Source organism: Desmodus rotundus, chromosome 6 (assembly GCF_022682495.2).
Source record: "Desmodus rotundus isolate HL8 chromosome 6, HLdesRot8A.1, whole genome shotgun sequence".
NCBI classification, from domain to species: Eukaryota; Metazoa; Chordata; class Mammalia; order Chiroptera; family Phyllostomidae; genus Desmodus; species Desmodus rotundus.
Window position 1 is genome coordinate 95,532,581 of NC_071392.1, and position 62,977 is coordinate 95,595,557.

The following is a 62,977-nucleotide window of genomic DNA, read 5'->3' on the forward strand; positions in this document are numbered from 1 at the left end:
AACTGCAGCAAGCCCTCGGCCCTCGCACACCCTCCAGAACCTCACTAGATACCCCCACCTGGCTGGGAGGGGAGCAGGCCTGACGGGAGGCAAGGTCAGCAGGAGGTTCACTCCCCCCTGCAAAATGAAAATGCGGTTCTCGTTCAGAAGGCACCAAGACCCTCAGTGCAGGACCCCACAGCGCACAGCATAGTTGGGGGTCCCTCAGCACCGGCCGGTGGGGCACCGGCCGGTGGGACACCAGCCTCGCAGCCCCACGCAGCTCTGGCTCACTGCGTGGGTTAACCAGCAGGTGATGCCGCAGCCGCAGGGCTTCCTGGGTGAGAACTCACTCGCACCGATCATTAGACACAGGAGTGAAGAGGGAGTAACACGCACCTATGTGGTTCACGCACACGGGTTCTCCAAGCAAATTAATGGTTTCAAGCTGTCGGGGGCAAGCTTTCTCCCACTTGAAAAGTGAGCCTAATCAATTTTAAAAGCGCTTAAAATCTGCAGAAATGCCTTCCTTTAATGCAAGTAGCGGCTGCTTTCGCAGCTTCAAGAGCTGCCCCACTCTGCCAGTCAGGCTACCTGGAGAATTTGCACGTGTGGAAGAAGTGTAGCCGGCTCTCCCGCTCGGAGCCACGGGTGGGCAGGGGAAGGCACACTCCGCCTCCACTGTGCATTCTCATTTCTGAAAGTCAGCTCTATGCAGAGTGCACGCCCTCCAGGACGTACACCTCCCAGCAGGAAGCGCAGGCTGGGAGTCCCGACGCCGTGTGGTTCTCTGAGCACGATGCCGGATCGCGCAGGGTTACCACCGCGTTCATGGCCAGTGCCCCACTTAGAGCTCCAGAGGTTCAGATCCACCTGCTCTGACGCTTTTCACCCCCAGCTCCGTTTTTGTCTTGTTCTATTCTTTGGTACACGGTTTCGCATAGCACAAGGTTTTCCAGGATGGCGAATGCAACTCTGTAGCAGAAACTCCTGTGCTGAACTTCGGGGACCCCTCAGCGGGCTCTGACAATAGCCACACTCCCTACAGCTGCCCTGTCTGCACAGCGAAGCGCGTGGCCTCACCCCTGTGCTCCTGCAGCGGCCAGGCCACGGCTCGGGCTGGGTGGCTGTGCCCGCATTGCAGGGCTGCCTGCCTGCCCTTCCAGCCGGGAGACAAGAGGACAAGCACAGGGTGGGAGAGGCCAGAAAGGGCTGTATTACAGAGGGTCTGCCTTGCTATTTTGGGAAGAGCGACTGGAAGAATTCAGAGAGGGTGGGGCAGGAGATAGTGAGCAGGGGGAAGTGAGTCCACAGAGAGGGATGGATTCTGGTCTTCAGACGTCAAACCTCCGGTCCACATGGCAACAAACAGCCATCGCCAGAAAAGGTAGCTGAATCCCCCAGAACAGGGGTGTGTGCGTGTGGAGAGAGACAGAGAAGGAGAGAAACCAATGGTTGGTCCATCGTATCTGCTTCCTCTCAGCCATTAAATTTTCATCATCTTGCCTCTCTTCTGTCTGCTGACCCTACAAACAGGGCTCCCCTGCAGGCCCGCTACAGCCTCTCCCGGCCCTTCACTGGGGTTGTTTACCAGGCTGCCAGGTGGCTCGCCTGCAGGGGGCGCCATTCACACAGGACAGCGCCACAGGCATGCCAAGAGCTGGCCTTGCTGACCATCCCCCCATCGCCACTGCCCAGGAGGAGCCAGCCCCCTGGTTCTGAGACACTTTCCGGGCCTGCCCAGCACCTGGCTCAGACAAAGCTCTCTGTGCGAGTCTGTTCCCGGCCACCTCTGACAACGAGCAAGACTGACTATCAGAGCTGCCCTTACCCAGAGCGCGTGGCACCCCACTGCGCCCTCCACTGCAACACCTGCTAGCTCTGGCCGGGGACAGATGGCAGCTCCACTCGGCGTTGCAGAGACAAGTGGACTGAGGGGCAAGAGATGAAGGGGCCTGTGGGGGTCTGCATCAGTGAGAAGGCCATGCGGGGGAGGTATCGCAGTCTCCTCAGCGCACCGGCCCCCTCAGTCACTTTCTTTGTGGAAGTTCGGGTGCACCCACTCACTCCCACCTCTCCAGGTCAAGATCACAGACACCATGTGGGCCAGCTGCAACCCAGGGAGTGCCGCTGGACCGAGCTCTCCGTGGGGAAGGCCCTGGGTCTGTCGGCCGCTGCGGCCCTTGAAGCCCCCTTCCCATTTCTCTGGAAGTGGCTTCACTCCTCCCCGCCTCCCTTCTGGCAATCCGCTGTCCCAAACCCCCTGCTCCCCTCCCCTGCTGTCAATGCTCCATGGAAACCACCATAATTCCAAGAGTTTACTTTCAAAAGAATTTCATTGGGGTTTACGAGAAGGTAAGAGAAGCCCTTTGATCTCAACAAGGCACGTGGTGTTTCGTTACATGGTTTATGAAACAGTTTTAGACTAATTATTTCTGACAACTTGCAAATATTTATAAATCTCTTCCAGGAGGAAGAAGCACAAGGACGTCTTCCCCAGACACACGGGGAAGGAGGTTTGCTGTGTGCCTCGCGGCTGCCGTCGCTCCCAGGAAATTTCTGAAGCCTTGGTCTTCTAAGGCGCCCGGGTTTCCGCGGAGACACAGAATTAATCAACCCGGCCTCCCAGCCTTTTGAGTTAAATTTAACTAAGCAGGTGAAAAGCGCTGCTGTGGTCAGAATCCGCCCCTGTGGGTTCTGCCTTTCATCAAGCAGTGGAGATGATCAGGGTCAGGCGCTGGCCTTGGTCCTGGCCCCACTCTGCGCCCTCTTGTGTGGCTTCAGTGTGTTTCTGCTGCTAACGGTACGGCTGGCGATAAACAAGCCTCGCAATTAAATAGAACCTGGATTCTTAATCAACTTCACCATTAAAGAAAATTACCCCAAATCATGGCCATTTGCAATGTGCCTGGAGCAATCTAAAATCATGAATTCAAAGCCGTCGAGAAGTCCCGTGAGGCAAGGCGCGGCCCAGGGCTCGGTACAACAGAAAGACAGACTCCGGGCTGACCCTCTGCGGTCCAGCCCACATTTGAATACCCTTTTGATTATTTGCCATTGTTAATTCCAGTGTATGCACAGCAGGCAGGTAGAAATATCGCAAAGTCAACCGGCCCTTAATCCTTGCTAATCCCTGGTCAACTCACTGGATCCTTTCTTTATGAAAAGAAAGAATAAAGGAAAAGGCGTTCTGACTCTTTTGTGGAGAACGCATGGCCTGCGTGAAGAAAAGGCCTCCTCCCTCCCCGGAGACGGGGCGCTGGCCCCTCCACCGGGTCAAACGGGGGGTGACTGTCTCTGAGTGTCACAGGTTTTGCCAGGGCACTCATGAAATTCTCATTATTTTCAACATAAATCTGTTTTGTGCTTTTTGAATGCAAAATTCCTTTTCGCCCCTCGGACTCTAAGATGAAATCCTTAACACTCCCCGTCAGGAGCTGGCCACAAAAGCGGTCACAAAAGAGGAAACTTCGCCAAGCTGTTTTCTTTCCAAAAAGGGAACAAAGCCAGGCTTTGGGTTTTAACTCTTAAAACAGGACCAGAAGAAGTGGACGCGACGGGAATTTCTAACATCACCTAAACAAGTTGCTTCTACCGGGGAAATGTGTCAAGTGTCAGAAGGTGGGTTGACTTAGGACGAGAAGAAGCCCATTCGAACTGGCCCCAGAAGACGCTTATTATGCGGGATTGTAAGGAATTCGAGAAAAACAACTGGCCAGCCTCCATCAGGTAAGGCAGGAAGTAGGAGACCCCTGGAACTTGCCACCCCTGCCTGGGCATCTAGGACCCTTCCTGCCAGGCCAGGGCCCAGCTGAGAGCAGCAGGACACAGCACCCTGAGTCCCCCCACCCCGTGGACCCTCCACTGAATAAGGCTGGTAGTCCTCCCAGATGCAGCCACATGGCGGCATCCCAGCTAGTAAAGGTCGAGTTCGTCCCGACGGCTCCGTGTCTGGTATCGCAGGACCAGAAGCACCAGAACTGTCCCCCAGCAGGGAGCGGCCGAGTGGACTCGGGCACACCTGCACAGTGGGATTCTGTGAGCAAGACGAGGGCGGGAGCACACAGCGAGGGGACAGCACCAGGGCACGCCGTTCTAAGAGAGCAAACAGACTGTACAGGAAACTAGTGCCGATTCCCTTAGCTAGACACAGCCCGAGGAACAAAGGGGACACAGCTAGACTGTGGCCGGCAGCAGCTGCCCCCCTGGGGCCTGCCCACCGCTCAGAAAGCAGGGTTCACAACAGTGACCAGTGCTGTAATGTGCAGCCCCAGCCAAGGCCTCTTAGGTGAAGCCACCAGGGCAGCAAGGCTGGAAGAGGGGCTTTCTCACCTTGCCACTCAGTGTCATTCTGTGCCATGCGTGCGAGCCGCTGGTGATGACCCTGCACACCCACATTTGAGGACACTCAAGCAGCTGGCCGCTGCAGGCTCCTTTCCCTTCTCCTCTACCCAGCAGCCAAGGTGCCGTCACGCACTGTGGTGCCAACCTAGACTTTTATGAGCACCGTAGCGGTCTGACAGCCGGGTAACAAGCGGCTCGGTAAACTCGCAGCAGTCTATTAAGTGTGCCGCGGCCCTCGCTGCCCCTGCGCCCACTCTCAGGTGAGCACCAGCCGTGTCAACACCTGGCTTATGATGGTGCCTCAGAACAGTGACACGGGAATAATGGATTTTTTTTTCTGGCAGAATTTAATAGTCCATGTGATCGGGTGCATCAGCCTGCTTTTCACCGACAGCCGCCCCTTAGCCTGTTCTGACCACACGTCCTGGGGCTGAAGATACACAGGAGCCTGGATGTGGTGAGGGAGCAGAGACCCAGGAACCCCTGGGGCCAGAGCCTGTGATAATTTTTTCCCAGAGGGCCCTGCAGGGGCAGCCACAAGGGGAGGCTCCCCACCTGTGTGAGCCCAGATGCCACCGCCAACGCCTGTTTCCATGACGACTCCGTTCTAACACTCATGCCATCGACACCCCAGGAGAGGAGGAGGAGCGCAGGGCTGAAAAATTATTGCACAAATAATGGCTGAAAACTCCCCAGATTTGGCAAAAGATATAAACCTACAGATTTAAGAAGCTTAGCAAATTCCACAAGGGATAAACCCAGAGAAATCCACACCCAGACACCCTGTAATCAAACTACTGAAAACTAAAAGTCAAGGAAAAAAAATCTCGAGCCGCCAGGGGAAAAGCCTGCTGCCTGCGGGGACGGCGGTCAGACCGCGGAGCCCAGACGGCAGTGGCGGCCCTTTCTAAAGTGTCGAAAGAACCGCCAACCCAGAATGTGGCATCCAGGGAAAATATTCTCCAGGCGTGAAGGCAAAAGAAAGACGCCCTCGGATGGAGGAAAAGCAAGAGCCTTTACTGGGAGCAGGTCTTCACTAACAACACGCGGAAGGAAGTTCTTCAGACAGAGGAAACCGACAGCCTAGGAATGAGGGGAAAGCCGCAGAAATGGCAACTAGGAGTACACGTCACAGAGGCCTCTGCTACTTGAGTTTTTGAAAACTATGTTTGAGGTTGGAAAATATCAGTGACAACTTCCGAGGGGTTTTCAGCGCATTTCGATGTAATAAATAAAATAACTGTCCCATGAAGGGGTGGGGCAAAGGGACCTAGACAATCTCAGTTCTGAACACAACACCCACTCACCAAAATTATATAGTCAACACCTTCTACTGCAGGCACACGGCACCTTGTCCCAAGCCCCACGCCGGCAGACGGGGCGCATCTGCAAACCCACGGGCTGGTCTGTGAAGGCTCAGAAGTCCATCTGTGACGCTTGCCTGGGTCCCGCCTGACTGGGAGGCCCTGGGGTTGGGGGGGAAACAGGTTCTGCTTCTAGGCTGCTCCCAGGCATCTTCCCCTAAGAGCAGACTAGTGGAGCCCGGAGGGTCCCAGCCAAGGCAGGAGCCATCATTTCGTTTACTTCGCCCACTGTGTTTTGGTTTTGCAGCTCCTTGGTCAGAGAGCCTTCCCCCCACTCACATGGAATCTCAGATGGATTGATGAGCAGCATATATGTAGATACAGCACATGCACACCCACATGCACACGTGACATGTTGGCCCTCAGTTCCTGCTTTCATAAGTTACTGTCCCCAGATGGCCGGTCTGGTCCTCGGGAGCCCCGGGGGCACAGTGTCACACTCACAGCCAGAGCCTCTGCCTGCCTCGTTCCCCTGGGGAATTTCCTCTTGCTGAGCCAGCAGCCGCAATAAAGGGCGTGATTTGCAATCTGTCCCTTTGCTCTTGGGACCATGAGATGCAAAGGGCTGGGCCATTCCTGGCCTGCCAAGCAAGCAGCTACCCAAGGCCATAATTTCACTTTATCTCTGTCCCATTAAAAGGCAATTGAAAGTAAGCCGAGGGGAGTTGGGACCCTTGCACAGGGCCTGCTGAAGGGCAGCGGGTGGACCAAAGGCGCCGGTGCTGAAGGAACGGGAGGAAAGAACGCATTTGCAGGAGACCAGACTTGCAATGAGAAGGGCAACAACACTGCTGCTTAGCGACACTTGTCAGTCGCGGGCTCTGTGTTGCAGGCCACAGATACGCAGCCCCAGTGGTCCTGTGAGACCAAGCTGCAGCGGAAGGGTCCAGGCGAGGGCCGGCGAGGTGTCCGTGGAGAAGGCAGAAGGCCAGGAGATGAGTGTGGCTCTCGCGGTGCTCCCAGCTACAGAGTATGCAGGGCTCAGCGAGCCCACCTTCGCTCCCCCTTCTTAGCCACATGTGAGAAGGCCAGGGCCACCCACGCTCTTCAGTCAGCCAGCGTCTGGTCCCCAGTCAGCAGCAGGACGAGGACCCAATGCCGCCGTCAGAAGCCCTGTCCTTCCAGTCCTCATGCCGGCCAGGACTCCGAGGCTCGCCCCCACCACCGGGCTCTGCAGAAGGTAGTACTAGTTCCCTATCTGCAGAAATGTTTTTAATTCTTCTTTTTATGCTTAGGCATTAAAAGTATAACTCTAGAAAGCAATAACAGTATCCTTATGTTTGAAAACAAATGCTAAAATTCCTTTATAATACAAAAAAAAACCCCAAGTATCTAAATATAAATAAATAAATAATTAAATTAAAAAATTAAAATGAAAATATTTTTTCCCTGAAAGTTTGGGCCAAAAGCATGGGTGAACATTATACACGGCAAAATACGATAGCTCATTTAAGGCGCGCACAGCCAGAGGCCACTGGCTCCTGCGCACTCTCATTTAAAGCAGGAGGCTGAGGAGACTAGTGTAGACTGCAGAGCCCGGTGACATCTGGAACCTTCCACAGAGTCCTGACTTACAGGGCGTTGGACGCTTGTGTTGGAAAGACGGCCCACCTCTCATTTCACAGGGGACAGAGCTAAGGTCCCCAGGAGGAAGCAGCTTGCTCAAGGTCAGCTCACAAACGAACAAAGACGTGGGCATGGGACTGATCATATGTGATGCCATATGAAGTCCCTCCCAGCTTGTCACATTGCCTGGGTGACCCCAATGTTGGGACACAGCGCTGCGGCAGCTCTTGGTCCCAATGACCAAACACCTAGGTGAGCAAGAAAGCGGCAGCTCCCCTTCATTGAGTAAAAGAATTAGGTCTCATGTCTCTGAGTGGCTTCCTCAAGTCAGGTGCCCTTCCCTGAACCAATCAGTGTCGCCAAGAGAGGGTGTGGCTCTTGGACTGACAGGCTAGGATGGTAAGCCAGGGTCGATTCTAGGAAACAAAGACAGCCTGGATTTGCATCCGGGCTCCTGGGCACGTTTGGCCAGAGGTAGCAGCAGCAGCCAGCTGCCTCTCTGAGCTGCAGCCACATCCTGGTGGCCCCCCTGTTCCTTCACCACTGCTCTACTCACTCCGGGACTGAACAGAAGTGGGAGGAGGAGGCATGGCCGGGACACAGACGCCAAGGCCGCCCGCTAGGGTTGACTCATGGCAGGGGTGTGCTGGGGGCAGAGGGGTTGGGACGAGGTGGGTGGCTGCCCAGTGACACCTCCCCAGCTCCTCCTTTCTCTCCTCCGTTCTGTGATCCTTTGCCCGAGGCCACTTGGCTGGGAGGTGCAGTCTCCGTGATGCAGGTGAGAGCAGGGGGGACATGGAGCTAGAGCAGGCCAGCAAGTGGTGTGTGGGTGAGTGGGCCCACAAAGTAAACTGGGGCCCGGCTGAGGTGCACAGAGCCGGGATGCCCTGGGCACGGTCTTCCCATCACACAGAGACTGGGAGAATGTCAAGAGGCCCTGGAGCGGTTCCCAACTCGTGCCCAAAATGCAGTTACAGACAGCCTCGTGCCCAGCTCCATGCTGCTGGGATGGGACATGACCCCCTGGAAGAGAGCCGTGCTGGGGCACACACGTTTCCAAACTGCCGCTCGGGAGGGAAACGGCTTGATCTCCACCCCACAGCCCACGGGCAGCCTTGGCGTCCCTCCTGTGACTTTGAGGCTGTCCCCATTAGGGTTCTGCACCTCCTCCTCTTGTCTCGCGGCCAGAGACAATCAAGAGAATGATAGCACAGAGGTTGTCAGTTCAGCAATGCATCTTGTCGGTGAAACGGCACAGTGCTCCATAAATAACTCTCGCTGCCAGTGCGGTCATACCTGCCAGCCTCCACGTCTGACCCTGGTGCCCCAGGACCTCTGAGCGCCCAGTCACAGCGGCACCCACCGCCCCACGCAGAGGGCTCCGCACCGGGGCGCACCCCTGGCCCTGTGGCTGCTGCCTCACTTCGCTCCTCCTCTGAGCACCTACTGGCTGCCGTGCCCCGTGCCACACCCTGGTTACCCGTGGCCTTCAGGACAACAGAAACGCCACCCCCACATCCGCAGCTGGTCACAACCCATCCATTTCACGGCTCAAAACAAGCCTTTCTTTTTTTATTTTGGTTAGAGGTGTCGTGGAGGCGCATCATTGTTACCCGCAGGCATCCAATTACGTGTATAAGTTGCATGTTCTAATTAAATTTCCCTCCTGTCACATCTGCTTGGCCCAGTGCTATTAATTATTGAGTTAAACTCGCCTGGGAAGCTCTCAGTGTAGCTGATTGGTCCTCCCTCCCTCCTCTCCGCCCCCAACCCCCAGCCACTGTTCCCCCACATCTGGTTCTCACTGGGCAGGCCAGGCCCACACGTCCTGGAGGGTGGATCCCCTTTCAGAAAAGGCCCCCACCATCGGGGCATCCCCCTTGGACTGCAGGAGGGAAAGATCGTGTAGCCAAATAAGCACAGTCCCTAGCAGGGTGACCCTGCAAAGGGCTGGCGCTGCCCTCTCTTCTCCATCAAGGCCCTCTAAGGAGAATGGAGATCAAAACTGATGCCGAAGCTCTGTCCCCTGCCCTCAGCGGAGGGCGGTGCCACTCGCTGGCCTCACCTGAGAGGAAGCCTCCCCGAGGGGACATTGTCTGTCCTGTCCTGGTCGTGTGGAGCCCTAAGGGGGAAACGGGATTGCTCGTTGGATAGGGGGATGTGGAACTTGAAGGAGGGACAGCACTCGGATGAGCTTGGACTTGGCCATCACCACACCAGCACCTGCCAGTTCCCAAGGCCCCCGGCGGGCAGCAGGGTTCCAGAGTCGGGGCAACATCAGGACTCACGTCTCAGAGGCCCCACAGCTGTCCTCACCTGCCCTCTGGAGCAGAGGAGCTGAGGTCCCTGACGGCTTTGTTCGCCAGGCCATGTGGCTCAAGCCCCATGCTCGCCCCAGGAGCTGCAAAAGCTTCTCTGGCTCTTATCCTGACAGACGGAGCCCACGGAGGCTCCATGGCCTTGGCCCCGCAGCTCCACTTCCCTCTGCCTCCCCCAGGAAGAGGGCGATTATTAACGTTACCAGAGCTTGTCCTGCACACCCCCGCCGCCAACTTCATCTCACAATGGCTGCCAACATTGATAACGTCGGGCGGGGTAATCGAGTTTGCATAATGGAGCAGCTCTCCCAGGGCCTCTCTGCACAAACAGCCCTCCCAGCCTCAGCGCCAGGAAACGGGCCCGGGATTCCAGAGAAAAGGCCCATGGACCGTGGGACAAAAGTCCTTGCCCACAGTCTCCGTGGGTGCAGTCACTTCAGGCGAAGCTGGCTTCCCATCCAGCCTGGCCCCTGATTATAGGGGGGCCACAGACACATCAGTCAATCATTCCATGCCTCTTCTTTCTCTGCTTTAAAACGGAGCTAACTCCGGCCTGACCGGGATGGCTCAGTGGGCTGGGTGTCGTCCCGCAAAGCGAAAGGTCACCGGTCGGGGTCAGGGAACATGCCTGGGTTGCAGGCCAGGCCCCCATCGGGGGGGGGCGTGCAAGAGACAACCGATCGATTGATGTTTCTCTCCCTTTCTTTCTCCCTCCCTTCCCTGTCTCTAAAAATAAATGAATAAAATATTTTCAAAAATAAAATAAAATGGAGGTACTCTGGGATATTCTAAAAGAAGCTAGATGTTGGAAGTCCTACATTATCATTGTGGAAAGAATAAACTTAATGGGATAGTTAAATAAATTATTCCACCGATTTTTCTAATAACATCTTATCAATTGTTTATTTGAAAAAGAACTGATCTTTGGAAAAATAGAGCAACCCAGGATTGCTGGGCTCTGGGATATCCTAACACAGACTCTGGATAAAATATTAAAAATTCAAAAACCAATGACGCACGTAGGGACGTTAGGTTTAAATGACGAGGAACATAAAACGACGTGTTGTTGCCTTTTGGTAAATCTCACTTACGATTTGTCGCAGACAGGTAGCTTGGACCCTGTGCCACCGACACGCAGGTGGCGCGGAGACACGGCGGGGAAATGGCGGGAACGAAGTTGGCCCTCCCCAGACTCTGCTCCCCGAGCGGGGCTGGACACCCCGGGGCCCTCCACCTCGCCGACTTGTCTCCACAGCTGCCCGCTGTTCCGTAACGAGCTCCGGCTCCTCCGTCCCAGGGCTCCGTCCACGTTGCTTCCCGCAGACGGACGCTCCGCTGGGCCGCGCGCCGCGCAGGCACCCAGCGCCCCCGCACAGGGCGAATGTTCCTGCGCGGCCCTCAAGCGGATGAGTAAGTGACCCTACCGATGCAAGGACAATCTAGACATTCAGTGCACGTGCCAGAGCTTCACTGTGACGGCAGCAGGGGGCCCAGGACCCCTCTCTACGGCAACTGGGAAGGCACCCCCTAAGGCCCCGCCCACGTAGAAGCGCGAGCCCCGCCTTTCCCACGGTGCCTGGGAGAGATGCACAGGTGCAGAAGCGTGGGAAAGCTATGGTCCGACGGTGAAGGGGCTCGTCCACCAAGTCCCCACTTCTCCACCCTGTCTCTGGAGTCGTGGTGAGGGGAGAATTTGGGCGAGAAAGAGCAAGGGCTCTTCTGGCCAGGAGGGAGTCGGAGAATGCTCAGCCCTGCTCAGTCCCTCCTCGTACCAGTCCTGCTCCGTTTCACTCCTGCTCTTTGCGACCCGCAGAGCCCCCTCCCACCCAGGGCCCCAGAGGACAGCCCCCTCTCCCGCTCTGGAAGCCGCAGCGCTTGCAGCCTCGGGTCCCAGCTCACCATGTCTGCCTCCACCTGGTGAAGTTCCAGGCCAGGCCCGTCCCCGAAGGACTTCATTTTAGTTTATTTCTATAGCCTCCCGCGCGTTCCCAGCGTTCTCAAAGACTTTCCCGTGACTAGGGAAGGAAAACAAGCAGGCTCGTTCCTCCCAGGACCATGGGACCAGCACAACTGAATGAGCTTGGCCTGCAAAGCCAGACAGACGTGCTTTCAGGAGCTGCTCCTTCCCTTGCAACCCCGGGGCCCGCGGGCAGCGTTATGCCCCACTGTGTTTCCATGCCACTCCCTCCGCAGTGGCGTGGAAGGGAGCTGGTGAGAGGCCCAGGGCAGCCCCCTACGTGGGGCCTCAACCTTGGAAGCAGCACCCGTGATCCTCTCGGGGTGGGGTTGGGGGGGCATAAATCAAACAGTCTCTTCCTTGTGTGCAATGTCCCACTCACGCCTCTCGTCCCAGGCACCCAGCTCAGAGCTCAGGCCCAGCGGCCCTACACACGTTTGTCCTCACCCTGCCACCCCCCCCACCTCCCCGTCTCCCAATTCCCATTGTGCTACAATCCCTCTGAAGTGTCAAGAAAGTCTCTTCTTTATACAAATCAAAGGGGGGAATTCTAACATCTTAAGTCTGGCAAGGTCACCTGGTGTGCCCCCTTGGCTTCAGATAGGGCCACTTTCAACGGAGCCAGACAGATGGGCTTTCTCCACACAATTGCTTAAAAAGACGCTCCGCTCCCTTTCCGTGGTTTAGGAAGAGGCTAATTTTAACACATCAGAGGAAACATTTAAAGGACGGAGCACACACACATTCAAATGTGCCAATTACACCTGCGCGCCACGCATAACGAATGGGCCGCTTTCACAGGCGGCCGTCTGGGCCGAGCCTTCCCGACCGCAAGGGTCAGCCTTTCTTGTTCTCGATTCTGTGGATCGGACGCTGAGATTCTGCACGTGCGGACAGAGGCCTGAAGGCCTGATGGGACAGTCAGACTGGTCTGTGAAGGATGATTCTAGCAGAAGCTCTGGTAGCTTCTTAATCAAAAGCCCCTCGCCCAAGTGTGAGCGCCCCTTTCGGCGGGATGTCCTGGACCTTTGCCCAGATCCAACTCATGGTCTGAATACCTTTTAAAAGTGCCCAGTAAGGGGAAGACAGAACTATTGGAGCTCTCAGCCAACGGGAGAGAGAAACATCTGCCAGGCCCTATGCCTGCTTTTATTAAGGGAGCCCTTTGACCCCCGAGCTGAGGGACTCAGGTCCCCAGAAGAGTGCTAGCCATTGAGGAGAGCAGGCAGGGTGAAAGGCGGGCGAGCCATGTCCACGGACCCCCGGCCTGGGAGAACTGTGCCCAGGAAGGAGTGAGGCGGGAGACCGACACAGAGGCCACGGGGCCTGTCTTGCTGGCTGGGCACCCTGAGCAGCCAAGGGCCGTGTCCATGGTGTGGGGCTTCCTCTGCCTGAGGCCCTCATGTCTCTCTTGGGTTGGCCACCAAGTCTGCCATCACACGCTGAATGGTCTGACCCTGGCCTGCACAGCTCTCAACCAGGGGCAGTTTTGACTTCCAGGGGGCACTTGGCTTAGTTGGGATGCATTTGGGGTTGTCACCAAGGAGGGGGTACTATTGGCCTCCAGTGGGCAGAAGCCAGGGAGGCTGCCCATAAGCACCCTACGATGCCCAGGATGCCCCCAACAGAGCAATCCAGCCCCACAGTCACTAGGGCTGAGAAGTCCTGCCCTGGAGCCTGGGGAGTCACCCCTGCCCGGGCCCCCTGCAGGGATGGGCCGGTGGCTGGAAAGTTAGCACCAGCTATGGATGGACAGAGCATCGAGCAGAGGAAGGGAGGCGGCCAGGCCCCCCTATTCCCACAGCCCGGCCCCCCTGTTTCCACGGCTCGGCCCTGGAGTCCCATGGTGCAGCGGCAGGGACGTACGTGGCTGCTGAGCTGGGACAAGATGCGCTCCAAGACTCCAGGCCGCGGGGACCACACTCTCTCTCTGTCGTATTCATCTGGAATATAACGAACTTGGACGGATGTGACCCCAGCGGGCAGGGGTGAGACGTGTGTGATCCAGGCCAGCAGGAGCCCTCCCCGACATGGAATTGTTTGATGAAACCAAGCTGCCTGCGCCGGAGCCCCCAGAACAGATAGACCTTGTTCTGGCACAAAAGGCCAGAGAGGTGAAGGCTGGAGCCTTCCAGCCTGAAACAATCAAACGTGTTTCTTCTGAGGTTCAGCAATCCGGTGTCGGCCCTGTCACCAGGTCCTGCTCGGGTTTGAAACACAGCCTCGGGGCATAGGGGTTGCAGAAGCATTTGTGTGAGGAAAACAGAAGTGACAGAAGAGCGGCTCTGTTAATCCATCCACCGCCAGCAGGCCCAGCCCCTGGCCTTCCCGCAGCTCCGTGTGGGGGGCCCGGGAGAGGCCACCAAGGACAGGGTTCCTGCCGAGGGGCCGCCGCAGTCTAAAGGCCTGCCCTGAAAATCTTCGAGCATTTCTGTCCCACTGGGTAAGGCATGGCGTCTTCCTTGCCGTGGAGGATTCCAGGGCTCCTGTCGGTCAGCACACCCAGCTCTTTGGGGGGCCACTGACTCCAGCCCTCCCCCAGGGAGGGTGAACCCGGCCACAGCTGCCCCACAGCAGAGAGTGCTAAGGAGCCCACATCCTTGATCGGGTATTAAACACAGTGAACCTTGGCCACGTGATGAGTGCAGGGAGCATTGCACGTGCTTTTGTCACATCTGAGGGCCCTTAAATCAGGGGCGAGGGAACTAGGGCCCAGAGAGGTTAAATGGCTTAACCAGGGCCCTGCTGCCAAGCCACCAGGGGACCCCAGGCAGTCTCAAGTTCAGAACCACGGAAGCAGACACTGCCCGGTGCTCCTGTGAGCCCCTCGGAGGAGAACGTCTGTGTGCGGAACGCATTCCACATTCGAGTGCCACCCATGGGGTACGTGTGCTGGGCGCCGGGGAACGGAGACCAGACCCAGACCTCAGCGGCAAGCCAGACACTCCGTGTAGCGCCACAGAGGGAAGAGTCCAGCAGTAAATACCACAGAAGAGGAGAGAACGTGAGACCCCTGGGTTGCAACCACCAGGAGGCTGCGGGCACCTGTGAGCCTGGAGGGGGAAGCCAAGGACAGAGCAGCCAGGAATGGGAGGAACTTTGGGGCGGTGGCAACAGCAGGACCTTGTCAGAAACAGAGGCTGTGAACTTACAGCTCAAGTCCCCCAGGTGCTCTGATGCACCTGCAAACTTGCAGTCCCCGGGCGCAGGAACAATGAAAAGCGCCGAGAGGGGATGACGTTGGGCAGGTCCGAAGAGGAGGGGGCAGAGGAGGGGACGGTGGCCAGGTCGTCACCCACCTTCTAGGTGGTTTTTGAGCACACAGTCCGTGCCCCAGATCTTCATGGGGCACCATTCCCACGCACGCTCAGAGACAGCCACAGTCTGAGGGGGCGCCCAGGGGTGCGGGCTTCACACCAAGGCTGGTGGGGGGGACGCGCATAGAGCCATAGTGGCGATGACGACAATGACATCATCTAGCAGTTACTGAACACTAACTGTGTGTCATGCCCTGTGTTATCCAACCTCAAGTAGGAAAAGAACAAATGTCATCACTGTCCAGCCCCCTCTCCGGGTCGGAGGCGAAGGTTAACGGGAGGAGGGGACAGGGACACACCAGGGGACTTTGGAAGAGCTCTCTTGCCGAGATTGAGAGACCAGGGGAAAATTAATAAAGGTGGCAGGGGATGTGATAAGGCCAAAAATGAAATGTGGTTAATGGAACCGATACCCACGTCCCATCACTCAGCTTTATAAGATGTCGCATTTTTCTGTATTTGCAGCCGACCTTGTGGTTCAGCAAACAAAGTGCTGCCCGGGCATTTGAAGCGGTTCCGTTCCTCCCCCACCCTCCGCCCTCAGCGGGCACCCGTTCTCCAAGGTGAGGAATCTCCCTCCCTCCCTTTTCTACTTTTGATATTTATGCCCCCCAAAATGAGAGTGTTGTTTCCTGTGTTATTTTTCTACAAATTGTATCAAAATGTTCTTTTTCCACTTCCTTCTTCCTCCCCCTGCTCCCCGATATTCTGGTTTTGAGAATTTTCCAGGCCAATAGGCAGAGATCTAATTCAATCACTTCCACTGCCACAGATTAGTGTGTTGCATAAATTACCTTACCCAGTCCCTCACTGAAGCACATTTAGGTCGTTCCCAATTTGTTAGGCAAACAAATTGCAGAGGAAATTGCGGTGTGCGCCTCCTTGCGTGCGGGAGAGAGGCTCTCCAGGGTGCAGAGAGCAGAGAGGGGCTGTGGGGTTACAGGGTGTAGCTGTTCCGACTTAACTAGATATTAACAAATTACTTTCCAGAGTAGCTGAAACCACTTGCACTCCCAGGGGCAGAGTCTGGATTGCTACTTGCCAGAGACTTATTTTCTCAAATCTTCAAGGAACTGGTTATTCCTACGTTATTTAAACGATTCTAGTACCTGAGAAGAGACAAGTCCCTAGACTGTGTGTGCAAAGCCAGGGCATCTTGGATGCCGGGAGCTGAGCTGGAACGCCATGGTAAAAGGAGTTAGAGAGCTTTTGTGCGGAAAGCTTGAAGTATTAGCAAATTGAAGCAAATGACTCTGGGACAGTGAGCGACCCATTTGCTCAACCCAGGAGCCGTGCAGTTTGGGAAACTTCTCAGAATACCTTTATCATATTAATAAAACAAAACAAAGAAACATAGAATCATGTTTCCTTATAAACCCTGCAGACAGTTTATAAATTTCATATCCACTTCTGATACTTGATGATGAAAAGGGTAGATAGCTCCTTATAAAGATTTTGAACAATACATGTTTCAATCCAAAAATTACAATCACCATTAATTGTAAAAATACGAGAAGAATTTCACTAGAGTCACCAAAAGTATTATGAGTGTCCTTTCTCACTAGCCTTCTGTAATTTGTTCTAGAAGTGCTGAACAAAGCGATTAGTTAAGAATATGAGTCATAATTGTTAAAAAGCAATCATAATTTATAGATTATAAGGTTGTACTCTGGAAAAAGGCAAAATAATAGAAAAATTATTAAAATATTAAAAATACAATAGTATAATCAGTTATAATATACATCAATATAATTTACAATCTCATCTGTAAATTATAATACATTAGAAAATCATTTGCAATAGAACCCAAGCCTTAAAACACCTTAGGAATAAATTTAACAATAAATACATAAGACATGTATGAAGCAAAACAAAAAAATTTTCTAACAAAGATCATTTAAACAAATTTCAACATGTGGAGATTTATGTCTTTTTATCGGATAAGGAGACTCACTTCAATAAAGATATAATTTTCCTTAATTTCTCTTTAAGCTCAACATGACCCCAGTGTGGGATACATTTTACCTTGAAGAGCAATTCTAAAATTTACCTGGAAGAATTATAAGCTATTTGCCATCTAATCGCCTGAAAAAGTCTTTCCCAGAGTGGTACTGAGGGACCTGTCCTTCCTGATATTAAAAACGCGTTACACGGTGACAGGTGAGTAAAGCAATGCAGTTTGACAAAGGAAGCAAGAGGCGGCTCAAAGGCCGGGGATTATAATATCGATGAAAACCCGCCGTAGCAAGAATGTGAGGAAGCGGGCACTCTTGGGCGGGCTGGCGGGGGCCGAACAGCACATTTCCTCTGAAGGCATTTGCATTATTGTATAAAAATGGAAAATGCTCACACCTTTGGACCCAACAATCCAATTTCCAGAAATTTATCCAAAGGAGACCATTTCAGAAGTGAGAATGATGTATGCACGAGGAAACTTTCCGGCTGCTAGGGACTGAATATTTGTGTGCCCCTCCCCAATTCATCTGTTGAAACTGACTCCCCCATTGTGATGCTGGTAGGAAGGGGGAGCCTTTGGGAGGTAATGGGGTCAGGAGGGTGGAGCCCCATGAGTGGGATTAATGCCCCCCCGTGGAAGAGACTCTTCAGAGTGGCCTTGTCCTTTCTGCCACATGAGGACACAGTGAGAAGATAGCCACCTCTGAACCAGGAAGCAGCCCTCACGGGCACACGTGGACAGGTGTATGCACACATGCCACACATGTGGACATGCACATGCACAGAGAGACACATGCACACATAAGCATGCGCCCAAACACATGCACACATGTGGGCACATGCACACACAGCGCACACCCACGCTTGACACAACAGGAACTCTGAGACAGCAGCCCTGACCTCACTGCTGACGACAGGGCACAACATCAGTAACAGAGCGGTCGTCAGCGGTGAAATCTGCAGTGTCCCCCATGCGCTGTAACCTGAGCACCAACCCCGTCCGTGTGACGGGGTGATGCAGGGCTACCGTGAAGACTAAGGGCCAGGAACGTGCCCTGAAGCCTCAGAAGAGGGCCCAGCGTGTGAGAGGAGCCCCATCAGTGGCTGCTTGCCACCCTTGTGCTGTGCGCATGCGTCTGGTTTTGCTCACAAACAAAATGCGCCGGGCTCTCCTTGTCGCACCCTGCGGAGTATGCACACTTGCTTTCAGCCAAGGAGAAATCTTGCCAAGAAAGGCTTTTGCTCTCTGCATCTAGAAACCCAGCCATGGCTACTCTTGGCTTTGCACCAAAAGCAAGTCTCCCTGCCTCAGACAGCCACCGGCCCCTCACCGGACCCCGCCGGGTAACACAGCAGGCAAGAAGCTCCAAACACCAGGAGTGGATTCTCCCCACCTTCTCCATGTAGAAAAGTTTTCCTTTTTTTTGACTGAAGCTCATTAGTTTAAAATCCCTTCAGTTGGATTCTGCATGTTTCGCTGGCATTCTTTCTGAGATCAGTAAAAATACAACTTTCCTTCTTGAGGAAGGAAAGTCAAGTTCCCTGAGCACCGACTTCCTCCAGGGAAGACCAGCTCCACCCTGTAACGCACAGCAGCGCCATCTGCAGCCTCCTCATCAGACACAAGGGCCCCAGGCCCAGGGAGGAAGTCACAGGGAGGACTCTCCGAGGAGTGACGTGTAAGGAGCAAAGACAAATTTCAAGGACGAGCCAGGCCAAGTGTGGGGAGGAGGGTGGGCGTCTCAGTGGCGGAACAGCCCTGTGGAAGAGGACAGCGGGGATTCCGCAGGATGGAACACAGCCAGTGTGGCCGTGACGTGGCCCGTGCATGGACCAAGTCAGTGGATGAGACAGGCGGGGACAGATCACAGGATTCTGGTGTCATTTTCACCGCGCGGTGGGAGCCTGCTGGAGGATTCTAGGCGAGAGAAAGACACAGTGTGACTCTGGCCCTGCGTAGAGGGGACGGAAGCATCAGGAAGGTGAGAAAGGACTCGTGGCTGTCACCCTGGTGGGAGATGACGGTGGTTCAGGCCAGCGGCTGGGAGAAGGGAAAGGGACGGACCTGCGCCTCCATGCTTCCTGCCCTCTGGGTGGACGGTGGCAAATGGCTTCTGGCTCTCTCTCTTCTTTCCAGCAGGTTTCCTCTGCTCGGCACGTGTGCCTGGCTTCACAAGAAAGAGATCCTCAGACATTATTCTGCCTCAAAACTACCTGTGGGAGCTTTTTAATGAAGCTTCCAGGCCCCCCACTATGGCCCATCTACACAGACAGGCCCAGGAAGGGCCCAGAACCTCTGGTTTCCTGGGACGCTGAGGGGACTCTGAGCGGCAACCACCTGCACAGACACCCTCCTCCTTTCCCAGGACGTGATGTTGCATGGAGGGACTGCAGCACCACCAGGCCTATGCTATCTGAGCTGAGACCTCACAGTGGCAGCCGTCCCCAGCCCAGTGCTCCTGGGTCCCGGGGCCACCTGCACCTCTGACCCACTGGCTATAAGTTGGGGGGTCCCACAATGCTCTGGGGTGCAAGAATTTGCTGGGAGTACTCACAGAACTTGGGGGCTGCTACCAAAAGAACACAGCTACGACACAGAGGATACGGTGAGGACCAGACACAGGTGGATGCAAAATGAGGCCCCGGAGGGTCCCGGCCTCAGAGCCTCCGGGCTCCTCCCAAAGGAATCAGGGCGTGGCCCCTTCTAGCGCTTGCACCTGTGGTTCCGACCAGGAAGCTCACCTGCCCCTGGGCCCCGGGTTTTCAATGCACACACAAGGGCTTGAGTCACTGGCCACAGGCAGGAGGTCAGCCTCCTGCCTCCTCCCCTCCCTGGAGGTCCGATATGGCGAGGTCTCAGTCCAGACCCTGCAGTCACTCGGCTGCTCCCCCCCACAGGGCTAATGACTCATCCCATTAGCACAAACCCAGGTGTGGTCCAAGGGGCTACCCATACATAATAAAGATACTCCTATCACCCCAGAAATTCCAAGGATCTGGAAGTGTCCTCTCAGAAACCAGGGACAGAGGCCAGCTAGAGCCCTTCATTACATGGCAGGGACACCTGTCCTGTACTGCCGTGGGTCACCAAGGACAGCCCAGTGAGGTTCTTGAAGCTTCCCTGCATGATTCGCCAACAGAATCAGGAGGGGGTGGCCCTGGGCATCTGAGACCCCACTCCTCACCAGTGGCCGTGGAGCCAGGAGTAGAGCAAAGACTTCTGTGGGTGTGGTCATTTGCCACTGAGTGTCTCTTGTTGTGGGCTCGAAAGAAGCTGAACTGGGAGAGGACTTGGAGAATATTTTGGAAGGAGCCTAGGAGGTCCACCCAAGTTTCAAGGACTGCCAGGGTGCAAGGCACTCCCTGAGTTCCTGCAGCACAGGTGGCCCATGGCCTCTTGCTTGGGGCAGGACCACAGGTCAGCAGGGCTCCAGGCAGGTGTTCCCATAGCAACTCGAGGCCCTGGCCCCACCCCAGCTCCTGGCTTCAGGCTTTAAACAGGCCAGCACAGGAGAACAGGTGGAACCTGGTGTTTCCTAGGCCGGGACCAGGACCCATGGGTTAGACTGCTCCTGTCGAAAGTGTTCTCTCGCAGGCCCATGGGAAGAGGTGGTTCTCAAATTGGCCCATGCACCTCCCCTGGAGCAAGTTCCATGCACGGCAGAAGGCCTGGGCTGCACCTTTCTGTTGCCCCCGTTCGATCCCGCCCCGGACTCTGGGCCTTTTGCAATCACTCCAAGTTCTTTCCCAGGAGCAGCCAGCTCAGGCTGGCCTGGGAGGGGACCTGGTCCAAATAGCCGTCAGCGGTCAGCACGTAAAGCAGCACTTGGGCCCAGAAACATGGAGACGGGGACTTCTCTGCACAACTCTTGAAGTCCAGAGACAGCCCCTCCCCAGCCCCTGGCACCACTCCCTGGTGAATCTCCCGCTGACGGGGCTCTCGGATGGCGGTGGCTGGAGACTGAGATGGCCAATCAGCCACACGCACACATGCCTGGTCAGCAAGTTCCAAAGCATCTGCTCAGCAGTTCCTGCTTCTTCCAAGAAAGTCCACTGTCTCCTCCCTTCTCCCAGTCCCAAGACAGACTCCGGGGCTCCAGGGGCTGCTGGCCACCTGACCCATGGCTGAGGCCGGGGGCCCCCCTCCCACTCTGCCTCCAGGCACTGTGCTGAGTGAGGAAAATACCCTATTTGGGCTCATCTAGGCTGCAGTTTGTCCTGCCAGCCTGACCTCCGTGAGCACCATCCAGATAAGGTTTCTATTAGAGAAAATGGCCGCGCCGCTTTTCACTTGCTTCCTGTCCCTGGATGCCTTGGTTTAATTAACAAGATCACCAACCGTCTCTCTCCCTGGCAGGCGGTGGTGGTGGAGCCTAGACGAGGCTGGAGGAGGAAGGAGCCAAGTGCCTTCTGTTGGCATGAACCCTGCCAGCACCTCAGAAGAAATGGGCTTTCAGGCCACGAGCAGATTCCGGCGGAAACCGGTCCACGCCACGAAGGACCGGCCGGACGGAGGCGGTGCCCAGTTTGCTGCAGGAGAGGATGCAGCGAATTTCTGGCCTCAGCGGCAAACACGGAGGTCGGGCAGCACTTTGGCAGGACCTGCTGGGCCTCTGGATACCCAGAGTGAGTGCCAGGCCTGAGAAAATCAATCAACTGTGTGGCTCAGATTAATTACAAGCTCCGCTCACCCGGCGACAGACACCGCACAAGGCAGAGCTCTGCACTCGGGCTGGGCGAGGCCTCGCTCGTGCCCCGCGTCCACCTGCAGCGGGGCCACAAAGTGCCCTCACTTGGCCAGGGGGCTGCCGCCCGACCGCTGTCGGAGGACCCAGGAGAGGGTCCCATCAGCCAGTCCTCAGGCAGTGTTCTTGGGAGCACTTGTTATTTTTCTTGTTAACAACAAAAGGAGGCAGACGCACCCTGTCCTCTCCCCGGGCCTCAGTCTGCTTGGCCTTGATCGATGGTAGGAGAGAGCCCCCCACCGCCGTTCACATCACATAATACCCACTTTCATCAACTCCAGGAGAGGCTCGAGAGCAAGTTCTCAGACCTCAGAAGCTCAGGCCCCATTATGGGATGAAGAGACGGGTTAAAGACAGGGCCCGAGTCAGATCCAGGTTGGGAGGGAGGTGGGGGCGACCTGTCTGGACAACCCGGCCGTGTGGCCCAGATGGGAGGGGAGCAGAGGTCTCCACAGTGTCCACCTAACCTGGCAGCCCTGGCTGGGCCCACGCTCTGTCTCCTCGGGGACACCATGTATGTGCACATATGTATGTGTGAATGTATATGCCTGTGCATATGTGCATGCACACTCATATATGCATGTCTCTGCCCCTGTGTCTATATATTGTGTATGTGCGTGTACGTGTTTGTATATGTTTCTATATACCTGTGTGTGCTTATATGTAAGTGCATCATGTGTATATGTAAGTGCACGTATGTATGAGCGTGCACACGTATATGCCTGCATCGGTGTGCATGTGTGTGTGCAGGTGAGTTGGGAGTGTGTGTTGTGTATGTGTGTACATGCGTGTCCGCATGCGTGTGACTATGTCTATGTGTATGCATGTCTGTAGGTGTGGCATGTGCACATGTGTGTAGGGTGGGTGGGTGCGCGCACAGATATCTCTGTGCTGTAAGAGCTGCACAAACAGGGAGGAGGGTGATATGGCTGCAGCTCCAAAGGGAATTCTCCACAGACCCCTCTGCAGGTGTCCCTTCCAAGTCCCCTGGGGTTTCTGTGTCCCCAGAGGCCACCTCAGATGACCACAGGCAGGTACTGCACCTGAATGCCCTTCTCCCCTCCCCACACCAGGTGACTCGGTCATCTGGTCATCCAGGTCCCAGCCTTCCCTGACCACCTGCCACCAAGGTGCCCCTCAATTCCCCACAGTCACCCTTCCCGTGGCCTCTCTGGTTTCCTTTCCTGCACCTGGCACCGTCCCCCTGGACCTCAGCTCCTCTCCAGTCATTTTCCTTCTCTCCCACCAGTACACGAGCTCCCCAGTGGCTGTGGACCTAGTGTGCACTGTTCATGCGACTCCCCTGAGTCCGGAATAGGCCTGTGCAAAGGTCAAAGCTCCCAGAGTACTCGCTGAATCACTGGATGATTAACCACGCCCACCAGAACTGGCCCTGTGGAGGGGGTTATCATCAAGAACCCCCATTTAGTGACAGGGACACACTGTCCCCAGTTCCAAACCCCGGGCCTTGGCGCACCCGCCAGAAACATCCTCAGCAGCCACGGAGCCGAGAGGAGCAGCAGTCCCTCTGTGAGGGGCCGACGTGTAGAAACAAGTGGGCATCGGTGCCCGCTGGGCACAGGTGGGAGCCCCTGGGCCCTCTGAGCCTGGCACAGGGCCAGTACTGAGTTTGTTTAGCATCCTGCCTGGAAGGAAGGGTGGCTCTTACACTGCAGGTCTCCTGATACAACCACAGAACACCGGGGATTTTCAAAAACACTGCTGCCTGGGCCTATGGTGGGGCCCTGCCTCCCATTCCTGGCTTACTTCTGCCATCTGCTGGCCACTCGTTAAAAGGCATCGGAGAAGAGGGGTTTATTTTCCAGTCTGGATCATGCTTTTGGTTCCTTCTGAGAAGGATTCATTGCCATCTTTATTTACCTCCTGGCAAGCGCTGTGTGGATGACCGAATCCTTGAGTAGGGCCGACTCTAGGCCCCAAAGGGGTGGAGGAAGCTCCGGGACCCTGCATCTCCTGACTTGTCTGCATTTGACATATAGTAACTCTATTAACACTGAATAGGCAACATGTGAGGAAGGGACAATTATCGTCACTGGTTACAGATGAAGACATTAAGGCACTGAGGGGTTAAGCAAGTTGTGCAAAGTTGCACAGCACACAGTAAATCAGAAATTTGAACCCAACCAGGAAAAAACCTGAGGGCACATATACCGACAACTGTGGAAATGGCCCGGGGCCCCCTCAGGTCTACTTGGAGTGAATACACACCCCAGCTCCAAGAGGCCTCACCGGAGAAAGCCATGTGGGGGGGTGGACCCAATGCAAAGCTTTTAGCACTGTGGCAGCTCAGGGCAAGTGCTTAGTAAATGTTACGTCATTGTGAAGCAGGGTGCAGCCAAGAGGAGGGCCCCAAGAAGGGATTTATAATGGGGTCCAGGACTCAGGGTGTCCAGGAAATATTAGAAAAATGTATGTAGGATGTCTTCACCCCCACAGGCCTGAGCCAAGGGGGATGGGACACATGGAACAGGGCCATTCAGAGCTGTTTTGGGTAGCAAGAGCTTTGCAGCTAACCCCTGGCACAGTCATTTAACATATCTATAACCTTTAACTGGTTTCATGGATGTGTTAAATAGCTGTGGCCCTGCTTTGAGCCAGGGAGATGGGAGTGACTTCCACCCAAGATGGGTCTGGGAAGCAACTCCTCCTGGTTACAGGGCCTGAGTGAAAGCGTGGAGATGATTGGCTCCATGCCATGGGGCCAAACCTGCCCAGACTTACTATGGCAGCCCAGTAAAGCTGGAAGAATACGGGGATGCTGGCAGGTATAGCTAACTGTAGGAGGAGTCGGAAATGGGGCTGCAAAGGAAGCTGGGCGCTGGGATTTAAACCTAGGCCCGGCAGCCATAGAGGAAGAAGAGACCATGCAGCTCTGAAGTAAAGGAGAGACCACGTGGCTCCATAGTAGTAGAGGAGGGCCACAAGGTTTTGGTAGAGAGAGAAGAGACCATGCGGCTCTGAAGTAAAGAAGAGACCACGCGGCTCCAAAAGTAGTAGGGAGGACCACAAGGTTTTGGGGGAGAAAGAAGAGACCATGCGGCTCTGAAGGAAGGAGTGAACCATGAGGCTCTGAAGCAAGTAGATAGATAGAGGTCCATGTGGTTCTGAAGTGGGGAAAAGGACCATGCGGTTCTGAAGGAGAGTAAAGAGGACCACGAGGTTTTGGAGTGCTTCTTCTTGCCACACAGCTTAGGCAGCAGGAGAGACTTTGCAGCCATAGAGAAAGGGGAGAGAGGACTCTTGCTGCTGGGCCATGAGAAGGTGCCACATGGCTTTGGATTAACTGGAGATTGCAGCAGCCACACAGCTGATGGTGCCGGGAGCCTGAATCACGGACTTCTACATCTTTTCCTGAGACACGGTACCCCGGACTGGGCACAGGGAGAGGGAAGGACTGTGCATCTGTGGGTATTCTAGAGGACTTTAGTATCTTATTGAAGACATTAGGTCATTATTCTAAGTTTGTGTAACTTTTAAATAAACAATTCCTTTCCTTTTCACCAGTCTCTGGCATTGAGAGACGTCTTTCCTCTGGCGGGGGGCATTGCGAACCTAGCAGGTGGGCGTGGGGGAAGGAACCTCCAGAGACAGAAAGGCGGAATCCTTTCTGTAATAATTTATCGTGAACCACCCCCACCCTCTTGCTCTGTAACAATTGTATCTACAATAAAGGCTCTGAGAAGCCCGGCAGAAAAATACATGCCGAACTTTAGCCTGACCCTTCTGCAGCCCAGCTGTCTCCGAGCCCCCACGGAGCCTGGAGGAGCCGTCACTCACAGAGTCTGTTCACTCTCATTAGTTCAACCCACCCCCTAAGACAGTAAGAGCCTCAGGCCCCACCGAGGGCAGAATCAGGGCGGGGACCCAGGCCTCCTGGGCCCCAGCTCCCTGCTCTGGCTTCCACCATATCTCTCCACCTGAAACGTGGCTCTCACCACCCATAAACAGAAGCCGAAGGAGCGGTTCTCCCCGGCCCCCAGCACTGAGCATTTCACATTTGAATTCTACGGTGCTAATTTGTCAGCTTTACAGACCAGAGGCAATTAAGAGTCCAAGACCGGGGAGCCTGTTTTTAATAATCCCATCATTATTCTCAATTTTCAACACCACCACACATGTAAAACCCATTTCCAGTTTCTTTAAAGGTGCTAAATGGCTCTGCGCTGTGTGGGGAACGTTCGCTCCCAGCCCAGCTGCAGAGCAGGCTCGTGGTTTCCAGGCCCTGAACCATGAGAGCAGCAGGTTCGGCCTTGCCCAGTGGGCGGTGCTCTTTCCTGGAGTGTTCCATGCCCGGGACAGGTGACTTGGGCCACAGAGCACTTCTGGGCACAGTGGGGCCACCATCCACTGGGATTTCACAAGGCCCAGGGCCCGCAGAAAGTGAACAGGAAACTAGGCTTTCCTGCTGGGCCAACACCCCGGAAACCGATGGGGAAACTCAGTGACCAGCCCCAGTGACAGCAAGCGGTGTCGAGAGGAGGGAAGTGACTCGGCATCAGGTGGTGTCTGTGAGGACGGCCCCTGAGGAAGGCAAGGCCAAGGGGGCTGGCTGGGCCACAGGGGCTGCTGGGGCAGCCTGTCCTTCTCAGGGCACAGCAGCTCTGGGACCAGAAACCAGAGCTTTTGTAAGGGGCCAGAATCTGGGAGAGAAAGACACCAATGAGATAGGTAGCCAACGATCGAAATAAATGAATGAATTGATTTGGTTGATAAAAGATTGAATGAATGGACAAATGAGCAGTGAATGAATGAATGAACAGTAAATAAATTAACAAATGAGAGTGAATGAATGAACCAATGAACAGTGAACGGATGGATGGATGGACAATCTGACGAAGAAGGAGCAAGCCGGCTGGACCTGCGGGGCCTGCAGCTGCCTCCCGCAGCGATTTCCGAGTCTCAGCCAGCTTTCCTGTCCCTCGCCCAGTTATTGTAGACGCGGTATGTGCAGAAAACAGGGGCTTGTTTGTGCCGGCCGGTGTGTGTTTGCATTTGGGATCAGCGAGTTTACTCATGAAGAAATAGAGTGGAAAGCGGGCAGTGCCTCTGTTTGGCAACAAAACAAAGCAGAGACGGGTGGAGGGTTCCATCCTGTCCCCTTGCACACACAGGCCGTGGGCGGAGGTCCTTTGGAGTGGCAGTGAGCCTCCCAGCCACGTCCTGCTTTGCCCATGTGCGTCTGCGTGGGTGCGTCTGCAGGGACTTTGTGGGGCCTCACGTGAGTTTATTTAACCCTCGGACGAGCCTGGGGGATGGGCACTGCTATTACCCCTCTTCCCCAGGAGACCCAGAGAGGAGAGGAACCTTGTTCGAGGTCAGCGGCAGAGCCTGGATTTACACCCAGGAGCCTCACCCCACAGCCTGCGCCTTCGATCACCAGCTCGTCCTCAAAGCCAACATGCTGGCCTGACGGGTGCGGCTCAGTGGGTTGGACATCATCCTGCAAAGCCAAAGGTCACAGGTTCAATTCCCAGTCAGGGCACATGCCGGGTTGTGGTTCGGTCCCCAGACAGGGTGCCTACCAGAGGCAACTGGTCCATGTCTTACTCACATCGATATTTCTCTCCCCATCCTTCTCCCTCCCTTCCCCTCTCTCCAAAATTAAATAAAGTCTGACAAAAAGCCAACGTGAGGACTTCTGAAAAAATTCCAGCACTTTTCTGCCATATTTAATGAGCCTGCTATTTCCAGGGATGGAAGTGCCTTTAATTCAGCGAAGCCGATTGTTGGGAAAGGTAGAGCAAATGTTGGGAGTGAGGCTGCACTAAGGGGTTGTTGGTGCCAGGGGTTGGCCCTCCTGGAAGTGGGGGCTCCAGAGAGCGCAGGCCCCCAGAAGGCAAGGGGCCAGAGGAGGGCGGTTTGGGGCTATGGTGGGCCTGGGCTCAATGGGATGCAGGCGGCAGGGGTTCCAGGCTCAGGGGGCCTGGGCCTCTGGACTGGCACTGGCACCGTGTCTCTGTCATTTTGTCCCCCTCAGATGGGACCAGGGGAGGGCAGGGGGTGTTTCCCTTTCCAGGTGCCTGCGGCGCTGGTAACCCAGAAGGTCAGACCCCAGGTAACTAGTGTCCCCAGCGGAGGCCCCACGTCCAGACCTGAGCGCCCGGGGTATTTCAGAGGGGCGCCTTTCTCCTCCCCTGACGGAAGCCTGAGGGGGCTTTTGGGTTTTGGCTTTTGGATACTCACTGGGGAAACCTGGTTGAGCTCCTGCAGGTGACGGTTGCAAACGGGTCAGGACAGCTGGTCAGGGAGGGGTGGGTTTCTCTGAGCAGCGCTGGCTCCTGCTGAGGTCACCACTGCGGTCAGGGTCAGTCGTGAGTCTCCATGTGTCTGTGGGGCGCTCCAATGCTGGGTCACGGTGTGCCCTGTGACCTCACTGCTCTCACTGATCTGAGACAGAGTCACGCTTGCCAGCTCCTTCCAGGCCCGAGCGACACCCAGGCGTCTGCGGTTACATTTCCGAGGTTTCTGCTCATTCGGAGCCAGTGCCGCAAGTTCGTTGTTTGGAAAAGAGTGGGGAGGTCGGCTTTTTAAACACATGTATTTTAAGGAAATACATAAACTGAGTTTTTCAAGGAAGTCGTTAAGAGGAGCAGCTGGGGAGGCCGGCGGCAGTGGCTATGTGAGGCGTAGAGAGGGTGCGGGGACTCAGGGCCATGGCCAGCGTTCTCAGGAGCCCAGGGTAGTGGCCCGGCTCAAGCAAAAGGCTGGTTCGCCCAACCACCAGCTGCCAGACGCCAGCTGCCACCTGCCACCCTTCGGGAGAGACCAACTCTGACAGCCCAGACGGTGGTGGCACAGCTACACCAGACCCGTGCTGCTCTGCCTGGTGACTAACTGCCCGCTCTCCAGAAGCTTCCAAACACGCCCTGCTGAGGGTTGTAATCAAACCCACGCCTCCCCTGGGGTTCCCCTCCAGCCTCAGGGAGTGCCCATTACGGTTCAAATCATGCCCCTCGGGACTGGGACCACGGGGAGTTAATGGCCGAAAACACGCTGCCCCTCTGAAGAACAATATTTCAACCCTGTCCGTGGCTACAAACTCCCCACTGGCAGATGAGCCCACCCACTGCTCCAGAGAACCCAGGAGGCCAGGGACGTCCTTTGCCTGTGACTGTTCAGCAAAACCCTGCGGTGGCAGATATCAGACAGCAGACGGAGCTCACTGTCATCCTCACCCCCAGGGCGTTACGTCTCTCCTGGCCCACACAGCACCGGCCGGGTAGGCCCTGCCACACTTAACCATGTTGGCCACAAGCAGGAGCTGGAGCCGATATTCAAAACACACCTGGACAGGGTGCAACAAGGCTGGTGCTCCAGACACAGGGAAGGAAACAAATGGCTTAACTGAAGCAAAAACCAGCGAGGCAGAAGCCAGCCGTGTGAAGCATACCTGGGACTGAGCCAAGGGACACGTGTCCCCTGACCCGCGGTGCCCATCCCTGCCCAGTGCTCCCACGAGGGCTGTGCACCTGGGAGTTTCACCAAAGAACGATGTCCAGGAGCCCCACCCAGAGGGCCAGAGGTGTGAACTGCAGTGGGGGCATTTCTGTCCCAGAGAGAGAAATCTTTTTCACACTGGAATGGGGTCGACTCACGTTTGCCTGACCGTGCAGAATCATGTGGCTCTCTTTGCCAAAATGTCCCCCTTCCAGGCAATGTCCTGCACTTTGCCTCTGGTGACAAATGGGCCCAACAAAATGTTTCCTTAGACCAGCCCTCCTGCCAGGCCACGATCTTTCCCCCAGCTGGGAACTGCCCCAGCCCCTGGGGCAGCCCGTGTGCGTGCTGTGCAGTTGGGCGCTGGCACGCTCCGGGGCCCGCTCCGGGGGCCCACCGCCCCACCTCCCACGGCGAATCACTCTGGCCTTTCACAGCCGAGCAGCTCTGGTGACTACAGGCTGGCCACCTTCTGGGAGGCTGCCCACGAAGCTGCTAATCCCTGTCATCTCCCAGATTGTCCTCCTTGGCAGATACTCAAAACGGACTAAATTTAAAAAGCCACTTTCCCTTTGGTGTCCAACACGCTGTGGGCGTGCCAGGCGCTTCAGAAACCAGCAGGTGAGGTGGTTTGTTTCCTCTCTCTCCTGCCACTCAAATGTGACTTTAAAATCTGTCCCCAAGGTAGAGATTAAATTCTGTCATGCTTTTGACCCAGTGTGATGTGGCCAGGGGCGCTGGGTGAGCTGTGGGTCACTGGCCTAACACGTGTCAGAACCTTAAAACTAACCAGACCCCCACCCATCGCAGGAGGAGAAGGCTCCAAGACAATGACGCGTTAAGATGAAACAGCAAGCCTGGCCGCCTTGACTGGGAGGGGCCTAGGTTCCCCAGTGTGGGGGACAGTCCCCTTCTGCGTGGCCACAGACACGGTCCTTCAGGGGCATGAAGTCAGGCCCTGCGGGGATCCGGGCTCTGCCTCGGACACAGAGCCAGCCAGCTGAGGCTGCATAAGGGGCTTGTATTCACCTGTCACTCACCTGTCCCTCGAACGCCCTGATGAAGCAGCAGCCTTGTGCCAGGTGCAGAGGCCTCGGAAAATGATAAGGGGATTAAGACACATCACCTGCCTGCAAAGGGCTGGCCTACGGTGGGAGGGGAAGGCAGACAGGCCAGGGGGAGGTATAGTTCCCTGGTGCCACACAAGGGGGCGTGGGAGGAGCTCTGGGGTGTCACAAGAGAATCCTGGCCTGGACTTGGCTGCTGGCCGAGGCCACCCCAGACTGCACCTGCAGTCCAAGAAGGAGGGAGCCCGGAAACCTCAGCATGACTGGGATGTAGGATTCCAGGCAGAGCGTGGGAGAGACAGGCTGCAGGGCTGGCCCAGAGCCTGGTCGTCCCGCTGAGAACATGCAGGTCTGGACCTCACTGTTGAACCAGTAGGCAGGGGGCGCAGACTGCCCCCCATGCGGCGGATGAGGGATGAACGCTGGCAATCGCCCGACATGTAGAACCTGGATGGATGTCATCCACCCGGAGACAGTTTGCAATAAAATAGTCTTTACGGTTATTGAGAGTTTGCCCTGATCCTGCCAAGCCCATGCTTGATTTAAACTCCTTCCATCTGGAATTATTAGTTAAGGGCGGTTTTTCAAAGTAAAGATGGATGGTGCGCGCAGATTTCTCTGCCGGCTTTCTGAAAGACGTGGCATCTCCCTGCCACCCGGCAAAAGTCCTTTAATCGTGGTTGATTGAAGATTAGGAGCCTTGAATTATTCGCTAATGGCATCTCTGCAAAGGAATGATTTATGGGGCCAGCAGCTCTGCAAACGAATGCAGATCCTGAACCACCGCGTGTTTCATCCTGCATCGAAACGTGCATCATTTCCACTACCTGTCTTCGCGGTGGAAAATGAACTCAAAGCAGAGGCTAACGTTTAGCCCGGGTCTCAGATCTCGGTGCATTTGAGATGTTAAGAAGACAGAAGTCGGGGCACAGGACAGCGCCCCCTTCAGGTTCCCCTATGCCCTGCAGAGCGCCCACACAGCCACCCTGGGGCAGCCTCCGGGTTCTGGGTCCCCACGGGGAGAGATGCATGCTTTCAGCAACTGTCAGCTATAAGTCGGTCACCCCCCACAAAGGTCCTGTTCTGAATCAACAGCACTCACTGCCAACACCACTCACTGCCCCCAGGTCTCGGCTGCCACCCTCTCGGTTCATTTGCTTGAGAGCAAATTGTCTTGGTTCCAAAGGAAAAGAACGTGCTCTTTTTGTGACAGGCCCCACCGGCAGACACACCCTCCCATCTTCCCTCGAAGGGGCCCGGTTCAGCCTCCGATGCTCTGAAGGGCAAAGTGAGGATGCTGTGGACATGGTCAGCCCGCTCCCTGGCCATCCAGGCCCATGGGAGGCATCCGCATGGATGACATCATCCAGGTTCTAGACATCGAGCAATTTCCAGGGCTCACCCCTCATCCACAGCACGGGGGCAGTCTGCGCCCCTGCCTATGGGTTCAACAGTGAGGTCCAGACTGTGCTCACTCCTGCCCTGCTGGACCTCCCCCCCGGGGTGCTGCCTCCCTGCTGGTCACTGGTCATCCTCACAGTCAGCTCTGGCATCGCTCACCAGGCAGTGTTCTGCGGGTCCCTGGCAAAGGAAGTGAAGGGGTCCTGTGGCCGCTGTGGCCTGTGGTTCTCGGCCATCCCAAGCATCAGAACCCCCAGGAGGGCTTGCCGGGCATCATCCCACAGTTCCTGATTCTGCACACCTGCGGTGGGGCCCGAGAATGTGCACCTTAGCCAGTTCCCGGTGGGGCGGCTGGGGCTGCGGCTGCTGCTGCTGGGCCAGGGCACTCCACTTTGGGAACCACTGCCGGAGGTGATGAGTCAGAGGCCCCTGATCTGGGACAAAGGGCACCAGGAGCCCTGGATAATGCCCCACAGGGACCACAAGTGCAGCTGCTATTTCAGTCCCAGGATCCCGGCCAAACCCTATCCTGAAAATAACCAGTCCCAGGGCCGTGGCCTGGCCTTTGAACCATGGCCCAGAGAGCCGGTGCTGTGAGATCACTCGGTCCACAGGAGCCCCAGCTCAGGCAGGTCTGCAGGGCATCCGATGAGCCGGGCCCTCAGCCCCACACTGCTGACCAGCTGCGTGAGTGTCAGCAGCCCACTCTACCCCAGAGCTTCCTGGTCCAGACAGGGGTGGCCACTGTCCTGCCCAGTGCTCCCGCCGGAAGGATTAAACACAATGGTGCCTGGCATGCTGCGTGCTCAGGAAGAGCAGCCGCCACCAGTAACAATTCGAAAGGGCTGCTGGACCCAGTCCTGCCCTGGGCGCTGACTGTCCCCGTGAAGACACGAGACTTGGGCACGGAAATCAGTTACATGCAGGCCTGCACATCTGCGTGATTTCTCAGGGTTCAGCGCCCTCCTTGTTGTTGCTTTGACATTAATCAGCCCCCCACAGCCAGGCTGGCCAGAAGGAAGAGTTGGGCAAAATTTCAGTCCCCAGCCCCCGCCCCAAAGGAAGTGATTCTTTGCCTGCTCACGTCAGTCCCTCCCCAAGAGCAGGGACGGGAAAGAGTGTGCATTCTAATGACTGAGGACAGAGCTGGCCCAGAGACGCGGCCATGGGAGCATTGTGGACGCTCCTGGGGTCCAAGCGCAGCCCTTCTGTCTGTGGTGTGCAGCTGCTCCGCGGCCCAGGACAGGCCTGATGTCAGGGCAGGGGAACAGAGAAGACCTCTCAGGCAAAGAAGCTGAAAGTGGCACTTCATTTGCTCCTGCATGCCCACATGCTGGCCAAGCACAGATCTCCCAGTGTCCAGGCCAGCTGACCTTTGCCGCTGGGCAGCTGGTCTGGTGCCCACATTTCCACCGGCAAGCCCCAGGCTGCCTCTGGAAGGCAGTTTCCTGCATGGAAGCCCCAGGCCCATGACCAAGGCATTTTTAGCCATTCTCCAAGGCAGCCGTGGCTCTGAGGCTCTGAGCAGGGAGCTCACAGGCGTGGCTCACAGCTAATTGAGAATCTGCGTGGATTTCCTCACGACCCTTCCTCCAGAGCTCAAAACAACTCCTTCCTGGCCAGTCCAGCTTCATGAACCAGAAGTCAGTGTCCACTGAGGTTCCAGGAAGCTGTATTTTTAAGACTCATTCCGTAGGCCAGTGGTTTCAGCCAGGGCGGTTTGCCCCCAGGGCCTCGGCGCAACGTCTGGAGACGCTGTGGGTTGTTCCAACAGGGAGCAGGGTGCTGCTGGCCACAGTGGGTGGAGGCCAGGGATGCTCCTGGACATCCCACAGGGCACAGGAGGGACCCCACCATGGACAAGGAATCCACCCAGCATGCCACCATGCCAAGGGGCAGGGAGCCTGCGTGGACCCACTCTGCAATACCACCCAGATGCCAAGGAGCTCACAGCCTGCATTTTAAAAACTGGTGCTCTCGGACAGGCTGGGGGAAGTGAGCTTGAGCTGGGGCTGGGGGGCGGGGCAGGGCGGGGGGAGTGGGTAATGTGTTTCTGAAACGCCAGCTCTGACCCTGGCCCTGCTCTCCTGAGTGCCTGGCCTGCCATCCGCTGGCTCTGGGCTGTTGCTCTGCTTTAATTCACACTCTGAAGCTACTGCTTGTGGGGCCTGAAAATAGAATAGAGATAAACAGGGGTTCTTGCCCTTGGTCCAAGTGCAGCTGGAGCGGGGGAAACCCAGCAAAATGAACCTGCGGTGCTCACTGTGATGGGTGGTGGGAAGTCTCCAAGGGACCTCGTGTGAGCAGAGCCTGGAGCCAGGCACGGGACCACAAGGGGACACGGGGCCCCAGGGAGGGTCTGTTCTGAGACAGAATCTAGAGGCAAAAGTCCCACAGAGGAACCCCCTCCTCACCTCACCCATCCTGGGGTTTGTTACTTGTCTCCCCATGGGTGGCAGAATTCTCAACATGTCCCCGAGACCCCTGTCCACTCAGAGGAACTCTAACCTGGCTCTGCCGCAGGGTTTGACCTCCTTACACTAAACAGAAGTCCCCCGTGTCCCGTACACCCACGCTAGGGGAGATGAGTGAGGACGGCCCACCTGCTATAAAAACCCTGCTCACATAAACACGTCCTCCGGGGTCCATGCACGTGAGCGCGCCAGCGGGACCCGTGAAGACGCCATCGGCAATGTGGCCATCCTTCCTCTCGCCGCCACACCGGACAGACGTGGGTCTCAGAGGCTGGGCCCTTCCTGGGCCGCATGGTTTCACGCTGCTTGTTTTCCTGGTGGGTGTTTCCAGGGATGGCTTTGGGGTTGGACAATCCCAGGCTTTCTCAGACTAGACAGTGGTTTCTTTGGCAGGACAATTTTCTCCAAAATGTAAAGATTTCTGATCTAGTTTTGTTCAGTCATTCTGTCTGTCACGAAAGTTCAGAACGCTGAGGAGTCCGGCCTCGCCTGGGTGGCCTCTGGGCTGAGTTCATGTGGCAGTGCCCGCCCACCTCGAGCGTCTGAGCAATGGGCTGGGGCGGGAAGGCATCCCCTTACAATGGCTTTGGCCACAAGGCCCACACATCGCTAGGCTGGGCCACAGGTTTTATTTTCTGCCAAGTGCTCTGCTTTACACAAAACCATCTCAAGGACTGACGTTGGAGAGATGCCGCAGCTGCTTTTCTCGGCCCCACAAGGCTCCAAATTACCAAGCTCTCGGTGACCTGGACTGCCGGCTGCAGGCAGAGGGTGTCTATTAGCACAGCTGCATCCCTGTCACTTGGCTCGTGCACTGGCTTGTGGTGGCCCAAGTCTTTGTCCCTCTCCCAGGGCTTTGCTAGACGCAGCGAGAAGCAGTAATGCATTTCTACGCTATAAACGTCTTCTACCTCAACCCCTGTTCAGCACATGAGCTGCTTTTCAACAAAAACAACCGGGGGCCCTTGTTATCCGAGGCTTTGTTTCTGCATGAAAGGGGTCACCGGACCTCCGGCACACAATATTTGACCACATCCATTAAGCCCCTGCCGTGTTTCAGTTCTACTACTTGAAGCTTGTTTCTCTTGGTCCTATATTCTATATCAGTGAAGATTAGATTTGGCCACAGTGACAGAAAATCCAAAATAGCAGTGACTTTAATGAGACATAGTTACCGTATTGTGCTGTGTATAAGGCGCACCCACATTTCTGTGCATATTATACACGGGATTATTATACCCATGGTATGTAATCATTATATCCATGTATTATGGGCATCCTTATTTTTCCCGCAAAAATTTGGGCAAAAACGTGCACATTAAACATAGCAAAATACAGTAATTCTCCTTCATTTCAAGACTAGAGTAAGGTGGTCCAGGTATGGTCCAGTGGGAATCTCTGGGGTCAGAGTCCTGCACCCTTTCTGTCGTATTCATGCACCAACGTCCAGAATGGCTGCAGCAGCACCTGCCACCACATCCTCATTCCAGTCAGCAGATCTAGAAGAGGCGGAAGAGATTGACACATCTCTACCCTTCATGAACATTTCCTGGAAGTTGCCATCCATTGGTGAGAAATTCATCGCATGGCCATACCTGGCTGCAAGGGAGGACGGGAATTGTCACTCACACTCCGGATGGCTGCAATTCAGGATTCTACTACTGAGGAAGGACAGGTAACAGATATTGAGACAATTCACAGTCTATTTGTGCCAGATTGCAGCATCGGAGTCTTTGTGCTGGAGAAGTTAAAGGATGGTGTCCTTCCTGTGGTCACAGCTCCAGAATTCAGCCTCTGACACATGCATTTCAGAGGCAACGAGACCAGGCAAGGTTTGCAGTCTGCTGTCCACGCGTCTCCATGTCCGAGGGGACCACTGCTGCACAGCCCAGTGCTCCTGCCCCAAGGACCGTGAGATGAGGCTTTGGGTACTGAGTTTCACTTGGGTGTTCGCTGTACTCCAGCTTCTGTGTCCAGCAAGTCGCAAAAGGAAGCAGATCAAAAGCCTCCAGGGGAAAACTCCACAAAGCCAGCGTGATTGTGAAAGCAGATGGAAAACCAAAACTGATGGAAAGCACAACAAATGTTTAACTTTCAGGGCTGCAGCCGTCTTTGGACCGCCGGTAACTCAGAGACTATTGTTCTTCACACAATCGCGCTTTCCTTGCAAAGATTGACTGTTTCAGCTGCGTTGCCCATCTCATGGGTTCCGGCCCCTGGAGGCTTACCCTCCCACCAGGCCCTCCTCCTGCCCCATTTCCAACGGGAACCTGTTAAGCAGGCAGATGGACTTGGGAGTGGCCTTGTTGGGGGGAACCAGCCACATCCATGACTCCAGGGCCATTATCGGCTGGGAGCGGGGGTGCAGTTAGTGCCAACTGGCATCAGAAGGTGAGTCTGACGTCTCCTAGGGCAGGTGAGCTTCCGACCCATGCCGACAGGGCTGTCTCACCCCCCAGACACCACTGTCCCCCGAGACCAGTGACAATGGCCAGGCTCTGAAATCCAGATACATATCGGCTGCAAAATCCACAAAGGCCACAACAAAATCCACATGAACAAATGTGTGATTCGGTGTCTACAAAATGTGGCGTTTTGGTCTCCTTGTTAATTGTCACATAGGGCGTTCGTGACTTTTCAGGAGTGTTTCGTGGCTCTGGGAAGCAGGTAGTTGGAGAGTCTCACCGTTGCAAGAATTCGCACACGTGCGCCACGGCCAAGGCTCCACAGCCAGCGGTGAAGGGCACGAGTGGCCCGCGCCACCGCATGTTTACGTGAAACCCTCCCAGGGCTGTGCGGCCGGAGATCCGTGTGGAACGCAGGGCTGTGGGTGCACCGTCCCCGGTGGGGTACAATGTGAAGTTTCCGGAAAGAAGGCCTGAAACCAGGGGCAGTCCCCTTTTTTCCCATAAAGATGGGAAGTAAATATATTGGCTGTGTGGGGACAGTCTTTGCTGTGATAGCACAGAGCCGCCCTAGATGGAGCATAAACAACACGTGAGCAAGGGCGGGTGCCAATAAAACTTTATTCGCAAAACAGACAGGGGCGGGGGCCGGGGGCCGGGGTACAGACCTGCCCCACCCATAGTTTTCTGTCTCCTGCCCCAGATCCAGGAAGGTGTAAAGACCACCTACTGATCCCTGCCAACACAGCAGACTCAAAAACTGCACTTCTGAAAACATTACTGTTTTCGTGAATCACCCAAAAAATGTCATAGACTCCACTCGGGATGGTTCCATGTTGTTGGCACAGCAGCTCAGCCGCCCGAGGGTCAGCTCCAGAGCTGGTTCTTCTCTCTCCGGTGCCCCGAGTGCTGGGTGATGAGCGATGGGCTGCACACAAACCCTGGAGGGCTGTAAGTGTTTTCACCGCTTTGCCGCCAGGAAAAGGGGGGCTTCAGCCCCCTGTCAGCTACACCCCCGTTTCACATGACACTGCACTGATGATTAATTAGCCCAGGGCGCCTGAGGGTCCTCACAAAAGATTAGGCTCATCAATCCTGTAAAGGTTTCAGATTCAGCCAACGCCCCTGAGAGCTGCCGTACAGGCACAAAAGGGCCCGAGAGCATCTCCATCGCGCTGAGCTGGCCGCTCCTCTATCGCTCAGACCAGAAAACTGACCATTTACAGGGCAGGGGCCTCCGATTTTAAATGTTTACTATTTTTAACAGAAACCATCCCTTTCCCCACACTTCCCCTGGCACAAGTAAAGTACACAAGTAAAAAATGAGTTAAAGCTTGTGGTTTTGTTTAAAGATAGGATCTAATTGGAATTTATACATAAAAGGCTACTAAATTCTTTTACGTTCCTAATACCACACAAGTTAAATTATGTCTGTTCATTTTTAAAGAATGCATTCCTTATAAAGTTGTAAGCAAAATCATTTTTCTCACATTTATATACTCAAAAAGTAGACAGGATCACTATTTATTTTCCCTTTCTTTTCTTTACCCTCTCCCAAGGATTTTTTTTTTTCATGGCTTTTAGAGAGAGAGGAAGGGGGAGAGAGACAGAGATGGAAAGAGAGAAACATCTATTGTTTGCCTCCCATATGACATACCCCGACCGCGGAATTGAACCCACAACCTGGGTATGTGCCTTGATCGGGAATCAAACCCACAACCCTTCAGTTATGGGATGACACTCCAACCACCTGGCCACACCAGCCAGGGCTCACTATTCTTTTCAATCACTAAAAACACGGATCACAAATCTTCTAGAAAACACTTTCCTATTTACCTCTTTTTTAAACTGAAACAGAATCATAATTACAGAAATATAAATAGCCACTAAAACATCTATCTTCACCTCTGCCCCCCACCAAAACTCCCTGTTATTGCCAAAGTGCCGGTTAACCTACAGGTCACCTTTCATTTACCCTCTGAGCTGGACTGCTCGTGGAAGCAAGGAATTACAAAATTCAAGTTTCTCTGGAAAACCTGTTTGACGAATCAAAATTTTTAAAAACACATAACCTTTAAAAAATAAATAAATAAATAAATAAATAAATAAATAAATAATAAAAACACATAACCTGCTGTTTCGCTTTGGTTCAGGATGTCTGGTCTGAGAATATCAACGCATCCAATCTGCACTCATAGCTTATGCTGCTCCTAGGATTGGGAGGGGCGGGAGGGAGGGGAGAGGGGAGGGAGAAGGACCCATCCCAAGCCACTGTAACAAGCATCATTTAGGAGGAAACGCGTGGTCCGTCGGAGCATGTGTCTTCAGGCCTCAGAGATGAGCCAGTCCAGCAGCTCCGCAGCAGTCCACTCCGAGACGGCGAGGGAGTTCAGGGTCTCTGCCCGCTGGGCTCGCACTCTCCCTCCTCGGTGTAGACGTGGGGCAGGGACCCAGATCCTCCCGCCAGCGTGCCCAGGCCGCACAGCCGCTGCAGGAAAGCCAGGGAAAGAGGGGCTGAGGGCCAGCTTTTTCCCCACATGGGGCGTTTTCTTCATGCGCCATGGAGGGACACCTCAATGCAATAGGACAGTGGGCCGTCCCCTCTGTCCCTGGCTGTCACAGAAGGTTCTGCAGACTCAGAAAAGGCAGCCAGCTGAGGGGACAGATAGCACCTTCACACTTTCCAGCTGGTTTCTGGCAGGGACGTCTGACCAAGGGGGTCTCTGCCTTGATTCAGGTGGCACAGGCCCTGGGGTAGTGTCTCTCACTCCTTATGGGTTTATTGTTGGGGGTGAGTCCTGTGCCCTGATACCGGCTGTCCCCTCCCTGAGTGACCGTCCCCGCCTGCCAATCTGCGCAGCACCAACTCCAGCTCGGGCTTCAGGATGCGAGGCATCTCTCTGCGAACACTTTTCTGTTTGTTTTCTGGTCTGAGTGACTGAATACATGTTTGTTGCATGGGTGGGTGGACAGACGGACGGACGGGCAGATGGACAGGTGGATGAGGTTAAAGAGCTTTCGCCTATTTACTTCTAGATATTTCTGGGAGGGAGCCGGTTTCCCCCGCCTTGCTGGGAGTGGATTTAGAGGGATTGCCTAACCCGTCACAACCTCACGGTGGTCCCTGAGTGGGTGAGCTCACCCAGGGCAGGAAGCCAGTCAGGATCCAATGTCTCAGAGTGGGAGGAGGCAGGAGGGCGTGGGCGGCCATGCCTCCCCTCCATCCTGGCGGTCAGCTGTCCCCAACTTCCTCCGGCCTGCGGGGGCCACTCCTCAGCTGTTTCACTGGGAACATCTGGCCTCATGTTTACTGGTATAGGGCCCACGGGTGCACATGTGCATCCCCACGGGCCCCTGGAGCCCACCAGGCACCCTGGTCTCAGACCTCCAGCTCCAGAGCTGTGAGAAGTGAGCCTGCTGGTAAGCAGGCCGCCCGCCCGTGGTCTCTTGTCCCTGCAGCCCCGGCTGACAGGGGCAGTGACTTAGGAGGACGCGACCCAGCCTCAGCCAGCGGGGAAGACTTCCTACCTCATGCAGCATCTCCACCATCACTCCCGCCCTCCTTTCCAGGGGCTGTGTGGGCACCATGGTCGCTGGGTAACCTGCAAAGCAAAGGGACAGAATCTTAACACCACTTGGGAGCCCCCTCCTTGAAGTTCCCGCATTGATGGCCTCTGCTGGCCAGAACCTGGGGGACCACGTTCCCCCAAGTGGCAGGTGGAGGGCGGTCAGAGCTCTCCCTGAGGGAGAGTCAAGTGAAGGGTAGTTCGGTCACGCGTCCCCTGTTTGTGGTGAGAGAGAGGAGGAGCCCCTGCAAACACAGAACCAGAAACACCCATCACACTGTCCTTTCTCCTGCAGCACTAAGGCTACAGAGACTGTACTGATAGCAGTGTGGGCATTCCTAGCAGAGCTCCGTGGGCAAGCCTGCCGGTTGCTTTGTGGGGCTGGAGCGTGGGAATGGGTTTTCCAAGCCCCACCTGGGGCCCACAAAGGCTCGTGGGCCTGGCCTCAATGTTTGTGAATGAGGCACATCCACCCCTAGGACCCAGGACCAGCCACGTGATTTGCAGGCCCAGTGAGAAACAAGAGTGTGGGACCCATTGTCCAAACATCACATCACATGGAGAGCACTTTGAAGGTGACTGAAGTTTAAACATGTAAGAACAAATACATAATTTCTTATAAATAAATTCCAGGGTTTTGAGGGGTCCCCCTCGTATGTGAAAGTCGAGGGTCACTTAGCTTACATCTGTAAGCCACGGTTTCATCATTGAAACCAAGGTTTGGTGCGTGCCCCATCCCCAGAGCCCTAAGAAGGCTTTGGCAGTGCTGGCCAAGGGCTCAGCTCGTTGGAGCCTTGTCCTGTACACTGAAATGTGTGGGTTTGATTCGGGGCCGGGACGCATATGGGGGGCAACTGATCGATGTTTCTCACGTCGATATCTCTCACTCTCCCTCTCTCTAAAATCAATAAACATATCCTTGGGTGAGGATTTTTTTTTTAAAACGCCTTGGCAGTAATGGGGGTGTGTCCAGAGCTGTGAGTAAGAGGCAAGGGGAAGGACATCTGGGTACTAGAAGAGGACAGAGACTCCTCGCCCTGCAGGGGCTCTCATCCCGCTGACAGCTGCTCCTGGACCAGTCCGTTTGCCTGTTAGGCCAAGTTAGTGTGTCTGTTGGGCAAAGCACAGCTAGGTGTCCCAGTAGTTTCCTTCTTCAAATGACACAGACAAATTAGCTAAGTGCTGCTTTCATTGCTGGGGTGTGGGGCCCAGCTAGCGGGCTAGTTAGGATCAGACCTCCTGCCTGCTCGGCCCCGCCCCAGGAAGGCCCAGAGCAGACTGTGCTCCAGTAGCATGGCCCAGGGCTCTTATTCCCCCCCACCCCCACGCCCCGTGCTGCACGCCAATAGGGAAGAGAGATCAGGGTGGGAATCCAAGGAGCCTTAGTGGACCGCCAGCTTCTCCAACCACCAGTGATTTTGCAGAGAATCTCCCTCATTACTCGAGCATAAAGCTGACATCCATCTGAGGATCTTCTCCCAGAGGCACCTCACGTGCTGTGACAAGGCCTAAGACACCAGGAGGTGGCAACCTGAATCCTCTGTGAGCAAAAAGTGTGGCCTTTTGACCTCTCCTTGCCTTTCATTGGTTAGCTCAGCCACCCTCGCTTCCTGGGGAACACAGAGAGCAGAGGCCCAGTGCTTTCCTCCCAGGGCGGAGCCAGGCCCAGCCCAGGGCTGCCAGGGGGACCATGGAGGTGCTGCAGGGCCGGTGTCGGAAGCAGCAGGTTTGGAAAACCAGCAGGTATTGGCCAACCACCTTGTGTCGGGGCCTGAGGGGTGCTTTCGTGGGCATCATCTTCCAGCCCATCTGTGAGGCCAATTTTATCATCCCTGATTCACAGCAGAGGATGTGGGGTTATGTGATGTGCTCGATATGACGAAGATGATAAGATGCAAAACCCAGGTCCTGTGCCTTCAAGGCCAGTGAGTTCTGCTCGGACTCTGCCAGCGAGGATGGGAGAGTGGTTCTGCCTTATTCTGTCTGCCCCAGGCGGGGCCGAGAAGCCAGTGTAGACTCATTAATTAGTGAGCTCGGCACAGGGTCAGTTTATAGAAACTGTACCTGGTAAAATCCAGTGTCCTCTAAACAAGGCTTCTCACCCTCAGCACTGCTGACACTGGGGCCACCTTCCTCTCTGCTGTGGGCAGTCCCAGGTACTCGAGGATGTTCAACAGCATCCTTGGGCTCCACCCACTAGGTACCCAAAGCATCTCTCCCCCTCCCCCACCCCGGCCGGGTTGTGACAGTCAAAATCATCTCCCAAAGTTGGCAAATGTGCCCTGGTGGGCAAAATCAGCCCCAGGGGAGAACTCCTCGGACAACTCTACCCCTCTTCCGCTGCACCAGAGCAAGTGCGCACGGGGACATGAGAGGCGGGCGGGGAGCAGGGAAGCAGGGAAGCATGTGCCTGTGTCACTGGCGGTGGTGGCGGCACGCTGCATCCCACAGCCGGGGCTGCAAGGGCTCTGCTCTCGTCATTGTGCGTGATCAGGGTCTGCTGGCCTTCCCCACAAGGGACCGAGCATTGGTGCCTCTTGGCTCCAGACACAAAACCACATCGCAGCAAGAAAAGCAGAGCAACTGTAATGAGACAGGAGGGGGAGTGAGTTGAACAAGCTCTTCTGCATCAGAGGCTTCAGCAGGTCGTGTCTGCTAACTTGTAGCTCAGCCATGAGTGACAGGGTCAGCTTGGGCCTTAAGCATCTTTGTAGCTACAGGGCTTAGCGAAGCCGGTGGCACAGGGGCCAGGGCACCGTGCATTGACTTGATGGTGGGTCGACTCAGCCTGCTGGGTCTATTTATTCGCCCTGCCCAAGCCCGGGAGCCCAGATAGGCATCTGTGTATTGCCGCCCCAGTGTCCTTGCAGGCCTCAGGGTCGCCCCCTGGCAGAGCTTGTCCGTGGCTTCCATTGCGGTAGATTGCTACTTATTGAATGGAAGCCACTTCTGCCACATGGACAGCATGTGTGACCAGGTCTGGAACTCGGTGAGCCTCCAGGCCCTTCTCTGGACACCCCGCTGCTCTCTGCCACCATCTGCTCCCCACCCCCGAGGGCCCCCTTTCCTCGGCTCACAGCCCGGGCCACACTGCAGCCAGCTGACCTGCCAGAGCCAGGGACACCACACAGAGAGGGGCCAGGACACCCAGGAGGAGCCACAGCCCTGTGCTTGATGCCTCCGCCGCACGCGTGGATCCACCGGGGGAGGAACAGACCCACATGTGGACGGTCCGCCTCTGGGACAGTCCCTGTCTGTCTCCGATGAAAAGCAGCACTAAGTAATCCCCACGGGGGAGGTTTTTCCGCATTAAAAGTTCAACCCACCGACCTGCAGGGAGAAAGCGATCTTGAATGCATCGGCTCACTCGGGGTTCGGCTGCTCACCGGATAGTTACCAATGCTGTCCACCTGCCGAGGCTCTGTCCGAAAGTCAGCCAACTGCAGAGTTAGAGGGGACCGTTGTCAAGATCACTCCTACTTCTGACAGCAGCTACAAGGTCAGGGGCTCCCAGGCCAGTCAGCCAACGGAAGAGGCACATGGGGCAGAGTCCAGAGATTACCAACCACAGAGCTTCTAGTCTCTTGTCCCCCATGGAGCTGGGACAGCACCACCTCCCGGCATCGATGAGGCGGTACACAGGGGCGTTGCCAACCACGCAAGCCCGCCTGAGCCTGGCTCCCACAGTCTTTATGGGGACTCGGTCTCAGAAGCCTGGCTGCCTGCCCACATGACCCAAAGCCCTGCCCTGAACCACACCGTTCCTGTTGATTGGCACAAGACACCCACAAACACTTTTCTCAGGCAAGACATTCCAAGAGCTTGGTGATCTGCTCCTAAAAGCCAAAGCCAAGGCCAGACCTCTTTTGGGGTGAGGTCCAGTGCCTCACCACGCAATTGGGGTCTGGGGACTGAGAACGTGAACCCAACCACAAAAACAAGCTGCATCCCACAGAGTCCTGAGTAAGAGCACAGAGGAGAAGGCTGCCAGCAGATGCCCGTGGCTCCTGCTGGGAACAGCGCCCCGGGTCTCTTTCGGAGAAGCCCACATTCCCGAACCCTCAGCCCATGCGAGTCAGGAGAGGCCACGCCCAGACCCCAGCCCGGCCCAGGTGTGGGCTCACGGCCCCCCAGTAAGCGAATCTCCTCCTCACTCCTGCCCACAGCGACTGGCAGGGCAGGGGAGACAAGCCAGGTGGGATCCCTGCCCCGTGCTAGGATGAACCTCGGACTCCCAGGAGCCCAGAGGAGAGCGTGCCTGACGATGAAGGAGCCCTGAGTAAGGCCAAGCCGAGGCATGACTGGCAGCATTCTTGGGCATCCTTAGAGTCGACGCAGCTCTGCTGGAACGCAGGCTGACCTGGCTCTGTCCCAGCTGTGCAAGCTGACAAACTCCTTTTGCCCGCGTCTGGGTTGGGGTTTGGTCGTTTCTGCCCTTTAGCCTTGGCCAGTACAAATACTCACCCTGACTTTCCCCCAGTTTCCACGCACCTCCTGCATTTCCCGAGGTCGTGTCCAGTTCAAAAGTGAGGGGGTCCACGTAGGGCTCCAGGTTGCCATCCTCCACCTCCATGAGGAGGGGCACAGTCTGGGAGGATGTCGGACGGGAACAGCTCAGGGTCCCTGTCCCTGTCTGCGGCGGGTGGTCTTGGGGGATTCCAGGAAGAATTGTTTATCAACTAAAGAGCCTACTCCGTGCACACCAGCCCCTGGAAGAGGAGCACTGAGTCCTGGAGAGAGAGAACCATTCCACGGAGCCGCGGAAACCGTTTCCCTTTCAAAGGCTTTCCTGTGGGTGCTTGGGCTGCTTGCCTGCTCTTTCCAAATTCGGAGGGTCTCATTAGCCTAAGTTAACAGAATGCCACTTCAGATCGTCTGCAGAGCCAGGTAGAATGTAGACCCAACAGGTGCATGGAAGTGTTGACGGCACGGGGTGTTAAGCAGGGGGCGAGATGGGAGGAAAGTGGATGTGCTGTGTGGATGGAAATGTCGGTTTCCTGATGGTGTCCCCCTTCGTGACCTGGTTGTGACGCGTGGTGTGGGTCTGCAAGGTGTTACCATTGCAGACACGGGCAGCGGAGACTCAGGGTCCCACTGTTCTATTTCCCTAAATCCCTGGAAGACAGACCCCTCTCTCCTCCTCCTCACCTGGACTGATTAGAAATGCAGGTTTACTACCTTCCTACCCGACGCTCTGCTGATTAGTTATTACAATCAGCTCCACAGCCTTAAACCCTGGGTTTGAATTCGCCGCTTTCCTTAAATACAATTAGCGAAGTTACTGGAAGGTTTTTATGTATTCTACTTCATGTCCTGGCCGGTTTCAAACTTTGGCCTTGGGGGTCATAGAGGAAAGTGTTCAAACCTGCTCATCAAATCGCCCACTGGGATTATGACAAATGTGTCCCGTGCAGTCACATTCACCTGAGCTTGTGAGCCACTCCAAGCACAGGGAGACTGAGCCGCATCTCTCTCACACACCACTGTGTCACGAGCTGGTGAAAGAGACGCTGGGTTTGATCGCGCTTCCTGGGGGTTAATGGTCTCTTCTGAGTGAGTGCTCTCCGCCTTCCGCTGGCCTCGGTTCCGGATTCACCAGTCCGAGAGTTACCATCAAGCACAGTCACCGTGTGCTTGCACAGTGACGGGAAGGCTCGTGTGTCTGCCGTTTGTGCTCTGACTCTCGTCAGCTCCCTCTGGAGCTAGAAAAAAAACACTTGCCCCGCGTCTCGGGTAAACACTCGCCGTCATCAACAGCACGCGTGATGACGACGTAGACGCTGTTGTTCACGTAGGGGGACTCTCGGTCCATCTGCCTCCCGGCGACTGCTGCTCCCGAGTGCTCATCCGAGGCCACCCAGCTGGCAGGATCGTGAACTGGTTGGTACCTGACCGAAGGAGACACATGTGGTCTTTAAAATTATGAAGTCACAGCGGACATGATTTCTACCACAAGTCATGTGGGGAGTTCTCAGAACGAGACATGACAGGCATTCCTGAATTCGAGGAAGGCCCAGGGACCACAGCCCGAGACTGCTCTTTAAATGTCAAATCGGTAGTTGCTACAGATTCAATGTCCGGTCCTTGGTTGGTTGAACGTGACTCGATCCCCTTAGGAGGACACTCTTCCTGCAGGGGAACCGATCTTCAGTTGCCTATAGGTCCTCGTGGCAGAAGCCTAGGCCTCTATCCCCCTGGAGCCCACGGATTCCCACGCAGGTAATCCAGTCATTCACCTGTGTGCGCCGGGCACCACCGAATAGGGCGGCTCGCCCTGCACTCTGGGATCCCCGGGACCTGTCAGAACGGGGTGCAGCCGTGGACCCGAGCACATGCTGGGTGGCCGAGCACAGCTCCCTGCTGAGGGGCCCACAGAGGAACCTCCTGCACCCAGAGGCCATCACCAGGAAAGCCGCAGGCCCCCCAAAGGGCCAAGAAGGGAAGTGCTCCTGCCTTCCCTTCCTTATCAGAAAAGGCCCTGCAGCTCTTCCACCCCAGTGTCCCGTGCGCTGTGGTTTTAAAGGGACTGAAGTTGTCCATGTGCTGCTTCAGTCTCAGAAAGTTCCATGGGAGGGCAGTGTTTTTGTAACATTTACAATTTGGGGGTGGAAACTCAGAGTTCACCTGTGGATCGTCTCAGGCAGAAAACGCTTCTCTGCAAGTTCATGTGAGAGAGAGGAAGGCCCACTGAGTGGGCGCGGGGCAGGACACAAGTAGACGAGCCCTGCCCACCGGGCCACATGCCCACTGTCACAAAGGACACTCAACCTACACTCTGGGAAAGGCAACACCTGAGGCTACACGAGCAGGCTATTTGGTTTTTGACTCCAGCAGGATGCAGACATTCACGGAGACCCACTTAGGAGCCAGCCGTGCTCGGGGCACAGGCCCATGGTGATGACGAAGGCAGGGGCTGTGCCTGGTGTCCCCACAGCGAGGTCCCCAGACCGGCAGCGTCACTGTCACAGGGGATCCTTAGAAACACAGATCTCCGCCTCACACCCCAGTGTGAGCGCCCCTGCTGCTGGGCCCCTTTCTCGGCGCGCAGCTGCGTGAGCCTGTGCTGGGTGGAGCTCACGGCTGGTCGTGCAACAGAGCCAACTCAAAGAGCACATGGTGGGAAATTTCCACAGTCACGGGCGTGGCTGTGACCCCACCCCCGGCACACGACCATTTGTCTAGTAATTCATTTTTTTTAATATTTGGGAAAACCATCACCCCACAGTGAATTGGAAATTAAAAGAAACAAAAGCTGATTTTCCCAAAGTGAGTTGAGCAGCAGTCCCCAACCTTTTTGGCACCAGGGATCAGTTTCATAGAAGACAGTTTTTCCACGGACTGGGGGGAGGGGGAGGGAACAGGAGGTGGAGCCCAGGCGGTAATGCCAGCGAAGCCTGGTCCCTAACAGGACACTTCTGCTTCAAAAGCCACCTCTCTCCGCCCAGCCCCGTCTCACCTGACCTGGCTGCCCGAGCTGTCCGGGTCTATAGCCTTAAAACTTCCCAACTGGGTTCCAGGCCCAGGGCTCTTGACCTCGCTGATGACGAAGCTCCTGGGGTGAAAGGCCGGTGGGTGGTTGGTGTCCGTCACCTGCACGCTCACCGTGGTGCTCGCCACTGCCAGTCTTGGCCTCTGAGGCTCACCGCCCTCACAGGAAAAGAGCGGCTCTTCGTTTTCCACCACGATGATGAGGCTGTGCACGGGGTGGGCTTCGTAATCCAGAGCCTGTGAGGCCCCCCCTCCCCCCGCAGAGAGGAGTTCATTAGTACCTGCTGCTTCTTGGCCAGAGGACCCCGCTGCTGCGCCTGTGGCTTTGCACTTCACTTATTATTTACCTTGTCTTTGAAAATGATCAAGGGACAGTTGTCAGCTCATTGTCAAACCCTTCCTGCGGTTCCTTCACCCTCCCCCATCCTGGTGGGGAAGAGCCACCCTCCGTGAGAGGGTGATGAAAAATGCAACACAGACCTAACCTAATGAAACATTAATGTGACAGCCGTGCTGCCAAACAAATCAGGGGACCTGGAGGAGATGACACACTCATGCTCACAGCTCTCTGGGGTGCAAGGTGGTCAGCAACTTAAAAGGCTTGAAAGGCTAGAGAGGTTTGGGCAGTTCAGCCCCAGGCACACGTATCACAGCGTGGTCTTGCAGGGAACCCAAGATGGAAACTCAGGCCCACCCCAGACCAGCTTGCTGGGGCCTGCCTTTGAACCTGATCCTGGGTAGACTGGCCGGCCCTGCCCTGCCCTGGCCACCCGCGGCTCTGGCTGTGCCATTGAAGGCCCTGGAGGCAGACCGCCCCGTCTGAACTCTAGTCTAGCTGTGTGGCTTCACAAAAATGCGCCAGCCTCTCTGGGTGTCCTGCTCAGTAGAGATAATGACACTCTGCTGCAGGGCCAGCTGTCCGTTAGGCACAGCAGGTTGAGGGCCAGCAACCCACGACACTCTCAAGCTCTTGCACAAATTTTCTCATTTTTGTTAGACTCAGAAGGGAACCAAGGAACTCCTAGGGTTGGAAAAAATGTTGTAGATAATTTTTATCACATCAGAAAAAAACCCAACATTTCAGGGCCTGTGCAAATCTATTAAATTTTGTCTAAAAATATAAAATGTCAAAGTACTTAAAGCCTAATCAAAAATAATTTTTAATATTGATATTAATTTGGCGGGAGGAGCCAGGAAGGCGAAAGGGCCAAGGGACCGCTGAGGAAGCCGTGGCCCGGCCCTGCACTCACCGGGCACCACGGGCACTCCGGATGCTGCGGGTCACGGGGGTCAGCTCCCGCCACAGCATCCTCAGCCACCCAGCCAGTGTGCATCCTGTAAGGCTTTACCTTGATCACATTTACAATCCCTTCGTTGGTTTCAGGGTCAGTCACGATGTCCAAATGCTCCTCTTCGTTGCCACTGGATATGTTGAATTTTGCTCTCCAGGCCGTGAATGGCGAGTCACCATCTTGGACCCAGAGACGCAACACGTCCGGGCTGACTTGGCCTTTGGGGACCTGAATCTCACACTGAGGGAGGCGGTCATCATTTCCGTGTGGTGGAGACAAAGAAACGCAATTGAAAAAGAAAGCAGGGAAGGAAGGGAAAGTCAGCTCCTACACAATAGCCTGGATATTTCTCTTGCTGCTGAACTTGACCTCAAGGGATTTGAAACTGCCTGACGCAGCAGAACAGGCATCAGCAACAAACACCTCGTCCCTCCTCCCTGTGACTTGATGCCTGCAGTGGAACAATGTGAAAAGTATTCTTCAACCCAACACCGTGCCCCAGTTTTCTAAGAATCTTACAAATAATCACACATCCTAGTTCGTGCTGCCTGAAGATGCTAGCTGACTCCTGAAATAGAACTCCTGCGGTTACCTGAATCCCTTGCCTAACATACAGATCTTCCCAACAGACTGCAGTTCAGTGCTGTTGGTGACAAGATAATTTCCCTAGACAAACACGTCCACACACCAGGGTTTACGTTTTCCAGCCCTACTTTGGAGAGCACCACTTCTCACCAAGCCAGGGAAGAGTTTGAAAAGGCGGCTCACACGTGACCAATATTATTTTCAGTTATTCTGTGCTGTTTGGTGAGGTGCTTTCACCAAAATCATTGCAGCTTTAGTTCATAGAGTTGGCAAAATTTTTTAAAGGATTTTTTAAAAATAATGATCTGTAGCATTTATTTATATCCCAGATTTTGTTTTAGGTGCAAAGAACAAGATAAAAACCCACGCCCCAGGGAGTGGATGATTATGTGTGTGTATTCCTTGTGTGGTGCGGGTGGGCGTGGGGGAAGAGGCCAGAAGAAGGCAGAGATATAATGGATATTTCCCTTTAAAATATTCACATGGAAGAGTAAAAAGTGAGAAGAAAACGGAAAACAGATCCTGAGTGGGGGTCCTCAGCTACCTCGTCTATCTCTAGCAGCACAGCACCTCCACACCGGTCTGGGGCACTGGGTGTCCCTTCCACCCACCTAGGCATCTTGTAGCATAGGACATCCTATGTGGGACCCCGATAATAAACCAGGTGACTGGGGCTGGGCCAGACCCCACCTGCTTGTCTTCCCTGTTCTAGATCCCTGACTTACCACCTGGGGCAGTTCTGTCCCCCAGGGGACATGTGACAATATCTGCAGACATTTTGGGTTGTCACAGCCTGGGAGTGGGGTACTGCTGGCATCTAGGGAGTAGAGGTCAGGGTCACTGCTAAACATCCTACAATACCCTGGGCAGCCTCCTCCCCACCAGCAAAACTTCCCCGTCCCCAAATGTCAGGAGTGCAGAAGTTGAGAAACCCCGGTATACAGTGGGCATGGTGCCCCTGACCTCCCCGGAGGCCCCCGTGTCCGTACTCGGGGAATGGGAGTCACGAGCAGTTCCAACAGTTAAGAATGAAATTATGCGCATGCAAAGTCTGAGCTCAGTGTCTGGCACAGAGCAGAAAAAAGTGCAAGCTCATTTGATTACTATCAAATGATTCTATAGCCCTATGGCCACTTCCTGACCCTCGTCTATGTTATTTTAGAGAATTAGAAGGATGTGGGGAGGTATGGGGGATCCCCCAGTAGGTGCCTTACCTCCTCTGGGTGAATATGGGCCTGTGGTTGTTGCCTTCCCGCACACTGACGTGAACCGTGGCCGTGGACGACAGGGGTGGGTCCCCACAGTCCCTCGCTCTGCGAGTAGTGTAAACCGAGGCGTGGTCTGTACGGGGAGGGCAAGGGAAGTCACACCCTTCACACACAGGAGAGGGAAATGCTAAGAAAGATTCCATTTTAACAATTTCAAAAGCAAGTCTAGTCACAGAGGGTTTCCCACTCAAATATAAGTCCTATGTCTGGGCTCAGAGGTGGAGAACACATTTCATTGTTTAGAAATAATAAAATTCACATCACCTCATAATCTAAGCATCCCGAGAGTCGTATTTCTCCGCTATTCCGGTCAATCTTGAAGCCACTTTCTTTAAGGACTGGTGTTTGAGAAACGAGGAAGTAAAGGACTTGAGAATTTGGAGTGTTTTCTTGATCCAAATCAACTGTTGACATCTGAAAAACAGGTCGACCTGGAAAGAATTTTTTAAAATGTTACTATCGACCAAAGGCAGTCTATCAAGCCAGCAGGGGAGTGCTGCCTTGCTAAACGGCGGTGGGGCGCGCACCAGGGCAGCTCAAACATTTAAATATAAAATCAGACTGTAGATAGCGCAGACAACGTAAAGAGGAGCATTTACAAAGTACTCATTCCACATCATCGTTTTGCAAACTCAGAATGACCCCTCAAGCAAGTCACGAGGTCGGGATTGCAAATGCACAAGCGTTAAAGGACAGGGTTGAGAGACGGATTTTTAAATGTGTAGCAAAAACAAACAAACAAACAAACAACCAGAGACAGAATTTAAATGGGAATGATAAACCAGGAGAACATATTTGAAATATATGTTCTTGGACATTCTTCATACAGAATGAATTTAAAAAAAGAGGAACTATACATGGAATGAGGTTAAAATCAAGAAGAAAAACGACAAGCACACTCACAGAACAGACAAAAGGAGGAACAAGTGACAGCAAAAGGCCTAGCGGCGGCCAGGAACCTGTGCAGACAGTCACGCACAACCGTCCCAGGTGACCCGCCCGCGCCCACACGTGGGCAGGAAGCAAGAACCCTGGACACTTAACCCGCTGACGCGGTTTGAACGGGCAGCCGGCGGCTCTGAACCGGCACTCACTCACTCGTGCTGGAATGGGGCGCCGAGTTAGCCCAAATACGGTCACTGAAGCATATGCTATGAAAATTAAAGAGGGGCCACAAAACATTGATGTCCAACAGTAGGGTATTAAATCCCTTTAAGCGCATCCCTGAAATGAAATATTTCACTCTCCGATGCTGTAGAATATTGTTAGATTACAAACAGAAAATTGCATTTTTCAAATTCATTAATATGCACATATCAAAAAGCATGCCCATATATTTGTAAATATTTATACTATGGTGATTTTTTAAATTATGTTCACAAATATGCATTTGAAATTATATAAAAACCTGTGAATATGCACATATAAATACACAGTGTGTACGCACACTCATAAAATGCGAAGAAAAACATTGATAGAATATAAACTATAGCAGTAATGGTACTTACCGCTAATTGGTAATATTAAAGACGCTTTCTATTTCAGTCTTTATTTCCTGGAATTTTCCAAGTTTTCCAAAGACCATTTTGCAAACTAAATAATGCTTTTTGTTATTAAAATAGAAGCACATTCTAGTAAGGGTGGTTTGGCTTTAAAGGCTCACAGAATCTGTAGCTCAGAAGCTAAGTGTCATCTCGTCGGTCTTCCAGGCGGGAAGCTCGCAGCGCTGTCCGAGAACTCACACCCAGCCCTGCCCTTTCCCCTCACCGGTCTAGGCGCACTAGTTTAGGCTGGCGTTTACCCATTGGCCCTTCCCTCGGACTCAGCTCCTTATCATTGTATCGCCAACGCAGAATGAGACCTCAAGCATTTCGCTCAAACCCAGGGCCTAGGACCTTCAGGGTGGGAACAGTCCCCGTCTCCCTGAGGCCAGCTAGGACCGGGTGCCCCACGTCACCGGGGCCAGAGCACCTTTAGCAACAGAGAGGAAGGGCAGCCTGCGGCCCGCCACACTCACCTGCTGCATGGTTCTCCCTCACACTGACGTCAAACCCCTCGGCGGGGAAGCGGGGGGCGTGATAGTTCACATCACAGATCCTGATGTTGAAGATCAAGGAGCTGTCCAGGAGCGGTTCGCAACATCAGAGTGAATCTGGGAGGCAGAGTTGTGTTAACCTCGCAGGCCCCGGACTCGGTGGCACTAAGCAGCAGCCACCTACGAGGCTGTGGGCTGCATCTGCCCCCGCTGCTAGACTGCAGGCTCCTGGGGGCAGACACCAATGGCCAGTTCAGCAGCTGACCAGGGACTGGGCACAGTGCTGGCCTGCTGGGTGCTCAGCACACGGTGGCAGAGCAAATCAAGGCACTGACTTAAGAAAATACGGCAGTAGTTAGTATGAGGTTCAGGTCTCGGTTTCTCCACCGGAGCAAACGTGGGCACGTTGCTCAGGAGCCTCCGTCTCTATGTCCGATCTGTTGTGTGAAATGAGGACGATAGTGAGTTCTGTCTGCATATGCAGGATGCTTGGGGGCACATACACATGGGTGATCCTTCATTTTCTGCACCAGAGGCTTCGGCCCGAGGACATAACCAGGAGGCTCTCTACATCTGCCCGTGTGGCACTGTGTCAGTTTCTGCTTCGCCCACTTGCTGGGAGATTTCTGAGTCTCCGAAACTCACCCCATAGCGAGTGTGATTAAGGAATCCTCCTGGAAGGGAAGAGCATCGAGGAAGCGAGCCGCCACGCAGTTGGCATTGACAACGGGACAGATGTGGGGACAGGGATGGCTCTGGTGATTGAGGGATCATGTCCCTTAGCTGGGGGGTCAGGAAGTCACAGGGCAGAAGGAGAATGGGCCACTTTCATCATTGTCCTTTAGCCCAAACAGGACTCTGAGAGGTGCAGGAAATGCATTATCTCTCTCTCTCATACACATACACACACACACACATGCAAGAGAAAACAAGCAAACAGAAAGGCGGCCTGAATCACACAAAAGCCCTGATTCCGTTTTCTGCCACTCGCACTAGAGATTACAGACTGCCTGCCAAGAAAGGAGAGACTGTCCCTTCTTCTCTGGAACTGCGGAGGGTGTCACCAAACTGGGCATCCTGAGAGAGTGAGCGCGTGTCACGGGACCCCTGCTGCAGAGGCCTGCTGAGCTCGGCACACGCGTGCGACCCGAGAAAGCGGACGTGTCCCTGGGGAACCTGCCGTCATTTCGTCTCCCTTATACTCCATCAGTGCCATATTTTTGCTGTGAGGGCCTGTTTTTCCCAAATGATCATGTGAAGCTGCAGAGGTACACAGAAAATAGTAGACATCAAAATATGGAAGCAAAGGCAGCCATCCTAAGTCCAGGTCTGAGACCTTCATAGTATCTTCTCACGGTCCACTTGTTTTCCGTCTGTGGGGAAGTTCCTGTGAGGTCACTGGCGACCAGCCCTGTGAGACCTGGATGTTGGGGCAAGGGAAGGGGAGGCACCATTGTCTGAATCATTTACCTTTCGAGGGGAAGAAACAGCTGAGTAACTCAGGGACCACATCAGAGCCAGCCCAAAACGACCCTGCTCCTCAGGGAGTGACATCTGTCTGTGTCACAGACACACCTCTTGTCGGCAGGGGCAGCTAAGAGGCTGTCTGTGCAGACGTTTTTGCTCTGGCATGAGGTCAAAATGTTTCAACCGGTGCCTTCTTTGACACAAAACTGTAACAGATCTTAAGCCTCTGCTTGTGGGCAATATATATTACACCCGCTGGGAGCACACATGCGGAGGGCCGCCTCCCTCACGCTGGACCAGAGACGAAAGGTGGAGGTGAGGGCAAGACTTCGAATGACTTTGCACAGACCTTTGTACGGGTTACGATTTTGTAAGAAACTTTATTCCTTTCATACCTGAAAAGTAAGGAAAGCAACAGCAACTCTGGCTTGTTGCTGGTGGGGAGGCAAGCGGTGCAGCCACTTTGGAAGACAGTTCGACAGACTCTCACTGTTCAATCCATCAGTCACGCTCTTTGGTGTTCATGCAGGGCATTTTAAACGTATGTCCATGCAAACACCTGCACGCTGTTGTTTAGCTTTCTTTGTAATCATCATTGGCAGCAACTGAGATGTCCTTCGGCAGGTGATAGATAAACAACCCACATGTGCCCACAGCATTCCACGGTGGAGCGGTATTCAGCAATAAAAAGACATGGGGGGAACATGAATGCGTATGACGAAGTGAAAGAAGCCAATCTGAACGGGCGGCAGACTGTACAATGCCAACGACGTGGCATTCTGGAAAAGGCAAAAGCATGGAGACGGTAGGATCGGCGTTAGCCAGGGGCTCGGGAGGGGGAGGCGAGGAGCTGGCGCACAGGGCGGTGACTGCGGGGGGTTGTGCACATCACTGTGCTCTGTGCAAACCCACAGCACGCACAACACCACGCATGAGCCCTAATGTGAACCGTGGGCGCTAATTAGCACCAAGGTGTGATACTGGCTCATCGACTGTAACGAATGCCCCACCGTGGTACCAGACACGGTGATAGGGGTGCTCGGGGAAGGTGAGTGGGTGTGGTGGGGGCAGAAATCTGTGCGTGTCTTTCTCTGTGTTCACAGCAGCTTCTTCTTACAAGGACGCCAGTCCCTGGATTAGGACCCACCCTCAGTAACCCAGCACGGCCTCATCTTCATGTCGGTACCTCTGCCGAGAGCCTCTCTCCAGGGACACTCACACCCACAGGTACCAGGGTCAGCACCTGAACCCATCCTTTTGGACCAGACAGTGCAACCCACAACACCCCGGAAGGCAGAGACTACATTGTGCTGTGCACATTCATTCATCCAGCATAATGCATTGAGGACCTACTATGTGCAGGGCCCTGTTCTTGACACCGGGGTTGTGGCAGTGAATAATACAGGAACTCCTTAGAACTTACATCCTAGTGCGGGAGGCTGACCTTCAGAAGACACTCAAACACGGAAGGATGCATTGCATGTAATGCAAAGAATTGGGGAGAAAACCCGGAGTAATGGGACAGAGAGCCCGGGGTCTGGGGACACAGCTCAGAGTCCTTGCCCACCCTGTGTCTTCCGTCCTGGATCGTCACTGTCAAATAAGAGGAGCAACCCCCTGCAGAAGTCCACGGGAAAGGACAGGTGTGGGCAGTGCTTCGGGGGAAGGAAGCACAGGTTTGATCCAGCCAGCGGTCCGAGTGCAGGGCCTCGCGATCTGGGCAGGAGGAACCACGGAGACACTGTTCACGTCCCCCCCGCCCCATGGCCAACTTTTCCCTTTTTGACCTCACTGGTCCCTGGGACATGTCCGCGACATGCCAGGCTTTTCCCTCTGGACCTCACGTTTCAGAAAACACGGTGCGTGCCCACTCTTGAGACATCGTTAAGGATGTTGAAAGCAAGCAAATAGCAACAACCCAAAGAGAAAACCCTGCGGGTGCTGCCCCCAGCACAGGCCTGCCGGGCAGTGCCTCATGCGTCAGGTATCGGGCCCCCCTGGGTCCGTTTGCCCCTCTCTCCACAGGCTTCCACTGCCACTTCATAAACACTCTGTAGCTCTATCCCCAAAGCCGCCAGGGACCCTGAAGTGTGGGGGTACTGGTCCACAGAAGCAGGGGTGTGGCAGCTCACACAGATGGCAGCAATGGCCCCACGAGGAAGACTGCAAAGTGAACCTGGCCCCATGCACACGTCTTAGCTTGACACGGTGCAGGACACCGCACGTCAGCCTCCTGGAGCCTGGCACACGGCTCAACCCATGCCCACCAAGTACCTGACTCCTGCAAGAGCTTTATAGTAGCGAACTTAGGTACCATAAAGGATGGTGTCGTCTCTCGGTCAACCAGGCAGTGGACGTACATTCTTCCGTTCTCGTGATCTTCTATAGAAAACTAACCAATCTCTGGATATTTGTCCACACCGGGGCCACTGATTAAATAAATATACCAGCGACCTGTCGTCAGACACGTTGTAGAACAGCAGGAAGGAGACAAAGTGAGCAAAAAAAAAGAGAATGAGACGAAACCACCGTGCAAGGCATCCCGCAAGGCCAAGCCTCAGAGGCGTTGGTAAAGAACTAGACCCAGCAATTGCACCCGAGGGTTTATCCTAGAGAAATAAATGGATTTGCCGAGAGGCAGGAACAAGGAACAAGCTGACCTGTGACAGTGAGGAGTCGGAAAGGACAGAAGTGCAGTACGCGTCCGAGTGGAAGGAATCCTGCCTGACGCCCCGGTCACACAGCACGGACTGGGGCTCCCGCGCCCCTCACAGAAACAGGCGGGGCTGCGGGAGAGGGGACCTACCCAGCAGTGCGCACAGTGACCCCCTTCTGTCCTTGCAGACGCACGCAGGAAGTCTGGAGGGGCGTGCCTGAAAGAACACACAAATTTGTTAACATCGGTCGTCCATCCAGGGAACGACAAGTGCTCCCATACAGCTGACATGTGGGAAGAGCTCAGAGGGTGCCCTGGCCGCCTCACTGGCCCTGGCCTGTCCAGCCTGTGATGCAGCCTGTGGCCCAGGCCTCCCTGACCCACGGTATCACTGGGGTGGAGAGGGCCGCACATGGGGCGGGGATGTGGGGTGCCTGCAGTACCAACTCCCCTGGTCTTGGGGGTTCACACTGTTAACCACTGAGCTTGAAAGCTTCCTGGAGGTGTTTTTTTTTTTTTTTTTTTTTAAAGCAGGCATATATGCTATTTTTATAAACATTGCAAACATAGGAGTTATTCTTATTTTTTTTCTAGGGATCACAGAATGTCAGAGCCGTGGGGGACGCAATCCTTCAGTATGTCGCTCAAAGGTCCTTCAAGGTTGGGAAGGCAGTGGAAGAACTGCCTGGGCCGAGTGAATGGTCTCTGGCATCCCCAACATCACCTGTGTCTCCTTCAGCACTTCGGCTGGTCCTCCACTGCAGAGTGAGGGAGACGGTCGGGCATGGTGGGGACTATGGCGTTCTGGGGACCTCAGGCCCACCTCATCACTACCGTGTGAGAATGGGCGCCAGGGGGGTCGGATCTCCCAACTTCCAAAAAGCCTCTGATGGGCAGGACTTGTAGTACAACCTCCCTATTTTTTCTATTTTTTTTTATGGTGCTAAAATAATGTCTCATGAAATGTGCTGTCTTAAACAATTTCAAGTGGATGGCTCAGGGGCAGCGAGTCCACGTAGGTTGTTGCGCGGCAGTGGCCACCGGTGTCACCAGAACTCTGTCATCTTGCAAAAGTGAAACTGTCCCCTTTAAACACTGAACCTCCCCCCGTGATGCCCTCCCCGCCAAGCCCTGTCACCCACTGTTCTACTGTAATCTCCCTTTTGCCCCCACACCCAGCGTCTGATAACCACACTCTCCTCATTTTTAAATAGTGATAAAAAAAAAAAAAAGACTCTGTGTGAGCCAAATAAATCAGGCCTGAGGCTGGAATTAATTGTTTTTCTTGGTGGCACTCCCGAGGAGGAGTCATGCACTCAGGCAGAGGTGGGCATCCCAAGCTCCGCCCAGTGTCCCCCCAAGCAGGTGGGCCTGGCCACACCTGCTCGCGGTCTTCCATGGCCCCGCCCTCCCCCCAGAAGGGGCTGTGCTTAACAAGAGCAGGTGTCGGGGGCCTTACCTCACCAGCAAGCTTGGGAAAGGTCCCCGAGTCTACCTCCTCCAGTTCCAACATGGTGACAACCCATCTTCTCTTGAATCACTGTAGAGGCCGGTGGCCATCTCCCTGGAAGTGATCGTGAGGAGGGTGGTGAGGCCAGCCGGCCCTGGGCTGGCCCGGGACGGGGTCCTCTCTGCTGTCCCCACAGCTGCCTCCCAAGCTTAGAACTGCAGCATGCCTGCTCCCTAACCTGCCGCAGAGCCCTCTCTAAACAGTGATGCACGTGCCCCCGTGGTTTAGTGTGATTCACGAGATAGTCGTGGGGCTCTGGAGACACGGCATGAGATCACTGCCTACTCTGAGCTCACACCTGTCTCTCAGTAGACATGCAGGTAGTTGCTGAGTGAATGAGAAAGGCACCCCCTCTCTTTGTGAAATCACTGAGGAGGAAGTCCCCAGTCAGTGTGGATGGGTCCCTAATGCCTCTCTGTCTGCTGACCTCCCCTGTGACAGAGGAGAGAGAGAGACGTAGGCTCAGGTACTGGGGTCAGAGATTTGTCAGGGAACATAGATAGAATTCAACAACGTGGTTTTGTCTATATTATGTATGTATTTTTCAGTTACCATCTATTTATTATGTGAACTGGCTTATTGCCACATTCATTTTTATCCAGAAAAATGTACTTGAAAAAAAAAAGCCCAGCTGAATTACAAAGTGAGTAGGTCACAAGAACAAGAGGAAGGAAATGGTCCCGGGGTGGCCTGAGCATGGGGTGGACACACGACTGTAGCTCTGAGGACGCACCCTCCAGCTGGAAATTCTCCACCCAATCTGTTTCACCGCCACAAAGAAGCAAAGGCCCAGACGCGCCTCTGGCTGCCCCTGATGGCCGTAGAGTGTTCTGGCTCCGGTTAGACACCAGAGCCCTGTGTGCAGTGTCTCGGCAGCCCTCAGCCCCTGAGCCCCACAGCTGACGACTCATCCATCCCTGCCGGCCAAGCACGGCCAGGGCCCTCCACACGCAGGCCCGCCTCTGTGCCAAGGGGCCTCACCGGGTTGGTCTCTAAAGAAACCGACATCTGAACTTTACCTTTGTTTGCTCCTGAGGATCATTTTCTTGTTGGGAGCTGTTGATGAGGTTGACCTTAAAAAGTAAAAATGGCACTAATTAGTAGGGAATAAACATCCAAATCAGGTAGAAACACAAATCGTGTAGAATTGGGGGAAGGGAAAACACTTCTGCATTCAATTTAATAAATACCATTTCTTGTTCTTGACATTTCAAGTCCTAATTACCGCTTCTGTGTGTAAATACAGGAGAACTAACCCGAGACTTCTGATCTAGTGTAACCAGTGGCGGGGCCACTGAAAGCCACACGATGAGCGACGGGGAAGGTCACCCAGTCTGCCGAGGACATGCCCACAAAAGCACTTCTGCGTGCACAGGAGAAGCAGCACCAAATCTTGATGGGCGGCGGGACTCAGATGGGCTTTTTGTTTCTGTTTTTCTTTTCTTTTTTCCTTATTGTTAGACTTTATCTTACACTAATCAGTAAAGCAACAGAACTCAGTCTACACCCAAACCGCTAAGGGCAGTTTGCCTTTATCTCGGCTGGTCTGGGCAGCTGAGCAGGGTCGGCCCGTTAGCGCAGGGAAGGGAGGCGTGGACCCGGCAGCTCACGTTCACATAAGGACTTACACGGAGGATTGTTTATTATTCCTGTCTCAACAACCTTCACCCCCTCACAAAAACATGTACAGGAAAGCTGCTTAAAAGGAAAGGGCCATCTCTGCAGGGTCTGTCAAAACCAACACGACACCCGTGTGGACATGCGTGTGGACGTGCGACGCCTGTGCGTGTGGGTGCGTGTGTGTTACACCTATAGTTCTAGCTCATTCATGTTATAACTGCTGTACAGCATTTCACCATGTGGACAGAGGGCGATTTATTTACCCATTCTCCTGGTGGTGGACGTTTAGGTTATTTTCAGGTGCTAGTTATCACCAAAAAACCCCACAAAAACACTGTGACAGGATCTCTCCCTGGAATAGCAGTTTCTGAAGTGTCATTCGCTGGCTCCCTGACCTTATCGGAGGGTCCACAAGGCCACACACTCTCACACAACACTGGGGTGCTTGCACTGGTGATGCAGGGCCACAGTGTGGGACTGCGGGAGGCTCAGCCCCAGTGAAGGCAAAGGCCCCCGTGGCCCCCAGCTGCCATGGACTCCTCGTCCCCTAGCGCAGGCAGGAACGAGACAGAAAGAGCAAAATTCCAGTGTCATTTAAGAATGAAGCCACTGGGATGTCCAGTGGAGAGGGAGGCGTAGGTAAGTGTGGCTCCCCTCCTCACACAACCACAGCATAATCACAGCAAAATCACAGCTAACCTGCAGAGTGAATATCACTCGGAACCATCAGAAAATCAAGCTGTATGGAAGTCCGACAACTAAGGAATTAAAGAAACCACCTTCATCCGGATGGGTAGACATGGAATGGGCTGGCCCCTCACCCACGTGTGGTGGATACAACATGGAGGGATATCTCGGGAGCGAGGGATCCCAGGCCCACACCAGACCACCCAGCCCAGGGTTCCAGTACCAGGAAGATAAGTCCCCACAACTTCTGGCTGTAAAAACCAGGGGCGGGCTTGGGCCAGCAGAAGAAACTGCAGGATTCTCAGGTGTCTCCTCCTGGAGGTCCTCGCACCACCCACGGACTCAGCCTCACTCCCTCTGGGCTCCAGCACCAGGGCAGCACCTAGCAGGGCAATAGAAGCGTACAGGAAGGAACTGAAGTGTCAGGCATCAGGGTGAGGGCTGGGGACAGCTTTCTCCCAGACAGAACTGCAGAAAGTGGCCATCGTTCCTTTTCTGAGCCCTCCCCCCGCACAGCCACGGGCACCATATCTGAATCTCCATCAACCTGGCTCACACAGTAACCCCCCCCCACCCCTGCCCTGCTGACGATTACCTAAGGATCCACCCCATCCAACTCACCAGCCCACCCAGGCTTGTAACAGTGGCTTTTCTGTATGAGGGGCTGGGCTAGGCGCAGGCTTCAGCCCTTCTGAAATCTGCTGAAACAAGCAACAGCTGAGCCCAGCCACAGACCTTTCACTGAGTGGCCCCTGGACCGGCACAAACAGCAGCCATCTGCAGACCACTCTACAGCCTATGGCAAAGGGCCCGGGACAGACACGGGCGGAGGGGGGGTTGACCTTGGCCTGCACCACCCAGGAGAGCCCAAAGCCTGTGCAACCAGCAGGCAGATACAGCCGGAGGGTGACTGCCATAGTCGGGAGTGTCTCCCCCATGTTCTTGACTGCGACACCCCCAGGGCTTCTGACAGCGCCTGGCCCAGAGCCAGCATGCAGCCCGTAGTCGCAGAGGGGCACTGAGTAAGTACAGCCGGCCCTTCCGCTGGGGCCAGCCAAACAGAAAGAAGGAGACACGCGGCGCGTGGGCTGGGCCATCACAGGCCAAGCCCTTGCTTGTTCATTCTCACTACCTCAGGTCAGGCAAGGACAGTGGCAGCTCCCTTTTCAGGTGAAGAAGAGGAGGGTAGACAGGGTTCAGCACAAACCTGATGCCCAAGCCACACCCCCGAATGGGGGAGCTCTGGACGTGGCTTGGGGAATTTTACAGCTGTCTGGAAGAGTTCGGCCAAAGCCAAGGTGAAGACCAAGGTCAACTAATTCACCCAGTTTCGCAGCCAAAAGTGGAGGAGCCTGGGTGAGGCCGGGCGAGAACTCCCCCCTGAGAGCCCCCACGCAGAGAATTGGCAGAAACTGGGGGAACTGCAGAGTGGCAGTGGGATGGACCTAATGTCCTACATTGCGACCACGTCTGTCACGCTGAGTCTGATCAAAAGTGAGGAACGGTTAAAAAAGCGATGGTGGGCCCCAGTGAAGTCACTTGTGCTCAGCCCCATGTCACCAAACTGAGACTTAATACTTAACTTCTTGCAGTTTCGGCCTGGCCCGGGGGTGGGCTCTTAACCCAGTCAACCTGGAATCACTCGCTGGTCAGCACTGGTGAGGTCAGCTGCCTGGCAGCCCCCTGCCGTGCCCTAAAGAAAGGCAACCTGGCCACAGTCAGCTTTGGCAGCACAACTTCTCCGACCTGCCCCTCTGCCTGTAACACAGAGCTCCCGTCTGCCAGACAAGACGCTGCTGGTTCATGAATCGCTCAATAGATCAGTAAGGTCTTTAAAATGTGCCCACTTGCATTTTCTTCTTGAACAATCAAGACGATTGATATTTCCTCGGTCGCGTGTCAGGTGCGAACAGAAGAATCATCTTTGGCAGACTTGCTTGCGGACACAAATCTAGATAAAATGGTGTGCGCGGCTCTGAGTGGAGTCCCCTTTGCCTGGCCCACCCCTCCCCCAAATGACCGTGGCCTAAGCCCCTCTGTAGATCCGGGTGCCCAGCCTCCCACGACATGCTAGAGCTCTGCAGCCCCTCTCCGGCCTGCCCAAGCCGGTCACACTCAGTCCTGGCTCCTGCACCACAGAGATCCCTGGTGCGCATTGTGGGTCCCAGCCCCACTCACCTGGAGCGGCAGCGGCAACAGCAGCAGCAGCAGCTCCAGGAGGCGTGGCAGGGAGGGGGCTCCCTAGAGCCCAGGATGGAGGGAGTGCCCGAGAGACGTGGGAGCCTGAGCCTGTGGTGGTGGCAAGTCCCCCTGGGCTGTGGTCTCACGGGGAGCAGGCACCGTCCTTCCCAGCAGGACTGTCTCCCCAGTCACTCTGTCGTGACTCTGACCCAGTCACTCTCCTTGCAGTGCTCCCCTCCCTCTCCCTGGCTGGTCTCAGGCTTATCAGGGT

At 54.8% G+C, this 62,977-nt stretch overlaps 1 protein-coding gene across 1 annotated transcript; it reads right to left on the bottom strand.

Annotated features, from left to right (window-relative positions):
• Positions 1-38,740: 38,740 nt before the first annotated feature.
• On the bottom strand, positions 38,741-58,221 carry CDH26 (cadherin 26). The gene is given in 13 exon segments (XM_053927403.1): positions 38,741-38,839; positions 39,880-39,953; positions 44,409-44,564; positions 45,639-45,805; positions 47,374-47,642; positions 48,755-48,935; positions 50,494-50,599; positions 50,602-50,623; positions 50,815-50,981; positions 52,568-52,675; positions 52,678-52,702; positions 56,367-56,506; positions 58,173-58,221. Coding segments are annotated over 13 exon segments (1,563 nt in total).
• Between the last annotated feature and the right edge of the window lie 4,756 nt (positions 58,222-62,977).